Genomic DNA, 54,138 nt, shown 5'->3' with positions numbered 1-54,138 from the left:
GTGTACATCCCCAGATTCTGTTTTTGTAGCATTTTCACCTCTGGGAGCAGCAGAAGTTGAAAGTGGCTCGAGAGGCAGAATCAGCACTGGAGCAATGCTGGTGTCTGACTTTGCCTTTTGCTTTTCCCCATCCTCCTGCCCCTGCTTTTCTCAGCAAAGCTGCCCTGCACCTCCACATTTCCTTTCTCCCGAGCCCCAGCTGTGCTGCAGGACCCTGGCTGAGGTCACTGCCAGTCCGGCCTGACCAGCAGATGGCACTGGGAGAGGCACCGCTGAGAACTGGGCAGCTCAACTCGCCCCGCACACCCTGCCCACAGCTCTGAGCTTTGTTCCATCGCCAGCTTCAGCTGGAGTTAAGAATCACATTAGAAATAACCTCTATGATTTCTGCTGCCCAGCTGCCTTCGGGGGACAAACCCATCCCTGGCCTCTGGACAGAGGATAAAAATACAGCCCCCACAGGCTGCTCCTCACCCGGGACAGGGGAGTGGGGTCGGAGATGAGAGAGCATTTCAGGACCTTGTCAGGTTTTGCATCTGTGTGAAGGACAGTGTGGCATTCCCTGAAAGTTCCCTAGAAACACTACAAAGAGCACAAAACCTTTTCTCCTCCCAGCAAGATCAGGGCTCTTGGGCAAACCCTGATTTTTTGCAGTGTGGGATCCCCCACCCTGCTGAGAGCCAAGGAGGCACAACATCGAGGCTGCTGCTTAACAGCCACCACCATCATTCCAGGATTCAGGTGTTTTATCGCTGGGGTGGGGCTACCAACCTTGTGAAAACTCCTGAGTTTTGTTCTCCTGAAGGCTTTGCCTTGTGGAGCTGGGCTGCTGTGCAAGGACCTATTTATAGAGTTCCTCGCAGCAGCAAAGTCCAAGCCAAAGGAAATCCGCTTTCCTCTTGCCCTGCTCCCTGGGCCAGCGGGGCTGAGCCTGCCCACACGGGCATTTGGGGGCTTTGGCTTCATCCTGACTTTGGGGGTTTAGGCAAGGGCAGGGTTTGGTGTGCTGCACAGTGGAGAATGCACAAAACATTCAAGGGAGACTTTTGCAGCATTTCCACTCCTTTTCTGGGGTTGGCATAAAGGGGACTCTGGCACTGGGGTGACCCTGGCAAAGATTCTGCCAGGTCCTTACAGCCCTGTGTGGTGGGAGGAGGAGGAGGAGGCATTAACCATCAGCTGGGCTGGTTAAATGGTGGGATTTGTGGTGTTTAGGAGGCCTGGCTTCTTTATGAAGCTCACCTGCTTGGTTGCCTCCATCCCTGGGTCCGTTTCCAGCAGGGACAGGGAGCTGTTTGCTGCAGGTGGAGCGAGAGGAGGTTCTTTTGCTTCAGCTCCTGAATCTCCTGTGAATGCAGTGGGCCAGAACAGTTGTGGTGAGCTCACACCCTGCTGGGTATTTGCATTTGGGGTCATGCTGCTGGCAGCTCCATCCAGCTTCCTGCAGAGTGTTTGGGCTGGAAGTGCTCTTGTCCCACGGTGTCCTCTGAGGGTCTGGGGAGGACCTACCTTTCTTGATCTTGTTACCTGGCTGCTCTTTGCTAAAAGAAGGTGCCTATTCCTTCCTGCCACTGCAGTCAGGGATGGTGTGGCTGCCCCAGTGCCATGTGATGTGGAGTTCTAGCCAGTGAATCAGGTGGTGTCCCACATATCCACAGGTGTAATCTCAGCCAGGCTGGTCTCCCTCCTCCTAGGCAAAGCTGCCATTTCCTTTGTTACAGGACACATTGGAGCAATTAAACTTTACCTGGGCTGGTTTCTTAGTCCTTGATGGGATTTATTTGGGTTAGTGTACCTTGAAAGTACTTGCATTCTCCTCTTGCTGGTATAAACATTATAAACATTATAAATATGTTTATAGCAAGGACTATGCAGGGCAGAGGGATAATCTTGAGCTCTCAAGATGACTGAAGAAGCAGGTTGTGCTTCGTTTATGAGTTGTGCTGAAAAGTTCTGTCAGGAAAGCACCTGCTGACAGCAAACAAGATGGTCTCAGCTGCTTGGCCAACTCAGTCTGCCCCACGTCCTCACCCTGTGGCTTCCCTTTCACGCCCAGGATTTTGGTCACTCAGGAACAGTGACCAGCCCTCGAGAGGTCCCAGTTCACCAGCCAAACTCACTTCAGGGCAATAAAAAGACTCTGTTTTAAAAAAGTCAAACCAAGTTTATTTTCACAAGGGTATATCTCCAGTAATACTTTATTCACAGCTTCCAGGTCACACAGTTCCACTGTTTGAGCTTCTCAGTACCAATGCCACGGAGGGGGACTGAACAGATTCCATCTGGGACACGTGGGATTAGCTCTTTTCCAGGGGACACCTCTCCAGATGAAGTGGATATGCTGCCCTGTTCCCATGCTTGTGGTGCTATTTTGGTACCTTCCAAGCAATCTGTGGGCAGGCGCCCTGCCCCTGAGCAAGCAGCTGGAGGATAATAATGCAGCTCAGAGGACCAAGCTGTAGTTTTGCACAGCAAGTCGCCAGGACTGCTGAAAAGCCAGATTTATGGAGAGAGAGCTGCATTCCTTCGCCACTTGGAACTGCAGCATCCCCACCCACCAGCTGTGTCCCAGCCTCGCTGCAGCTACGCCCTGTCCCAGCAGAGGGGACTGAAAGGAGCTGCTTCATTCTGGGGACTCCCACGGACCCAGCAGCCAGGTCTGGCTCTCCCTGTGCCTCTGCTCAGGGTGAAATTTGTGGGCTCCAATTTCTCCTTGCTCTCTCCCTCCCACTTCATCTGAGAAGGTGTCCTCTGCTTGCCCTCGCTCCCCAAAGTCTCGGATCTCACGTCTCCCTGGCAGTAAGATGGTTGTGATAATGGCCTGAAATGTCCTTCCTGATGCAGCCCTGATCGTGTTACAGCTCCACTCGTGGTCTTGATCCTACTTACTCTGGAAAACGGCAGAGGGATAGTCCCACCTGCTCCTAAGAAAGAGAAGAATTAACAATTCCCTGTCCCTTGCCAATGGCCAGAGCTCTGAAGCATGACGACTTCTCACATGTCTGCTGTCAGGTGACAGTGCCTGGGAGAACCCAGAAGGATTAGAGCCTGCTCCCTTTGGCTCTTCCCTACCTGTCTTCACTTTAGGACAAGATTTTAGTCTGAATCATTGGCTCATCCTATACAAAGAGCCAAGAGCCCTAAACTTCCCCTGACAGGGTTTGCATGTGAGCGAGTTCAGTTGATAAGGGATTATCAGATCAGAAAGAACCACCCTCTAACTCAGTTCCATGGGACAGGCTGGGAACTTGTCCAAAACAAAATGCACTTCCTGAGCAGGGGCCAACCAGCCAGATCTGATCAGCTCCCAGGGCTCTGAGTCCACAGGCTAAACTTGCCCTTGGGTCTGGTTCTGAACCCCAACTTCAGAAATGGGGACAACAAAATTCAGTCACAAGCTCAGATCTGTCCCATTTATACCAAAGGATCTACTCCCCTCCAGACCTGAGGTCAGACCAGAAAAATCAACACACTTAAACACTTTACAACTTGAGCCCATCTCCTGCAAAAAAAGAACAGAATTGAACACTGGGAGCTGGTGTGCAAACTTATTTCCCTGGTTCTCTCACACCTTAAACAGAGGTGGGTTCCCTGGAAGCAGGTGGCTCCATGCTACAGTGCCTGAGGCATGAAGCAATTCCTGGAAGAATGCAATTTTGGACGCTGTAAGAGAAACACCCACTGAGTTGTTTAACAATGCCACGCTGCGTTTCTGGATCCTCAACAAAAGAAGCGATGCCTCGGGAGCTCCTCCCCACCAGTGGTTTTGCTGCTCTTTAAGGAAGGCAATAGACTGTATAGTTATCACCTGAAATGGGATCAAATCCCTCCCACCAAACTATACAACCTACTACCTCACCTCCACAGAGCAGAACAGATGGATCACGGGCACGGATTTGCTTTAGTTCTGCCCCCACACCTGGTGCAGAAGTGGATGAGCAGACCTGAAGACCTGACTGTCTCCTTAGGAAAGACAGTAGATTGTATAGTTAGCTCAGAGGGAGGACCGGACTCCACAACTATTCAATCTACTACCTCAGCCTCAAGGACAGCTTGGGACTGTGGCAGCCTGAGATGATCTTTATCCAAGCACTGAGATGATCCTTATCCAGGCACTGGGATGAGCCTTATCCAGACACTGGCTGCTCTGCAGGTCCTGCAAAGAGACATGAAAAATCAGAATTCTTGATGGCAGGGGAGAGGAGTCATATCCAACCTTGTCCTGGAGCTCTTTCTCCTTCTTCAAACCTCCTTCAGCCCACTTGGACTATACCTTGTGCTTGGCAGCCCCACTGGCTGCAAACTTCATGCACCCAAGGGTGCACAAAAGCAGCAGCCCTGCCCTTGGAACCCGGGGCTACACATGGAGATAGCAGAGCTCTCGGGAAGCTGCAGCAGCGCCAAGCACACCCAGCCAGGCTGACCTCACCTCCTGAACACACAGCATATCTAGAACAAACCTGCCAGACCAGATAAGAGAATCCATCAATTTAGCTGCTGTGCACTCCAGGGAATTGAGCAGATTAGAAATAACTAAGTACAAGGAAGCTTTTAGGCTGCAAATGTAATGGTATCGAGTACATCAAGGCAGATCTTATTTCCTAAACAAATGAGTGCAACATGCAGCCGTGCTGTCCCTGTAATGCTCCAGCCCAGCCAAGCAGTATTAGCATGGATCTGAGACAGACTGGCTTCCCCCCAGGCCCTTGGCTCACCTTCTGAGGCTTCTTCACTCTCTGTACACCCAAATACAGAGGCGAGGTATTAATCTGGCAGTTTGAAAGAAACGTGTGAGGCTCTTTTGCAAGAAGAAAGAATTCCCTTTGGAGATTAAAGCAGCCCTAACGACGAGGGAGCCAAGCCAAGCAGGCTGCATGTGCAGTGCAACACAGACCCAAAGGATAACTTCCCATGGGAGCTCAGCAGGAGATGTCCCCAACCTCCACAAGCGTCAGCTGAGAGCTCTGGTGGGAGAGGAGGGGGCTCAGGCAGAAGTCTCCAAAGGGATAAAAGCTGCCTAATGCTTTGTGCTTCCACAGCTACCAGGCAACAGCCTAAATATTCCCAGAGCTTTGGTGAACTACTGTAGCTGGAATCCTTGTGAGAGTTTAGAATGGATTCTGCAGCAAGGTTTGGGAAGTGCCCTCTTCCAGAGCTCTCCACAGGCTCTCCTCACTGGCATTCAACACAGTCCAGGTAATTTTCTTAATTTCCTTTGACAAACTGGTCCTTCACAGGGAATGACCCACTGTGCTGGACCATCTGGCCCAGGCCTCTCCTGGTGTACCAGGGTATGAACAACGTCAAAACCCCGATGTGGCGGAACTGGTTCCTACAGCACTGAAGTGCCCAGCCCATCTCTGGTGCCAAGTGCATCCCAAAACAACCTCCTGATGGCAAATGCTATTTCTCCTGCTTTTATCAGCATAGAAAGTGATGCACAGGACATGCAACACCAGGCAGAGCTTTGAGGAGGTGACAGCCAGGCTTATGAGTCCATCAGGTCTGTCACTGCTCAGCTCCTTGAGGACAGAAGGGTTAGTCTGAATTAAAATGTTTCAGCTTCCCAAAAATTAAGCTGCTGCTACAAGCATCAAGCAGAAGGGTGGCAAGAAAGCCAGGAGATGCTGCACTGGTCAGGCACTGGGAGGGTGGGTGGTCTAAGTGATTCCTGGGTGAAGCATAGAGGCAGAGGATGCTAGTCTTCTCCAAAGAGATTTTCAGCAAGTGACCTGGAGGAACGATTTTTCCTGGTTCCCAATCTGGTGGTTTATATTACTTATTATATTACATTAAGGCAGATGTATCAGGCAGGCATTTCAAAGGCCACTCTTGGTAACACTGCAGACAATAGGCATTTGGGCCAATCTCAAACTGCTGGTGGGAAAGAAACTACATTAAATAACACTGAGTTCATATAGATGTAATTATACATGGGGAGAGAGAGGAAAAAAATCCCTTCTGACTTCTGTAAGTAAACCTGAAAACAGAAGACTTAATTATAATAATTGTCTTAATGAGTATAGGTTTTGGGAATACCCAGCTGCTGACTCTGGAATCCTGATTTTAGCAGGATTTGTGAAGAAAGGAGTCAACCAGGAGGATTTATTGATCAAAAGGGGGGATTTTTTATGCCCAGTAAAGATGACAAAGAGCATCCTACTCCTAGTATCACTGTCACATTTGTTTGTCCTACATAAATTGCAGTGACAGGAATTCCCTCTCCTCATGGCCTGAGGTCTAAACCATCAAGACAAAAGCTGGGAAAGGAAGGAGATGCGCCCAAATTTGCCTGGATGTGATATAGCTATGCAAAATTCTGGATAAAACAGCCAACAGGGTCTGTAGGAGTCAGAGACCCACACCCAAAGCCTCTCACTGCCTTCTGAGATTAAACCCAGTTTTGAAAGATTTTTGGATACTTGATTGCCAAGAACCTCTTCATAGAATGCAACTTTCTGTTCAGGCCTTAAGGCAGTGGCCTTGTAATTTTCACTTTCTAGATTCATATGGATCCCTCAAAATTTATTAAATCTGATTTCTGTGAAAACACTTGATGGGTTTCTGCAAGCCACTGCACGAAGGCTCCTGTGCACAGAGTGTGTCACTACATGGTCCCACTGTCTACAGTGCTTGGAGGGGTAAGGAAAATTGGCAGGTAAAGGGTAAAAATGGCATTTCCAGTCCAGCTTTCAGACTTGTTTTTGGGATCAAGAAGTGCCCTAAACTGCTCCCCATTTATCAGGGCTCAGGGTGGCTTGTGATGACCCCAGAAGAAAACCCGAGATGATGCCCCCCAAATTCTGAAACATCTTTGCACCACAGATTCCTGAGCACAGCCAAGGGTCTGCATTTAAAAGGAGCTGACCTCGGAGAGGAGCTGGAAAGGAGCTCTGAAGCCTTGAGGAGCTGATCTGGTTTATTAAGGAGCACTGAATGAAATGGAGGAGGGGGGGAGGAGGAAACCATGAAACAACAATGTCTCTGCTTTAAAAGCTGACACCACTTTCAGCCGAAATGTGCCAGGGACAGAGAGGAATTCTCAGAGGGAAACCAGGGCCCTGAGTCTCCAAGAGGATTTTCTGGCTGCTGGAGCTGGGACAGAAGCGGCCCCGGCTCCCTGCAACGGCGGCGTTGGCACAAAATGGCCGAGTGTGGCCATTTTGTTCCCTTGGCTTCATGTCCTCCCAACCTGGCTGGGATGGAAAAATAAAAACCCAACAGACAAAAAAAAAAATATTAAAAATCAAACCCAAAATAAGCCAAAAAGAAGCATGGAAGGTTTTCAGTAACTCGCCAACATTGTGGGGACCCACAGCGCCAATTGGAGCTGCCGATGCAGCCGGCAGCGAGAAACCCGCTCAAACGAAAAGCAGAAAACAGACCAAAAACCCATCTTGGACACACCCTGTGCCACAGAAAAGCAATAGAAAATGACATTTGCCAAACTAGCCATGAAGACAAGTTGTTTATAACCTCTCCCAGGCCAGGCAAATCTCTCGGCAAAGGAAGGCCAACCATCTTCGCAAACACCCCATCCTAAAGTCAATATTTAACATCACACTTTGAAACAGTTAATCAAAGGCACAGTGAATAGGGAAAGAGAAATGGAAGTAAAAATATTTACAGTTCAATCCTGCAACAGCCCCTGTCTCTAGTAATGCTTTTACTCCACACACTTTTAATGACACAGGGAATATTTCACATCAACTTTGCCATTGCATTTATTATTAAACAATTAGCAGGTGTCTTTATAAACAGCTGCTCATCACTTAGGGGTTGTTTTGAGTCCTATCAGATGTTTCTAAACACCTGGATCATTACTAATGAATCTGATATTGTTATCTATAATGCAGTCAACTGTAACCGGCTTGTTACATGACTTATCTTTCATTAACCCATTAACCCATTTCATTAACACATTATTAAAGGTGGCCATAATGGTAATGTTTTTTCTAAACCTTTGTACATATTCCTTGTAAATTTGTACCCTCTCCTGAAGAAAAAAAAAACCCCAGAATTTTTGTCATAAGATAGGCGCTACTGATATTTCACAGAGTAATTTCACTAAATACTACAAATAAGAGGAAAAATTTATCTTTCAGGCTTATTTTTACCTCTTTTGCGCTTGATTCTATAGGTTAACTCAAAAGTCTAAAGAAAGAACATTTTTTTCCTGTAATACTCTATAAAACTGTTCTATTAATACTGTTAATTCTCCATGTTCAGTTCATAAGCTGCTGATGAAAGGTGTGCAGGTAATATCCACCTCTAACGTAGATTTGGACCAAAACATTAAATTTGCAGCGTGAAGCACCCGCCCAGCGCCCGCCTGTGCAGCCCCAGCTCCGGGACCACCGTGGCCCTGCCATTCTCTCTATTGTCTGTCTGCAAACAAGCCAAGGGGATATGGAGGCAAATCAAATACCTTTCTGTGCAAGGAAAGCCATTTCATCTCTTTCTGCTCTCCTTCCCAGCTCCGCTCTGGAAGTCTCTGCTCCTCTCCACATGTCTGGAAAGCCACTCAAGGAACGGCAGGACAATCATTCCAACACCTTATCAAAGCCTGATCCCTCCGTGCCACAGGGCAGGGATCTGCTCCTCGGAGTGTCCATGAACAAAGCGACGTGGCTACTAACGCCAAGACATCCAGGCTACTGAAGGAAATGCAGAATCACTTTAAAAAACAAAAAAAAACCCCACTTTTATTTGGCGCACGTTCTGGTGTTTTTGCCCTGCTTCTGTGCAAAATTTTACGGCAACGCCACCAAGTTGCTTTAAACTTTCAAGGCGTGTTCCTGTTGATGGTGTTTCTGTTGTGTATCACACCTTAACGTGTGCAGGATACACACAGAATGCAGTAAACAGCTTGAGAGCATAGTACAGCTTCAGCCTTGGGAGAAAAGCAAGGGCTTAAAAAGCCAAGAACAGCTATTGCTTTAAATATTTAAATTAAGATGTTTTTATTCCTGAGATGAAAACTTTCAAGGCAAGAAGGCAATAAACAAGAAAAAAATCCTTAAAAAAAATATCCTCCGGATTACATCAGCTAAATCCAGGCAGTGCCAGCTCGGTGGAAAGGTCAGATCCCGTATGCACCAAAAACAAGAGGACACACAACAGGTTAAAACGCTACGGTCCGGCAATGACCGGCTCTGGTCATACCAAGCCGATGTGTAAAACCATCCGCCCGTCCAAAAACAAATTAAGACAACAGTGCTCTCTGGTACTTTATAAATCCAGAAGAAAGGAGGGCTGTTTTATTGAATATAGCGAACAAACCTTTCCGTCCGGCTATTCCGTGCAGCCCCGCGGCTCTGCGTGCACCGAGTAGCCCTTACGCTGCTCATACAAAAGCTCAGTTTGGCAATTCCAGGCATTTTCAGTGCTCAACATACGCCAAAACTACCCACTCTGCCTCTGCCTTTGGTCTCGTTCCAAAAGGTCCTTTTTTTTTTTTTTTTTTCTCCTTTTTTTTTTCCCTTTCTCTCTCTTGCTACAGCCGGTGCCACGTAGAGACGGGAGAGTTGGGCTCGGACATGGCCGCAGCCTCCAAAAAAGAGCCAAGTCCCAGCGTCCCGGCTTCCCCCTTCCAGATGGCAAACAAAATGGCCATGGAGCAGCCATTTTGTTTGCTGCGGGATGGGAGGGAGAAGGGAAGGGAGGGGAGACGCAGGCCAGGCGGGAAGGATGAGGGGGGAGAGGGGAGGGCGTCAATTCGGCAGGAACCCAAAAAGCTCTGCAGCCGTGCCCGGGCGCGTCCTCCTTCCTCCTGCCGGTCCTGTCCAGTCCCACAGCAGGACTGAGCTGGAGGGATGGACACAGGGTTGGTTCTCCAGCCCTCCCAAGCCGGTTGAGCCAGAGTTGTCCGGCCTGACATGGGTTACACTTCCCTCCCTGGCCTGGCTGGCACCTCCATCCCGCCCGCGGGGTCCGGCCCGGCTGCTGCCGGGCTCTGCGACAGCTCCCAGAGGGAGCCGGGCAGGAGAGCGGAAACCAACTCAGTAACGTCAAACTCCTGAACTTCCCTGGGCAGGAAATGGTGTAAATAACACCCGCAGAGAGGGGGAGAGGAACCCGGCCTTGGGGACAGCGTGGCCTCTACAGCCCGGATCCCAACGGCACCCGTGGGAACAGCAGTCCGAGGCTTCCTTGCTCGATCCCGTCAGGACGAGCGTGCCTCGGAAACAGAGGATCTCTCCAGCAGGACTCTGTGCCCACAAAAAGCCTCATGAGCTCCATGACTTTTGTCTTCCTGCCCTTCCACGGAGCAGCATCACAGCTGCCCATCCAAGCAATGCGCCCATGGCTTGAGGAACCGGAGACGCCTCTCACTGGACCCTCTTCTCCCGAAAGCACAGGGCTGAAGTCCCAGTTAGCATCCAACAAGACACACAGATGAATCCCACCCTCCAACACAGGTGTTATGATCCTCCAAATCCTGATCAAAACCAATGTCAAGTTTTTAGAGCAAGGCAAACACCTCACAAACCTGTTTGGGAGTACTCAGCATGAGAAGACCCTTAGGAAGACACAAGTCAAACACCCCCTGGGCTTTCTGCTTCTGTAGATGGGACAAGCTGTGAAAATCAGGGATATTCCCAGGATTTAGGACTAGCAAGATCTCCCCATTAGAAGTCCTATCCCTTAAGGATGCAGGGAACTGGAAATGCAAAACCCAGCACAGCTGTGAAGCTCTGTAGGAAAATCCTACACAGGAAGAAGGTTGTCAATAGGACGAGGCACTTTGTGCTATATTCATATAGGATAAATTTAAGCATAGGAGACTGGACCTGCTCAGCTTTCTGGAGTCCGTGGGGAGGATAATTTCTCTGCAAAGTAATTCAGAGCAGAAGCACAATGGCAACATCTTGAATTATCCTGTGTAAAAGGTTAAATCTTTAGGTATTTTTAAAAACCATTATTCCTCACTGCAATTTCTGCCAAAGTAACCTAAGATCTCCAGGTGAAAATTGTTATGGATTTATTAGTAATTTGTTGTTATTGGTTAGGCTTATTAAAATGTCCCTAAAAATAAGCATCACCTGTAATAAACTCCACTGAGAACCTGATCAGGATATCCTGATTTTTGGTGTGGGTTTGATGTGGAGCCATGTGACCCCACAAGTAGGTCTGTGCAATTTGTATTAACCTCAATGTCTGGGAATTGTGAAGGCATTTAAGAGATCTGAGTCTGGTTTATTTTACTAGGCTTTGAGAAGACAAGGCTTGCTTGAAAATGCCTTTGCATGGACAGAATCGTGCATTTCTTGTCTAATACTATTCCAGGAAAACCAGCAGGACAGGTTGGAGAATGATGACCAAAGGGTTCTAGATGTGTATAAAAACAGACCAAGAATAGCCACACACAGCATGTCAGGCTGTGAGAAATAAAAACTGATTTCAGCTGCTCTGCCACCAATACTCTCTTCTAGAAACCCCCAACAATCTGAGGAACTCTGTTTTCACCGTTATTCCCAGTGAAAAGGAACAGAGCTCAGACTGAGCATGAACAGGATGAGACACATTTACAAGACACACTTACAAGAAGGGGAGTTTTGCCTTTCCCAATAACGGGGTCCCTACCTCAGCAGCACCTTCCTGGAGGTCCTGAGATGGAGAAATGGGAACATGCATGGGGCTGGGACTGCTCAATCTATCAACACCCAAAATTCTATGTAGGCCTTCAGCACCAGTTGATTATTCAACAAACCTTAGTCAAATGAGGGTGCACGGGGGGAAAGCTGGGAATACAGAGAATAAGCAAACACGGACGTTTGGGAAGCTTATGGAAGGGAGAGTGTCTGATGTGTAAGCAAGGGAATGAGACCAGGAATGCACAGGTTTTGTGGACCTGAGAGGGAGCTGGGATGGTTTCTGTCAGGAGAGGGAGGTGTGAACATGATTAAAATGCTGGAGCTTCACAAAGGACAAGGGAGGAGTTGTTGAACAGGGATATTTTTGTAGCCTCCAATCTGGGCTGCTGTGGGCTCAGCAAACTGGTGGTGGATTAAGCTGTGGTCATGAAAGGAGTCCCTTCTACAGGACAGGCCACTTGCTTTGGTGCCTTCTATGACCTCACCAGGTCCCTCATTCCAGGCACTCCCTTGACATTCCAGTGCTGAGCAGGGCTGTGGCTGCCTGGGCTGGTTGGAAGCCAGCAGACTGATAAGGCACGTGGCCCCATAATTAAACCTCGTGAGTTCTCCTCCTCAGGGATGGATCCCTGCATGCAGGAGCTGGCTCTCATTCCTCTGCACACACATCCTTGATGCTGAGAATTGTCATTTCAGAGTAGGTAAAGCACAAAGCGCCTTCTGGTCAGAGCTGGGTGGAGAGAACAAGCCTCCCCTTTCTGTTTGTGATCAGGGCTCGTGAGAAATGGTCTGTGGTGTTGTCACGGGTCTTGCAAGCTGAAGAACCCTACCCTTGTGCTTCTGCTCAGGGTTTTTTCCAACCACGCTGCAAAGCTGTGGAAATCAGCTGCTCATCATCATGTGCTGGAGTCGAAGGATTTCCTCAGCATCAAAGTTTCCCCTCTGGCTGTTTGAATCTCTTCAGGTCTCATCCTTCTGGTCTGATCCCATCCCAGTGAGCCTGTACAAACACAGCCCCGCTGTCATTCCTCCTGTGCTCTCTCCTTCCCACACTGGCCATTTGCTTATGAAATTTAGAGTAGGTGAAGATGTGAGTGAAAAGCCAAGGTGGTAAGAAAAACTTTCCTTGAAAACGAGAAATGGTTTTGGTTTCATTCCTTAGCTGGTGCATGTGGGTGAAGCAAATTGCCTCTTCTGAGTATCTGGATGGATTCAGCTCTTCTCAGGCTTGTCCAGCACTACCTTCCCTCATTGGGCCTGAGCACTCTCTCAGGAGGTTTTAGAGCTCCTCCATTTCTGTCTCAGGAAAATTATGTGCATAAGGCAGCAGCAGCCACACAAAATCATTTGGGACAGAAAAAAACAGACTTAACAGCTGCATTGCTAAGCTCCTGCATCTAGTCTTTGTAACTTCGCCTCTGTTTCCTCCTTTGGGAGACAGATATTCCCTACCTGGGATGCTGAGAAGGTTATTAGTTAATGTACTAATTAACCGAATGTGCTTTGAACAATGGAATTGCTTGAGGCAGTGGATCTCATGAAGGTCTAATTCTAACACTGGCTTTAACAAGATTGGGCTCCCAGTTCTTATCAGCTGGGACACCTTGCCCTCAGCCAGGGAGAGAAGAATTGAACTCCTATACATTATTCATACTGTTGGCACTTCCGAAGCACAAAGGCCGGAGTCCATCCAAGCTCTTTCCTGCTCCCACCACAGATAAAGATGGAGCTGCCACATCACAGACAGAGCTCTGGGGCTCCAGACCCACGAAACACAGAAAAACCCTAAGCCAGGGTTTTTGACAACATTGCTGACCTTTTTAGTATGTACCCAGCAGTCACATCCCACCCTGCTCTGGAGCTCTGTTCACATCCAGGGCAGCTTCTTTCTCTTCCAGAAGCTGGATGGTGGCAGAGAACTCTCTGAAGTGAGAGATGGATGGCTTCTCTATCCATATCATTGGGAACAATCCCAGGATTTGGAGCTGCAGCTGCCAAAAATCCTTCAAGCCAAACCAGTTTAGACTTTGGCCAGTGCTGAGCTCATCCAAAATCCATTTTGTGCAGCTTCAGGCACCTCATGTGTCTGTTGAGGCAGCTGAACAGGGAAGTCAAAACCCATAGTGGAGGTTTAAACCTACTGAAAGGTTCCAATAGAGATATAACCACTGGAGTTGATGGTTGTTTACCCTGAATTCATGTTTGATATGCATACAACAATGCTGCTCAACCCTGCACTGCCTCAGGGTGTCAAAGTTACCCCTTAAGAGTGACACTGTCCCCAGGCCTGGGGGCGCTGGAGGAAAAGAAATCGTGACAGTTTAGGTTATTCAGGGAGCTGAGTTTGATTCCCAAACGTGAAACTAAATTCTCCTTCCACATCAGCTTTGCAAGCTCTGAAACCCTGCAGGTTTAGCTGCTTCCTCCCCAGCTGGAACAGAAAAAGCTAGGCAATGTCACAGCTACTTCTTCTGTGTCACATTTATACAATGCAAAGACCGAAATGTAAGTAGCTGAAAATCATAATTAGGCAGGCAAGAACCTACAGTCTGAAGAATACATCCCTCTTTAGTCTAGTCTGAGGCATGTATTGTATGAGACTCTTAAGAGCTGAGTTTTCAGAGCTGCATTTTCAGAACTGAACTGCTTCTGAAAGCAGGGCCCCTAAAATAAGATTAGCAAATGTTCCCACCTCCAGCAGTTCTGACGATGACACCAACAGACAGATTTTCATCACCCTTTTGGCTGAGCCCTTCTGGAACTGTGGACATATTTTCTACAGGCAGAATCCTTTCTAAAACTCCCCCTTTGCAACACCGAAACTGTACAGATTCCTAATTGCAGCCAAGTCTGACCACAGATCCAGCTCTCAGCCCTCTTTGTGGATGCAAAAATGCTTTGGAGAAACAATATCAATATGGCTTTGCTAATTGATGGTCTTGTGCTGGCTTTGACCCATCAGTTGATTGACCAGCCTCAAGTGTCATTTCCTAAACCCATTTTTCTTCTGCTTGTTTATCTTCCCCAGCCTTGTTTGCACACAGCCACCACCCAAAAAAACTTCTGTCCAGGGAGTGGGATTTATCACTCCTATTTCAGTAGCAGCACAGCACAGAACAATGTAGGGTCTATGCAAACAAGTACTGCTGTTTTCTTTTGTTTTTCATTTATTCCTTATGGTACATTCCAAACCAAACAAAAATCAGAAGATTTAGGACCCAAAGAGCAGCCCAGAGCAATATAACAGGCGCTGAGGATAGGTTGCATTTAGAAATGCAGCAACAAGTAGCCCTTGAAAGCAAATTAAATGTTTAACCTGTGCTGCATTCCTGAGATTGTTCCTGGCTGTAATGACACCTTGGCACTCAGCAAATGGCAGGAACTCAGGTGCCCAAATCCCTGAACACCACACACAGGAGAGGGCAGGGCTGTGGGCAGGGACCATCCTCATCTTTACATGGACAGCACTTGGTGTGACAGATGACCCAGGACACTCCAGTGACCCCCAGTAAGAGCTATTTCAGTGGAGGTCGACACCAGCACAACAGGATTGGGAATTGTAGTTTTGTCCCAATTCTGTCACCAAGCTGGACCTTTCAGAAGACCCTAAAGCACCATGCAAGCTTGAGCCACTGCACTACAAAAATACACTGATCCACACAGCAGCTCCTCTCCTGATTTCATTTCAGCCTAGTGTGTTAGCTGACATTTGTAACCCACAGCAGGCCTGTTGTGGTTTTTTGCATAGTTGGACAAAATTGCCAAGGAAAAGAGACTGAAATGAGGCCTCAGGACCCTGCAGCAGCACCTTTCAACTTTACCAGTGTTCTTACAGAGCAGCACTGAGAGCCCAGTCCCTTCCCCAACCATGAGGGGACTGTGTGTCCTGCGCTCAGCATCCCATGGGATGAACAAGGCTTTGAAGCCAGCCAGCCAAACATAATCCACCTTTACCTGCTTGTGGTAAAGCTGAGCTGGGATGAGCAGGCAGAGCCGGGAAAGCTGAGCTTATCTGCGTGTCACAGCGATCCCTTTGAACTGCTCCAAGCCCTTTGGAGAAGCCGCCCTCCCCCAGAGCAGAGGCTTTTCCTGGGTCCCGCTCTTTGCTGGGATCGTGGCTGTGGTGGCCACAGCTCCCCCAGCACTGCCCCAGCCCGGGCTTGCCAGGGAGCAGATACTGAGTGAGCCCTGTTCTCAGCCTGCCCGGAGCGGCTGTGGCAGCCAGGGATGGAAACAGTGCCCGAGAGGCATCTGCCTGCAATGGGGCGTGCGCGGCTGATGCGCAAGGATGAACAGATGGGTTGATTACACAGGGAGAAATGGACACTAATCGTATCCAGATTCACCAGCTGCAGGATTTCCTACTGAGCCCTGAAGTACAGGAAGCCCATACCTGCTTCGTTATCCTGTCTCTGTTCATTAGCCCCTTCCCCCGCCCTGGGAACCGCATCTCTGCTAATCCCCTGGGCAGGGGAGGCCTGGACTGGGAAGCTGAGATCCAGATGGGAACTCCAACTGTGCTCAGGCACGGCTGGATCCAGCCCCAGGCCAGGGGCAGACCCTGGCTGCCAGCTCCAGCACAGCCCGGCTCCAGATCAACTCCCTCTATGAGTTTGTTGCCAGGCTCTTATTTTTGCTGCTGCCTCTCTGAAGAGCCAGGAAGATTTCAGGATTAGCAAGGTGAACAACAAAGACTGTTGGGTTTTGACACAACATTCACTGTGTGTCTCCTCGTCTCTGCTGAGATGCAGCTGCTCCTAGGGTGGAGCCTGGTGTGTGCTCACAGCATGTGGCTGCTGGGGACAGGGACAGGAGGAGGTTTTGTGGACTGGAAACAGCAGAAGCAATTCCCCACCATGCCGTAAAATGACTAGCCAGACTGAACTGGGAGGTGATGTTGGAAACCTCATCGGCCTTCTTATATCTGGGAGACTGAAACATACCAAGTTTCATCACCTGCTTGGATTTTGTGCAGTGCCACCTTGGAGGGAGGAGCAAAGCCCTTCCAGATGCTTTTATCCACGTCCCTCTGCACTCATCCCAGCTCTCTTCAAAGGCAGTGAGGTGCTCCCAAGGCACATCCCAAGGAGGGATGTTCCCAGGCATCCCCCCTGTGGGGCTGCTCAGCTCCAAGGGTCTTAGCCCAATTCTTCTCCCACAAACAAGCTCTGGGAGCAGATGTGCAGACACTGAGGCTGTTGATCACATTGGCATCAGCAGCTGTCCTGACTTTTGGTGGAGTCCTGTGCGGAGTTTCCTGCTCAGAAAACTTTATAACCCAAGTTGCTGCTCCCAGTTGGGCTTTTGGGACCTTCTCTCCTCGCGTGCCCAGGGTGCCTCCACTGTCAGCCTGAGCTCACCTTTCTGTTATCAAGATTGATGCAAGAAAATTAGACTACTCCCATGTTTGTGCTCCCATCCTGCTGTCTGATCCCCATCCAGATTCACTCTGACTCCACATGCCAGGATACCACATGCTGCCCCACAACCTCCATTCCCTTCATCAGACCCCATGCCCAGTGCCAAGCAAACCAAGACTGAAGGACAAGAGAACCTGAACTCTTGCTGTTAACTCCCAGAAGCTACCAGGCCTTGCAAAGCTGCTTCAGGTCTTCACACCCAGCAATAAAACATCAGCATGGACCATCCTGAGAGTCCAAACCCGACCTGAAGATCGAGAAAAAGGCGGCTATGACTGCCCTGCAGAGCCCTCAAGCTGGGAGGAAGAGGAAGATGAAAGAACAAAGGAGGAGGAGGAAGAAGCACAATGTTTGTTGTGGTCCTGCAGATGAGAAGAAACCTCCTGCCCAGATGTGCAGGAGCCAGGGATGCAGGGCCACCTCGCTTGGGCTGGGCCTCCTGAGCCCAGCAGGATGGTGATGTGCCGGCAGCAAGCACAGAAAAGCCCTGGGTGGGAATGAGCAGGAGAGGTTCAGGTGAAGCCACCTCCCCAGACCTCCCAGAATGAGGTGATATTTTTGCCATCACCTCAACAAACACAACCCCCACCCCTCGGACTCCACAGAGCTCGCCTCATGCCGAGTGTTGGTTGTGACCTTTGCTGGGCTACTTCTCTTACATTTCCTGTGGCCAGGACTATCTGGAGAGCAACCTTAGCATGCCAATCCCTGCGTGCCTCATGGGCTTTCCAGCTGCAGAGCCAGACAGCACAGCTCAGTGCCCATGAGCAACCCTACAATAACAAACTGCTCACCCCCTAGCTGTGTCCTCCCAGACCTCACCTTTCACAGCAGCCAATTATCACCAAAGTTAAACAGTAGCTATGAGCAACTCCAACACAAAAAAACCACTACCACAGGAAAAAGCTACACAGAAATTAGGGGCTTAGAGAGGTGATAGAGACAGAAAAACACTGCAGGAAGCAAAATAAATGGTATTGATTCTTCTGAGGCCCAGCTATGGGGTGGTAGAGAGGGTGAATCAGATCTGGCTGTGTTTGGACATCATGTTCCCCATGGTGCACCAGCCTGCCGGCATCAGCTCTTCCTTGGATGGGCTTCTACAGGGATCTCATGAAACTTGTAACTCCAAACCCTTGGAACAATTAGAGGGAAGGCTGAGGGTGGAACCCACAGAGGTCAAATTAGTCTCATTGCCTTTTACCCCTTCTTTCCCCACCTGAAGTGGTTCCTGGAGTGGTAAAGCTGCTTACATGGATTGTCCAGCATGGGGGAAGCTTTCCCCCTCGGGTCTGGCCTGTGGAGACACAGCCCTCAGCATTTTCTGCAGCTGTAAATCATGCAGTTCTCACCAATACAAATTTTGCTCTGAGTTCTAGGGGGATTAAAAAAAAAAAAAAAAAAAAAAAGAGGAAATCACAATTCAAACTCTGCCTTGGCCAAACTTGGTCCTTTTAAGGAAAGGAAATTTCCCAGAGTCACCCTCGACAAACCTGGGGGCCTGATCCTGCTGTGAGGAATGTCTGTGCAAATCCAGAGCGGCTCTGCTGCCTGCTGGGGGTTACAGCAGCTGAACCAGGCTCCAGCCTCAGAGCAAAGCTCCTGGTCTCCTGCCAGGAGATGGAGCAGAGCTCACACCAGAGCAGCCTGACAGCAAACTGGGGATTCAGAGGCAATAAACAGCAGAAAGATCTGACTCCCCCTTTCAAGAATTCACCCTTTCTGCTGAGCCATGTTCTGGAAGCACAAGCCCTGTTTTGCTGTGAGCTGTGTGGAATAAAACAGCTGTGTCCCTTGGCTGGACGGCTCTTCCAGGGGTGCCAGATGTTTTGCTTAGGACACGTCACAAGAGCCTTGCTTGAGTTCAGACTTTTTTTCCTCTCAGGCTGTTTGCAAGAGCTTCAGTGGGTTTTTGGGCTTTTTTAGTATTTGCTCTCCACCAGATTTTGAACAGGAAAGCCATAGGGATTGGGAGCAAATTGGGAAAGGTCTGGTTTCACCCCAGCACCTCTTTGTATAAATAATCTGCAAGGGAAAAGCTGGAATGATGAGTAAAAACACTTGTACTGCCTTTTCACTGGAATTGAGGGTTTGGATGCAACCCGCTGTGTCCACGCTCTCTGCAGAAGAGACCATCTTGGCACATTTTGGAGGTCAGACCCCACAGATGCCTGACTGCCCCCAGCTCTCACAACATGGGAATTTCAGCTGCCAAACCAGCCGTGGGGTGTTGTGGAAACAGCAAAACAAGCAAGGCCCAGGACTGGGCCCCAGCGTCCCAGCCACCAAACCAGGCTGCACGAGGCCAACATAGCTCCCTGCAGGGTCAGGAAGATGTGAAATGCCCAGGAGAAGATCTCTGGGAAGCTGTCACCATCCTGGTGGGTAAGGCAGTGCTGGGAATCAGCCCAGAGCAGGGCTGATAGAGCCAGCGCAGGCCGGTGGGTCACGGAGGCAGAGAAGGGGCATTTGGCTGCTTTGTGGCTAGCTCGAAGGTTACTGTAGGGCCATGCGTTGCTCACTGAAAAGGGTTTTTTTGGGAAAAAGGAGGAGGAGCAGGGAGGCTGGGCAGCGGGGCAGAGGAGGAAAATTTTGGTGAAGGAGGAGGGGTGGCTTTCATGGCTCCGAGCGCCTGCGGAGCTCGAGGCAGCCGGGAAGAAGAACCCTGCCCTGCAAACAATCTGCTTTTGTTGTGTCCCGAGCAGGCCTAAATTAAGTTTGACAGAAAGAGGGCAGATTCCCCCGCGCTGGGGCAAGCCCTGGGCTCGGGCAAGGCCGGGCCGCCCCACGGAGCCTCGGCCGTGCCAAAGCTCGCCCCGGTGCGAGGCGCGAACCTGCACGAGGCCGGAGGAGCCGCACGGGCCCAGCAGCCCGAGCTTCACAGGGCCCGCTTCATCCAGCAGCAGCCGGGAACACCCTGAGCCTTCATGGGGCTTCATCCAGCAGCAGCCGGGAACAGCCCGAGCTTCACAGGGCCCTCTTCATCCAGCAGCAGCCGGGAACAGCCCGAGCTTCACAGGGCCCTCTTCATCCAGCAGCAGCCGGGAACAGCCTGAGCTTCACAGGGCCCTCTTCATCCAGCAGCAGCCGGGAACAGCCCGAGCTTCACAGGGCCCTCTTCATCCAGCAGCAGCCGGGAACAGCCCGAGCCTTCATAGGGCTTCATCCAGCAGCAGCCGGGAACACCCTGAGCCTTCACAGGGCCCTCTTCATCCAGCAGCAGCCGGGAACAGCCCGAGCCTTCATGGGGCTTCATCCAGCAGCAGCCGGGAACAGCCTGAGCTTCACAGGGCCCTCTTCATCCAGCAGCAGCCGGGAACAGCCTGAGCTTCACAGGGCCCTCTTCATCCAGCAGCAGCCGGGAACACCCTGAGCCTTCATGGGGCTTCATCCAGCAGCAGCCGGGAACAGCCCGAGCCTTCCTAGGGCTTCATCCAGCAGCAGCCGGCCGGGCCCCGAAGCCGCCGTGGCTCCAGGAAAAGCCGCCTCGGGAGTGCCCCGTCCCGCCCCGCTGCCGGGCATCTCACAGCCCCGCGCCCGCCCGGGCACGCCGTGCCAGCCTGGGGAACCAGCCTGGGCAACCAGCCTGGGGAACCAGCCTGGGGAACCAGCCTGGGCAGCCAGCCTGGGGAACCAGCCTGGGGAACCAGCCTGGGGAACCAGCCTGGGCAGCCAGCCTGGGGAACCAGCCTGGAGAACCAGCCTGGAGAACCAGCCTGGGGAACCAGCCTGGGGAACCAGCCAGCTTCTAAACAGTTAATGCTGACAAAACCGGGCGGCTTGAGTTCCCTCCTTCCCGGACCGCTCCTGGTGGAACTCACCCCCTTCAAATGAAATAAAATTGTCCTCCTGCTCTGAGCTCAGCCCGCTGTCCTCTCGCCCTCCCTGTCGCTGCATCCTCTCTTGCCGTGCCCCCACCCTGCGCTGGCGCGGCCGGGAGTGCCCGTGCCCAGCGTCTCCCAGCACGTTCGCTCCGGCTGCCATGTTGAATTGCAAATCCGACATGATTCGACACATTTTCCCCTTCGATGGTGACCGCTGGGGAGCTACAGAGGCACCCGGGCGACAACGCCCAGCCCCGCGTGGCCCTCGGGGACGTCCCGGGTGGTGGGGCGAGGGCAGCGGGAGAAATCACCCTCCAGTTCTGCTCCAAATGCTGCACGTAGGGACCTGCCTATCTGCTACACATCCCTCTCTACAAGACCGATTAAAGTCGGGTGTTTTAGCACCAAGGGCCGGAGGACTCGGCGGGAAAGGATTTCGGGGAGAAGGCAGGTTACAGCAACAACAAAGCAACGGAGCAACTGGAAGGAACAAAACGTTATTTCAAATCAAAGGCAAAAAAACCCCAACCGCACGGACAAAAAAAAAAAAAAAACCAAAAAAAAAAACCAACCAAAATTAAGAGTGAGGTTCGATTTCGTACCAAGACAGCAAGAGAGACGCACCGTGGAAGAGAGTGGTTTTGTTGTTGAGTAGTGGCTGGATTTAGCTCCGCTTATCCGGACAATCATCGGGGAAGGATCCTTTTCCGAGAAAGGCCAGTTTGAGTGAGACAGCTTTTTTTTTTTCCCTTCTCTCGCTCGCTCTCTCCCCTTTCCTTCTCCTCGCAGCTCAATGCCAAGAAATGGGCGGTGCCTGGATGCCAGGCTCCATCCGAACGAGACACCCAAGGCCAACGGAGGCTGGCACAAAGGCGAGCTGGCAGGAATTCCTGCACTCGGAGCCTCGCGCCTGCGGGACGAGCCCGCCGCCTCCCAAAAAACCAACCTCCGACACCGCCCGCTCCGGAAAGTTGCCCCGTCAGGCTCGAAAACGCCCCAATGAGGCTCAAGCACAGGGCGAAAAAAAAGGACAAGGGGAGGAAAAAAAACCCCAAGACCCCTCTTTGCATCGACGCAGGTTAAACAAAAGGCCTGGGGAGGTGGATTATTTTTTTCCGCCCTCCCCATGCTCCTTTTCCCGCCTTCCCATCCCTCTCCTCCCTCCTCTTGTCCTCCATCGTTGTCTCCCTCGCCCGCCGCCCCGGCGTCCAGGCAGAAATGAGCCCTTGGCTCCCTCCTTCCTGGTTTTAGCACGACAGGAGGTGGCGGGTCCTTGAATAGGAACACACACACCCAACGCGAGAGGGACCCGATGGGGGCAGGAAAAAAAGAGGACAAAAAATACATATATATACATACAAACAACGACCCGCCCGCCATGGAGGACGGTTGGGAGCAGTTGCTAGCGAGGGTGGCAGATTGGGGGTGGTTTGGGTGCCAGGGGGTATTTTTGGCCTTATTTTGTTGCTGCCCGAGCACCTGGGTCTTGCCGATTGTAAAAGGGAGTCGCGGCGGGTTGGGGAAGGGAGCGAAGGGGGGGGCAGCTGGGGTTGGTAGCGCTGCTGGGGAGATGCCAAAAAACCAAAACAAAACACGTTTTCATTTTGTCTGCACCAGCCTGGGCGCAGGCGAGAGCGGGAGAGAGGGAGGGAGAGGGAGGCGCACGCCAACAGAAAGCCGCCGTGCTCAGACGCGGGCCTGCGGCCACGTCCCTCCGCAGCCGCCCCAGCAGCCGTTCCCGCTCCCTCGGCCCCCTCTCCCTGCCCACCCGGCTTCGCCTGCCAAGTCCGAGTTGGCACGGCTCCCCCGGCTGCGCCGAACAAAGCCGTCACCCATCCCCGAGCCGGCGCTGACAGTAAGCAAAGTGACAGGCGCATCTTCCGCATGTTAATCCAAACGGCGAGAAGGCGAGCGAGCGGCAGAGGCCCCCCCGTGCCATGCACACACCCCCCCGCCACCGAGCCACCCACCCCACCCTTGGCACCCGACGGCCCCGCTGGCCTCGTGCGGGGATGGCGAGGCCCCTGCCGGCGGGAGCACCGAAGGCTCCTCGTCGGCGAGGTTTAAATCGAGCCGAAGCCCAGCTCGGCGGGCAAACGAGGCCACTCGGCATCTGCTGTACCTGTTCCCGCTGCCTTCATCTCGCCTTGGAACCGTGACAAGAGCGCACTCGCCTCTGGTGGGCTCTCAAAGCCGCGGGTCTGTAACCCTTTGCAGGAAGTTGGCACCGATCCCAGGTAGGACTTTACTCCCCGGCTCTCGCTCTCTCTCCCCCCACCTCCGCCTCCCGCTCCCTCCCCTCCGCTCCCCCACCCATCCTGTCCCTTGGGCCCCTCTTGCGTCCCCCAAAACATCACCCGGCCCCCGCTCCCCCTGTGCTGCTCACCCGCCTCGTTGGCCGGGGGCAGCGCAGGGGGCGGCCGGCGGCTGCTGGGCGCCCACCGAGCCCTCGTGCCCACCGCCCTTGCACACATACCCTGGAAGGATGAACTGGGCAAGACAGAGAACAACAACTTCCTGCTCCGGCTCCCTAAAACGCCTGTTTCCACGCAGGGGTTAGGCAGCGCGGCGAGACGGGGGGAGCTGGGAGGAGGTTTGGGGGTTTGTCGTCATTGAACCAGGCTTTTTTTCTTTTCCTCTTTCTTTTTTTTTTTTTTTTGGCTTTTTTCCTCTCCCCCCCCCCTTCCCCAATTTTTAAAGCCTTTTTTCCTATTTTTTCCTGCCTTTTTTCCTTTTTTTAATGCCTTTTTTTTTTTGTTTTTTTTAACATATATTTTTGTCCTGCAGTCCAAACCCAACGCGAAGGGAAAGGAGGGGAAGAGAAATCAAATGGGAAGAGAATAGCTCCAAGTCGGCAGGACAATGCACGGGAAACGGGGAGATTAGCGTAGCTCTCGAAATCCATCACGCCCGCCCCGTTTCTGAACCGTTCGCCCCCGCGCTTCGTCTTTTTTAATTCTCCCAGCTCCTGAATTATTCCAGTCCACGAGCGGGAGGGGAGCGCACAGTCCGGAGTCCCTCAGAGCTGCCAAGAGCATTGCAACAGGAAAGAAAGGAAGCAGGAGAGGGAGAGCCAGGCAGAGCCCTCACAATCGAGCAGCGAGAAGAGCAAGGAAAAATTAACATCCAATTAGTGCCGTGTTTAACGAGGGAGACAGAGGCGGCTGTTGTTTTATTGCCCTGTTCTTTTCAGGCGCATCTGACAGGCAGCAGGGAAGGCACCCCTGCTCCGAGTGACGTCATCATATTTTATTTTTTAATTATTTCCCCCCCCCTCCCCTCCTCCCCCGTCTTTCTTCCTCTAAGTTTCGCACAGACCATCTCGGCAACTCGGCCAGGGAAATTCGGGACTTTTCTCGCATTCAAGGCACCAGCTCCCCCCCTCCACCTCCAGCCTCCCCCCTTCCACCGATAGTAACCATGAAAAAAACAACAGCGCCAACCCACCCCAAAGTCTTTGTTCTTCCAAAAAGAAAAGAAAAAAAAAAAAGGAGGAAAGGAAAAAAAAAAAAAAATCAGCGTTGGGATGAGAGCTGGAGAGAGGCTGGAGGAGATTTCCCCGCGTGTGCGTCCGGGTGTGTGCGTGCGGCGCTCGGTCCCTCTCCCGTCCCTCTCCCCAGACGCTCGCTCGCCTTGTAAAACTTTGCTGCATGTGACGCTGCTCCGGCCTCCTCTGGCAGCCTGACAAGAGCCGCCCGGCCGCAGAGCGCAGGCGGCTTTTCAGGGAGAAACTCCATTCCGAGCCATGGGAGCATTGCCGTGTTTGCAGCGAGGGCCAGCGCCTCCAGCCAGGGCCGCAATACCGACCCTGCCGGCCTGGGGTCACAGCAGGGGGACAGGGAACGAGTGTGAAGCTGGGGAGACGTTCCCCCTCCTGTTCCTCCCCTGGAAGGGGGGCCCAGCGCCGTGTAAGTGCCGAGGGAGGTGCAGGGGTCACAGTGGCTGCAGGGAAAGGAGTCTAGGCTGACCTTGTGCTGCCACCTCTTCCCCGAAAGCCCAGATCCCCTCAGGCTGGGATAAAACACCACCAGCTCCCCCTGGGAGCACTGCCCAGGAGGGAACAGGGCAGCTCAGTGTATGAGGATTTGAGGGAGTTTACCCTAAAAAAAAAACAACCCACAGCAGGCAAGCAGGAGCATGGAAAGCAACATCCCCACATCCTTCCCATCCTCTTACCAGCCGTGAGTGATGGACAGAGTTGTCACTGTCAGCATGGCAGGTCAGGCAGCTGTGCCGAGCTTTGCCACTGTGCTCTTTGTGGCCTCTTCTCCTGGTTTCCAGATGGGATTTCCCTTATCCAGGGGGGAATCCATGAGAACCCGGCTCCTTCGTAATCCCCAGTTTTGGGTGAAAACCATCCCAGGGGATGGGGCTGTGTGAAGACAGGGACAGGTCCAGGTCCACTGTGCTACTGGTGCCGCGGTCCTGTCCAAGTCCCCACCCTGAGCATTTCCTGGCACCAGCTGGCCCCACCACCCCGGCAGCAGCATCTCCTCTGTGAGGCTTATTATTTTTTACATATATCTATTTTTTTTAAAGGAATTATTTGCCTACGTGGAGCTCGGCGCTGCGGGAGAACAGAGCAAACAGCCTTATCGAGGGCAGCTGTGCCACAGGGCACTTCCTCATGCGTGGCTGCGAGATGGGGCCCTCCATGGCTGCGGGGGAGGGCTGGCAGCCCCTGGCCTTCCCACTGACCAGACACCAGGGAGACACCAGGCACCATCCAGGCATCGGGAGAGCTCTCTGGGATGCTTCCCTCCCTGCTCCACGGCGGGAGAGCAGCACAGCCAGGAAGGGGTTTGGACTGAGCTGAAGGGTCATCAGCAGGACGGCTCTGCAGGGGAAGGGGGAGGATGGAACAGTCGCTCTGAGCTCAGCTGCACTTCCCTGGGCACAAAAGCTCATCTCGCTGCTTCCCAGATCCTGCCAGACTCGAGCATCCAAGCCCAGTGGAGAGACAGACCAGCCTTGACCTGAGATTCCCTCTCCTGGCTGCTGTCGCTACCTCCCTTCTCCCCCGGGCAGCTGGGAGCAGATGAGGCCAAAGTCCCGGCAATCTGAGTTTTCCACTGGAGGCTGATAAACGGCGCGGGCACGGAACGGCAGCGATCCCCACCCAGCCTGGCTTTGTGCAGGAGAGTCAATATTTAAACCAGAGCTTGTTTCCTGGGCAGACAGGGGAGTGCCAGTGGGAGAAACTCCCGGCTCCATCCCGGGCGCCAGACCCAAACCTCCTCCTCCACCCCTTCATTTGTTCTCCCGACCACATGTTCCATCCCGGATCCCCTCTCCTATGGGAATGGGGCCCCATCCCCTTCAGCTGGGATACCTGAGCACCAGCTGCAGGGCCAGGCACTGACTAATGGGTAGCAATTTAAGGGAAAAGGATGCTCAGCCAGCGTTTTGGTTGTCTCATTGCCTGCTCCTGGTGCAGACATTTGTCCTTGTGGTGGGGCCCCCTCAAATGAAGCACGGGACAAGAAGAATCAGGGATAGAAATAGGAGGTGGGGAAATACTCAATCCCAAGAATGGCAGACCCTTGCTTCAAAGTAAGGCAGTGCACTGAAAGCTCTGAAACCTGGTTTTCATTTAAATTGAGCAAAAACTACAGTCAACTGTTGGGTTTTCAGCCAAGTTTGTGGGCCCTGATGAACTGGGCAGAAATTACCAGCAGGATGCATCCACTGGTGCAGCTTTAGGTAAATCCCTTAGGTAAATTCCTTAGGTAAATTCCTCAAAGGACAGGAAATGGCACTTTTCCCTGCAGTGGCTGCAGTCAGGCTATGTAGAGGCTGCAGGAGGTTTTACAGGCATGTGAGCAGCAGAAGGTGGCTTTAATTTGGAGGCTAAAGGTACATGTTTCCTGAGCAGGTGCTAGGTGACCTGGCAGATGCAATGCCCTGTGTTGGAGCAAGTCATAAAACAAGGTGATAAAAGGCCAGAGGGGAGAGCTGTGAGGGGGAAGATGGAATGGCTGAGCCCACCTGACCAGTCTGACAGCAGCAAAAGGTCTCCATCACCCCTTCCAGAAGACCTCCGGGTCAATTTTAACTCCAAAAACCCAATTCTTCATACATTGTTTCAAGCATCCAAGCCCTCTGCTGCCTCCACCCTCACTCCAGGTGCACCCACGGCAGTTCGCTCAGCTTAAATATGCCCACCTTCTGTGGAGGTGAGGAAAATCAGGAGGGAATCTGAGTTTTAAACAACCGTTACAGCCCCCGATTTGGAGAAAAGACCAAAGGAAGTGCCTGTCTTAAACTGAAACCTTCCCTGATGGAGCACATTATGCAGGAAAAAAAAAAACACCCACACCCACACCCCCACCCCCCAAAAAAAAGAAAAAAAAGTAAACACCCAATAGTTGTTTTATAACTGTATTTTGGAGCATAATTAAATCCTGTTTGAAATCATCTCTGGTGTTAGGGAACAGGTCCATGCATTATTTAACTGTAACACAAACTGGGAGCGAGGGAGGACAGACAGGACCGACTTCACGACACCGAAGGGAGCTGGGTGGGGGCTGCCAGTCCCAGCACATACCACCACTGTCCTGCAAGCCCTGCCTGGGGGTGTGCATCGACCCTGCCTGATGGAGAAAAACCCCGTGTGATGGCAGGTCCCCAGAGGACCAGGATGAGATGTGACCCCAGCTGCTGCTACAGCACATGGGAACCTGCTCAAGGAATGCTAAACCTCTTCCCAGGGAGTGCAGCCTCACCTCTGTGCAAAAGACTGCTTCGTGGGGAACTGAAATGGGGGAAATCTGCCTGGCTGCCATCACAGCACAGACTGGTGCAAAGAAACTCTTGTCTGGAGAGCTGAGCATCAATCCTGCCCTGGTGCCACTAGTGAGCTCTGCTACACACAGAGCCAGCCATGCTCCACTGAGCACCAGGAGCCTTTACCCTGATGCCTCGCCAGCCTTTGGCCAGCTCAAGGTGTATCCCTTTATTGCAGACAGCCCTGGATGGCTGCCCCTGCTGCAGGAGAGCCCTTTGTGTGCAGCTCTCAGATCCTGATGGCTCTGTTTCATCAGCAACAGGAGCAGGAGCCCAGCAGGGCTCATGGTGCTGCTGCTGCCTGGGAGATGCCCCTTGGTGCAGCCAGGCCAGTCCAACCCAGCACCCGGTGTGCAGGCTGCCTGCCCAGCCCACAGCTCTTCTGGGCGTATCCTAAACACAGCCCATTCCACGAGTGAAACCTGCCCCAGGCAGCACCACTGGCAGCGCAGGTCCCTTCCCAAGGGCTCTCTCCGTGTCCACATCCCATCGTGTCCACATCCCATTGCTGCCCTGAGCTGGGCTGGACCTGTCTCACTGGGACTCTGCTGTTCTTTGCAGTGGGACTCTGTTTCCCTTCCCTCTTTTGATCCTGTAATTTCCTCTTTATGCCCATTGGAGGTGGGATGCTCCTGGGTATTCAGGTACCCTCAAACCTTAAATATGGATGCCAGGTTGATCTTTCCCAGGATGAGCTACCTGCCAGGCAAAAGTGCTCTCTCCAGAAAGGATGAGGCAGGAGGCTGTCACCCGGCATAACTTTCCCAAGGAGGTGACCTTGGATCTCCTGCTGCTTCCCAGCTCAGGCAGAACAAAGCAGTCTTTTGTCCCTGCAACTCAAGGCTGGCTCCTTTAGTACCTGGCCATTTTCTGTATTCCTGGACTTCCCCAGCAACTCCAGGAATACAGCCTGGACCAAAGGGACAAGGCCTTTCTGCTCTCTCTGCTACACATTCCAGTCGAGACAGCCATGAGGATGGAGCTTTGGTCCAGCTGGAGCCTGAAGACAGATGTCCAGAAGTCTGTTGCTGGCCTTGCTGGAGAGGAGGTGTCAGTTCTGGCACCGTGGACTTTGGATCAGAAAATAGAAATATACAGATATCGAAACAAGCTTGGGGTTTCTTGAGGAGTCCGAGTTGATGAGCTCTCCCTGCCGAGGCGTCAGTCGATGGGGAAGGAGGCGGCTGGGATGGGCGCCCTGCGGAACAGCAGGCTGGAGCCACGGAACAGCTGCCCCTGAGGAGGAGAGCCTGGGGTCAGGGCAGCCTGACATCTGGCCAGGGAACTGCAGCTGTTTTAGCAGGACTCAACTCCATGCCCACGGCAGGGCTGCAAGGCCTGGGCACCCTGGGCTGCACTGCAGGAGAAAGTGGGGTTCCAGCCCTGTGAGTGCTGGAGCTGGGCATTTCCCCCAGGAATGACAGATGCAGAGGGGCACAGACAGTGCACAAGCTAGAAACTCGCAGGCTGCAAGCTCGGGGTGTGCAATGGGCAGGGCAGCACTGCCATGCTGGTACCAGTGCCAGAACTGGAGGGATAGAAGCAGGCTAAGAGCACAGCAAGGATGCAGCACAGGCACTTTTGGGGAATGCTGGAGACTTGGGGAAGGAGCAGAGGGAGCCCAAAGCCCAGTGTGTGCCCTGCTCCCTCACCTGAGCACTGAGGTGCCTCCAGCAGTGGATCCAGGATGCAAAGACAGGAGCATAGGGAGGGAGGCCAGCACGCAACCTGCACGCAAGAGGGAATAGCTGAGGTGGATGTGTCACCTTACCCACACAGGTAACAAAAGAACAGCAGGAAGTGTGAATGAGGACACGGGGACAGTGTCCACACCGGGCTGGCAGCCAAGTGACAGCCCGTTATTTACAATGCAGCAGATCTGTAATTTAATTACCCCTGGAGTGCACAAACAAGGAGCGTTACCTGGAGACGTTGAGAGTCCAGGACCGTATCTACACCTTCAAAAGCCAGCAGATACTCAGAAAACACTACACCAGACTTGGATCCCATCCCGTTCCCATGAGCACAAATGCAGAGGACTCGCAGCAGTGCAATAGGGAAGGCAAGCTTGGTCCTGCTCCTGTCTGCTCCCATAGCTGCAGTAAGAGCTCTGCTTCCCTCGTGCTGCTCCCTGGTCCCTTTGATCCCTGTGCCTCCAGCTTAGCTCAGATCGGACCACACCACCACAGCTCTCCCGATTTCTCACCACCTGAGCTTTTCTGCTACTCGTGTCTGTGCCCTCTGATCTAAAATTATAAGCAACCTGGGAGAGGAAACGAGCCAGCTCTGCGAGGTGCCACAGAGTTTACGGGGCTGTAGGAAAGCTTTACGGTCGTTAGCAGCCCATTCAGACAACAAGGGGCTGCAAGAAAGGAAGGGAAAGCTTTAGATCTCAGTGTGAAGGACATACCCACAGTTGTTCACTGCCATGAGATCTCCCACGAGAAGGAACGGGTACGTCAGCATGCTCACAGCGATCTGAAAGCACAGAAAAGCAGCCTCTCTAACCCTCCCCGTGTCAAAAACGCTATTTCCAGCTTTTGCATGTTAGCAGAGTTATCCTTGGAAAAGGCATGTCAAGTACAGACCAGCCTGTGCCCCCAGAGCACGAGCTCTCAGCCCAGAGGTGGCAGGAGGAGAGCAAAGCACACGGCAGCTGCCTACGTACCCCCATCACGAACTTGGTGTAGCTCCGGATCACCGACGCCTGGCTGAACTGCAGAGAGAAACCAAAGGCGTTGTGGAGCAGGGGGGTGACACCAGGCTGGCACTGTCATTATGTGACACTCCCAGAGCCTGATGAGAGGGGCAAGGGGCAGAAGCAACGGAGAGCAGCTGCATTCCAACTGAGAGCCCAGGAAGGCATCTGCTGTCAACTGCGATCCCCCAAAGCGCAGGTGAAGCACAGCCCTGAGCAGACACAGCACCTCCAGCACTCTCACAGGGACCCCAAAGCCCGGGGTAACCATCCCCTGCACCCCAGTAACTCCTTCCCACTGCAGGTACTTGGCCCAGACCCCAAGCCCTCCCTCAGGCACTTCCACTCACATTGTCGTCCACTGCATAGGTGTTGATGAAGTGAGCCAGGAGGTTGCAGCACCAGAGGAAGATGACATCCCCCAGGATGTGAGGGACTAACCCACTGCAAGGGCAAAAGGAGGGCTGTGAGGTGCAGGAGGGTCCCAGTGCCACCTCCTGAGGTGCCCGGCCCTCCTTCCCTCCACCAGCACCACTCTCCCAAAATGAAATTTTTACTTTGGGAAGAACTGAAAAGGGAGATTTCAGGGAAGAGCTCTCTCAGCCTTCAAACTTGGTACTACACGTGCTGCTCTGGCTGGAAAGTTTTTGGGATCTGTCTTTTGGGCATGACTGAAGTCCCCTTGTTCTATCCTAAATCCCTTCCTGGCCCAATTCCTGTTGAGAAATCCAAGCGAGACACAGATGAAGCAGTTTCCATTTCTGAAGATGCTATTTTGGATGCCAAATAAGAAGTTCATCTCTTTGTGGAATCTCCCTTCATTTAGAAATCAGAATGAGACGGGTTGTTCCTGCACAACATGCTCACTGAGAAGTGGGGGTAACTGGGGGAATACTGAGTTCCCTCTGATTTTTCCCAGTCCCTGCTACCCCCAGGAGCACATTTCTTTGGTTAATGCCTGCCACTGACACACTGCAGCACCAGCAGCACCAGCACCGCTAGCTTTTGCAGATAATGGCACTAAAACTTTAACAAAATGTTCCAGGGGGTTTCCCCAGTTTGTTGGTGCTTCTGCAGCATCTGCTGCACCAGTGCAGGGTTTCCTGCTTTTGCAGGGGTTGTTCCACTGCAGAAGGATCCAGGTGTGAGTCAAATCTGTGCTTCACTGGCAGATGTGGTCAGCTCTGAAAAGGAGCCTGCCAAGAGCCACACGATTGTTTGCTGAGCTGGAAAGAGTCACCTCCAAACACATTAATCTGAGTCATTTGTTTCTTCCCAAACATGATGCTGCCTCCTCAGAGCAAGGGACCAGTTTGTTTCCTGCTGTGGTTGCTGCAGCAGCAGAGTAGCAACTGGTACTGTTTTTGGGAACAACTTGTGCATTGTTAAGGCCCCAGCAGCCCTGGGGATGTAGCTGAGGTCTCAGGGGCCAGGCACAGCACAAACCTTCAACAGAAGATTCACTGGCTTCAAAGATGTGATACATGACAGCAGCAGACAGGACAAAGAAATCAAAGCTCTCTGGCCCCAAAGAGATGTTCTGCTTTGTGTTTGGCTTTCAGCCTTTGTAGAAACCATCCTTTCTCTAACTCAAAGTTAAGTCTGAAGCTCCTGAGCTGCGGCAGATACAACAGAGCCTAATAAAGTTCAGAAGCAAAGGGCTGGGCCGGGGCAGCCCCATAAGGAAAACCTCACCCAACTGTTGATAGAGTCAGACTGTTTATTCCACTTCCAGTAAGGATCCCATCCCTCTCTCCCCTCCAAAGTAATGACAGCTGCTGGCCCTGAGCTGGATGACTGGAAAACAGGGGTCTGAGAGCTGCAAAAAGCAACTAAAAAAAGCCAACAAGCCAAAGGCATCAGGCCTGAAAACTCCTCCTGGAATTCCAGTGCTGCTTTTACTACTGACATAGAAAAGTGAGTGCTGCAATTCTCACACCTGCTGAGATGTCAAAGATCTGAATTGGGAATATTTTTGGAAGATGATGAAAAGCTGGAACAGCAGCAGGCAGAGGAGGAAGCCTAAATGATGTACAGTGATGTGACCCAACAGCAGAAAGCCCAGTGCAAGGGACCTGGGACAAGCCATCCTTGAGCTGACCATGCCCAGCTGTTTCGGAGCTCAGGGAACACCTTCCTGGGCTGGCAGGAGCCTGCTGCAGATATGAGGGGAAGGGAGATAAATCCATCCTTGAAAAGTCTTTATCTCTACTCAGAGAGTGTGTGCCACTGTTATTGCTGGGGGTGGTTATAAGGCCATGAGAACCAAGCGCACTGCCATGATTTTAGGGCAGTGGATGTGCTGGGATTGCACCAGGAGGGCTGAGAGGAGAAAACCACCAGTTTGGTCCTTCAGATGCAGATTATGCTCTCCTCACAGCAGTGGGATTTCCTAACAGGGTTACAGGGCATGTAGAACTTCAGAGCCTTCCTGAGACAATTTGGGTTGTGTTAAAGCCTTTCCTGTGAACTATTAAGTTTCATCAGGCTACTAGCAGTGTTTATTTTATGTGGATGGAGGGGAATGTGGTGGCTTCTTTCAGATCACTTCCCTGGGAGGTGGAAGGTTGTGAGCAGCCTGCTCCAGCCATGCCCCACTCACAGGGACCATTCCAGGGGACTGGAGTGGAGCAGATTTGGAGCTGCACAGCTCAGCTGAGACGCTGTGGGCTGCCAAAGGAGGAAGCAGTGACACTCAGCGGGTGGCGTCTCTGCAGACCCCTGGTCATTTCCCCTTGGGGAAGGACAGGTTGAGACCCCCTGCGATTGCCTCTCTCTTCCTGAAGCATTCAGGTTTCATCTGGAGGCCCATATTTTGTGACTGCAGAGCCAAAGGCATCCTGAAAACCCCTACTGAAATTCCAGAGCTGCCTCTACTATTATTACCATAATAGAGTTATCTCCCCACCACGAGCAGAGACAGCAGGTGGTTCTGCTTTTATGTAGATGTGAAAAAGGAAGGCAGGAAACATTAACTGAGGGTTCAAGCAAAAAGGTGTCCACTAAACTTCCATTTCAGTGATGCACCAATTTGCCATGCTCTGTAAACAGCTGGAAACACCTTTCAGCTCTTCCTGGTCCAGGCACCACCACACTCCAAGCACACAGGTAAACCTGCTCATTACAAGTACCCATGGTGCTCTGCAGAGGAATATGCTGCTTATCCAGGCCCTGGCTTTCATTTCAACAAGGGATCTTATTGTTGTACTTGATCTTGGTGCCTGTTGCACAAACAAATGCTTTAAATGGCCCTTTACTGAAACACAAAGAAGTACCAGGTGAAAAAGAAAGATAAGGAAAAATACAGCTTCCTCTGGGTTCTGAAAGTTTGATTGAAGATAAGATCTGGGGCAAACTTAATGGTCGAACTGGAGTGCTGTCAAAGACAGATTTAATCCTGGGAGTGATGTGGGAGTTCCTTGGTCAGACAAGGTTTCAGCTCAGTGTGACTCCAGCTGGGGTTGGCAGAGCTGCCAGGAGAGCCATCAGTGCCTTCAAGCTATGGGATAAAGTATTTAAACAACAACTCACGTACACAAAGAATCCCAGGATCCCTTCTTCCTTAAATATCCTGCCAATGGCACTGAACACACCGCTGCCAAGAAAGGAAAAGAGCTGTGAGTGTGCAGAGCTGTTTCACCTCTGTCCTGTGCAACTTCACACGCATCCTGCAGCCCTCAGCAATGGCAGTGCCTCCCCAGCCATCATTCCAGCAGAAGGCAGCTTGTTCTGCTTATTCTCCTCAGACCAGGCAGGTCTGAGGGAAGGAAGGTCATGTCTGTACTCTGCCAGTCTGCAGTGACACCTGGGAAAACACCCAACCTGCACACAACTGTTCAATGCTGAAGGTACAATGGCTCTGTGAAGCTTTGTGAGTGGGTACAGATGTTGTGTGATATGGTTCGATTTGGCTGATTCTAAGCCCAAGAATCCTGTTCTGCCTTTGGGAACTCGAGGTGCCTGTCATGGGCTGGCTGCAATCCTGTCTAGCGTGCCTCCATCTCGCTCCACAGGCAGTTTTGTCCTGTAGAGAGGCAGCTGGTACGGCAAAAGGCTTGGAAAAATTTTACAGACTAAGCAGGTCTGCAGCAAAGCTTTGTGTTATCCACTCTGCCTCCCTACTGCCTTCCATTAATAGCCAAAGGAAAGAGGCAGGAGACTCACTGTGTGATCAGCAAGGGCTGATACAGCCCCAAACCCCCACAGGCAAAGGTGGAACAGAGGCAGTCCAGCCTTCCCCATATCCCTTCAAGCCCCAGTCACACACCCTCTAACCACAGATTCACTTTCCAGTCTCTCAAGCCTCTTGGATAACCTTATTCCCCATGGCACAGGAGCACCTGGCACCCCTGACCCCAGACCCCTCCAAGCTGCAGCCACTCACCTGTATTTGACTTCCCGGCCTACGAACTGGACCATGCAGCGCATGGAGATCACTGGGAGGAAAGAAACACAGGGCTGATACAGAAACAAATCCAGTTTGGTTTGTAATGGATGTGAAAGAAAATGAAACATGACTCCTCTGCTCTCCCTCAACTCACAGCATCTCCAGCTCCTCTCAGTGTGGTCATCAGCACTGCAAGACTCATTAGAAACTGGGGCCTTTCCTGAGCCTGTAAGTGGTGGGAAGGATTTCAGAGGATCACAGAGGTATGGGTTGGAAGGGACCTGATAGATCATCATTTTCCAAACCCCCTGGCATGGGCAGGGATACCTTCCACTCTCCCTGCTCCAACCTGGCCTTAAACACTTCTAGGGATGGAGCAGCCACAGCTTCTCTGAGCAACCTGTGTTGGGGCATCACCACCCTCACAAGGAAGGATTTCTTCCCAATATCCCATCTAACCCAGCTCTCTGGCAGTGGGAAGCCATTCCCTGTGTCCTGTCTCTCCATTCCCTCATCCAAAGTCCCTCTCCAGCTCTCTTGGAGCCCCTTTAGGCACTGGAAGGGTGCTACTGGCCCTAACCCCAATGGGATTTCTAGGACAAGGTCCTGGATGAGTGGGAAGAGAGAAACTCATTGCTCAGCTGTGTCAGTGCCTGAAGACCAACCCCAGCATCAGCCTCATATGATGGAGAAGTTTCAGAAGTATCATGCCCCTGAGTAAGCAGGGTTTGGGGTGATCCCCAGTCTGGAGGGGCTGCCAGCCAAGGGGACAGGACTCACCGTGCAGCGGGTGTGAGACAACCCGGGACACACACTGCATCATCATCTCATGGGATGTCTGCCAGAGGAGGAGAAAACACCTGTGAGAAAAGCTGTGCTGCTCCTCCTGCACAGCCCAGGCCTTTCCCTCAGTGTGGGGAAACCCATTTTGGGTCCCTCTTTTGAGATGTGAATTGAGATGTGAATTATTTCATGGATAGACACAGAATGGCCACTGAACACCACAAACTTCTCACCCCAGTTTCTCTCCAAGTAACCTCACCCACAGCCCCAGGGACCTCTCCAACCACTTATTAATGGACAATATCCACTTCTCACCTCTCTGACCACTTTCCTAAGTGAAGTTTTCATATCATCCTTGTTAGACACGTGCTCCATGTCCTCCAGTGGAAAAGCCTGAGTGGAGAGGGAAGAAACACGGTCAGAACTGATGGAGATGCTGACCCACAATGTCTGAGGACAGGAGGAAACCACGAAAAGCCACTTGGACAAGACAAACAGGCAACAAAGAACACAGGAGAAGAAAGGATGGAAAGTAAAATAGACGAATAGAGGAGTCACAAAACTGCTGACAGAGGATACAAGGCAAGGGGATGACAAGTTAAATTAAAATGGTTTATAAATAAAAAAAATGCTTTGGGGATAAGGGCACTGGAGGACTATTCACTTAGGAGATGGAGAGGGATGGGTGCATCAGTCCTCCTGTGCAGCCCTGGCTGGCTGCAGGCACTTGCTGCAGTAGCAGTGACCCTGCAGGTGATTAATGGAGAGAGAAGCCGACCTTTACCTTCTTCACACTCCCCCTGGTGATGGTTGATAAAGTGCTTGAGATGAGGCGAGGAGTCAGGCCACGGAAGAGGCCTCTTTTCCCATCCACTTCCACAATGTGTCTGGCTGGGTGGGACAACACCAGGCTGCTGTCAGTTGGGAAGGGGACAATGCATGGAGAGCACCCCAAACTGCCCCAGAGCTCAGCCAAAAACATGCTAGGCTCAGCTCAGCACAGCAGCCACTCCATGGCCCCACAGGAAGTGTTTTACTGTAACAGTCCTAAATAAACTTCAATACTGGAGGACAAGAACTCTTACTCTCTGTCATCTGCCTAATCTGGAAGGACAGCTCCAATATTTTGGACTACTTTTTGTCTTTTGATGTTTTGCTCACCTGAAAGGGCTCCAAGGTAGTTTGGACTGAACCAGGCAGGGAGGATCATGCCATGTGCTCGGTGCTGTCACCTCCTCCCTCCACCCCAGGAACTCACGACTCAGGGTTCATAAGGATCTCACAAACCCATGTTCAGTTCCTGTCCCACCACCTTCTCCCAGGCAAACTTCCTCAGGTCTCCAGTTGCAACAAAAACCCCAGAGATCCCATTTCTCCCACATATAACGAGGTGGGATAGAACCCACTATGTGTGGTGGCTACTGATTACTCCTGGCCCCTATCCTGTACTGTCCAAACAAATCCAGGTGGGCTCTGCACCTCTCCATCACCTGACACTGCCCATCTGTTTGGAAGTTCCATCTTCCAAAAGGCAGCACTGGAGCATTTCCAGCCCTGGGTGTCCCAGGATGGGCTTCCAGTGCTCTCATCCTGCTCCTGTGCTGGTTCCACTCCATGGATACCACTAGCTCATTTTGGGATTGGCCCAGCTGGGCTGTCAGGACAATACATTCCCCTTCCCCACAGCAAACCTGCTGTGATAGCAGGTCACAAAGTATTCACCCACCTCTTCCAAGCTGCTCCACCCACAAAAAGAGGAAAATACTACTTTTTTTCCTTCTAAATATATTACCTGCCCTTTTCTTGGTCTTTCTGTCCCTTTAGGGCTCCATCTACAACACATATGAGCAGGGAAGGGGGCAGTTTATTCCAGGGCTGTTTTGGAGCAGAAGGAAAGTATTTTGCAATCTCCAAAACACACAAATCCTCCTGCAACAAGCCTACAGCACTTGAAAGCCCCCAAACCCCTCCACCACGGGGCACACCCAGAGCAATGTGCCATGAAACACAATGCAGCACCAACACAGTGGCCACCACCCCCCTGTCCCCAGCAACAGGCACATAAATCTGACAACCTTGCAAGGAGTTGTGGTGGTTTATGCTTCACTGCAGCCTTGGGATGATCCCAAGGGGATGTGGGAATGCTGCTGGGGGTCAGCTCAGTCTGCCTGGCAGCTCCCAGCCCTGATTCCCTGAGGGCAGGACCTTGTGCTGGCAGGGAGGGTCAGTCACTCACCATAGGTGAAGAAGCCGGGCAGATACAGGACCTTCCTTCCCAACACATTTCTTCCAATGGTTGGAGGTAGTGGCTCATGCCCAACCTGAGAGAGAAATCTCATGAGCAGGTCTCTCTTCTGGTGTTCCCAAAGTCCCTGGGATGAACAGGATTGATCCCAGCATCCCCCCCCAACACTCTCAGGCACTTCTTTCCCTGTTTTATGGGGTCCCTGGGTTGCAGGGGGTCCTCCACCCTCCCACTTTAGGAGGTCTCTGTTACTGAGAGGGTCTTGGAGTTTCATATCTCTCCTTATATGGAAGGCCCTATGGCAGAGGGATAATTTTATAGGGGTTCCAAGATTACTGGGTGTCCCCATTCCCTGTCATAGGAGGGGTCCCAATGCCCCTCTGTACAGGGACCCCCACTGCACAAGGGGCCTCACTCCTCCATTATATGGTGTCCCCTATGCCCTATATAGGCCACCCTTGCTGTAGAAGGCATCTTCACCCTCCTATTATAAAGGACCCCATTTATATATAGGGTCTGCCAGTGTATAGGGGACCCCATCCCCTTACATATGAGAGACTCCATTACCCAGATGTCCCTCATTCTACAGGTGCTCAGGGGGTCCCGGTACAATGGGGGGCTGTATATACAGTGACCCCCAGTGCATGGAGCCTCCACAGGGGAACGAAACAGGAATCCACTTCCACTGGGGTCCCCATCACACACAGGGACCCCATCCCGTTACATATGGGAGCCCCCCATTCTATAGATGCCCCCATTGCCCAGGGGGTCCCATTGTAACGGGGGCTGTGCATACTGTCCACATAACCCGAGCACATGGGGGTTTCCATAGGGACACCATGCAGGAATCCACCTCCTCCCGTTCTACTGGGCTCCCGATCCCCCATTATCCACTGGGACCCGTTCCATACGCTGACGTATCCCTTCCATAGGTGCCCCCCATCCTGTAGCTGCCCCGTTATACGGGGGAGGGCCGTGTATACAATGACCCCCAGCGCACGGGGGCCTCCATGGGCGCATTATCCTGAAATCCTCCCGTTATCCTGGAGTCACGGTCCCCGTTACACACGGGACTCCCACCCCACCGTCCCCCTGCTCTCCCCGCGCTCCCCCCACGAGCGGACCTGCACGAGCAGCTTGACGTAGAGCAGGGGGTGGCTGGCGGCGGCGAGCCCCGCGCCCAGCAGGACGAACAGACCCTCGGCGCCCTCAGGCCCCGCCGCGTCCTCCGCGCCCCCGCCAGGCGGCGACAGCGGCGCCCGGGGCAGCGCCGCCATGGCCGCCATGGCTCGCGCGTCACGGCGCCGCGCGCCGGCCGCCACCACCGCGCCACGGGGCGGGGGGTGCGGGAGGAACCACGGCGGGAGGAACCGCGGCGGGAGGAACCATTCCGGGGCGGCGGGGGGAGCCCGGTGTGAGGGGAGGCAATGGCGGCGGCGGGAGAGGCGGAGGGGCCGCGGAAAGCGGAGGAGGATTTTAGGGATTAGCAGAGTTGGCTGTCAGTGCCTGACGGGGTTTGTGAGAACACCGCCGAGGAGTTCGTTAAAGAGGAGGGAGGGAGGGAGGGAGGGAGGGAGGGAGGGAGGAAGGAAGGAAGGAAGGAAGGAAGGAAGGAAGGAAGGAAGGAAGGAAGGAAGGAAGGAAGGAAGGAAGGAAGGAAGGAAGGAAGGAAGGAAGGAAGGAAGGAAGGATAAAATAAATAATAATAATAAAAACCCTCAAAAAATAGAAAAAAAAGAGGGAAAAGGAAAGGAGATCTCCACTCCTGGTTGCAGCACTGGTCTGGCTGATGGGATTTCCAGGCTCCCAGCACATAAGCTCTAGGATGGGTTTCTCACTTTCCATGCAAATTGGTTCTCATACACAGTGCACTCTTTCAGACCTTTCTGGAAAAGTCTTGCCCTACCTTCATGTGGCCCCTTCTCCAGCTACATCTTGTTCTTTCTCATGGTTATTACCAACAAGCTTGTCTGTTGTTAGCAGCAATCCTTGGTTGGCCCCACGGCTGATCAGCTGTTGGTGTTTGGGACAGACACAACAGCCCTAGCTGGGCACCAGGGTCCCACCAGCCCATTCCTGGCCCCTCCAGCCATCTGAACTGTCCAGTCTGTCCCCCTGAACCCACCCTGGTGGGACACAGCCCACCCCACCTGGGCTGCACAGCCGGGAGGTGCCCCAGGTCACTCCTGCCCTGCACCATGCCTGCTGCTGCTCTGGCCTTGCCTGTGCCACCACTTCCTTCCCTCCCAAACAAAAGTGATTCCCAGCGTTTTCTCAGCGTTTCTCCTACCCACAGACTGCCATGCTTCCTCTTTCCCTTTCCTTTTGAGGCCAACCCAGAGACAAGCTCTGCTACCACAGAGAGGGCAGCGGGTGGGCTTTGCCTCATGCAAATCCTCGTTCCCAAACTGCAGCCAGAAACACTCCAGAGCAGAGAGAGGGACAGAAGAAGGAGCTGCAGCCCCCAGCACCTGCTCCTGCAGCTCCTGGACACCAGGTCCTGCTCCCAGCCCATGCCATGGAGGGAAAGGTGGATAATCAGCAGAGCGTGGTGAAGCTGGTGGCTGCATTCGAAGAGCACTGGTAAGGCAGGAGGGCTCTGGGTGCTGAGGGTGTGTTAGGGCTCAATGTAGAGTGGGTTTGGGAAGGAAGAAACCCACTGTGGAGGTGGTTTGGGGCCTGTGGAGAAGCTGACAAGGTGATTTGCAATTCTTCACCACTCGGGTCTGCCTCAGTGTCTTCCTCCCACTGCGGGTCATGAGCAGAAATCTCAAAACCTCATTGGGGTACGAGTGGTTTTGCCTGGCTAAGGGTTAGGCTGTGGCAGCCCATTCCCCCACACTCAGCATCTTCACACTCAGCCTGGCTGGTGCATCCTGCTGCTGCTGCTGGGGAAAGGAATCATGGTTTGAAAATATGTAGGCAGGGGTTTCCATCGGGAATTAACTGCCTGGGTGTCTGGGAGGGTCCCAGTCTCAGACTTTCCAGTTGTTTGCAGAGATGTGGCTCCTAGGAAAGGAAGCACAAAGCATTATGTTAAGGGAGAGAGAGAATTCCTTTCATAAAACAGATCCTTCCCTTGGAGTGTGAGCTGGGACCCTCAGACCGGGGGTCTGAGCAAGGGGATCTCCTCTGGCTCTGGTGTAAAAGTAATTCTGAGGCTTCAGGTAAGTTATTGTCAGGGCTGTGCCTCAGTTTCTCCATCTGTTGGATCAAGATATGGAATCCTGCCATTCCTTGTACCCATGAGATGCTCTCAGTGAGCCTTGGAGAGGCTGGGTGGTTGAGCAGGTGAGTTTTGCATCAATTCCTGAAGATGCTCAGGCACAAGGTTTCCTTTCATGCCAGGAACTCCTGCATCTCTGCTGAGTGCTTTTCCCCAGGCTTTGTGGTTGTCCCCATCATCCCACAGTGATGTGTTGGAACCACTGCAGTGTTTGATCTGCCTCCATGTCACTGCTGCAGTGTGTTTGTTGTTTCCCCTGGAGTGCGAGTTTGATTTAGAGGAAGTAAAAGTAACTTGGGACTTTCAGAGGAAGTTGGGGAACCTGGGAATGAGCATAGCATTTTGGAACAGACAATAGTTTGGTCTAAGTCAGTGTCAATACAGCCATGGCTTTAGGCTGACACAGGTTTGGGAGGCACCAGGAGAGATGGGAAAAGCCTCTTTGTCTCTGAAGGGTTCTGCCAGCCACCCTGGACAGGAGGGGATTTGTGCATGGCTGTGGATGCACTCCTGAGCTCACGGACATCCTCTTCAGATGAGTCTCTGCCCCTCAAGTCACCTCCTATCCTCAACTTTGCAGTTGGATGTCCAATTTCTTCATGTCTTTCCCATCCTATCCATCCCACTCCTGTCTGCAGGCCAGCAGTGGATGTCCAATTTCTGCCCAAAGCAGTTTCCTTCAGGGACCAGCCCTTGGATGACAGACAAGTCACTTGCTGTCACCTTCACAGCCTGGCTTCTCCCCCATGCCTGCTCTGGACTTGCTTTCTTTGTCTTTGCCAGAAAAGGGAAGAGGGAACACCACCAAAAAACAACCTGTCTGCAATACCACCCACACATGGCCTGCTCTTGGCTCAAAACTCTTGGCTATCGAGCTTCTCCCTGTTTTTCTCTGTGGTGGCAGCAGGCAGAAAGCCAGAGCTGTGGGTGGGATGAACGGCAGGATCCTGCTTTTCTAGAGCAGGAGAGGGACTGGGTGCAGCAGCAGGGGGCACTGGGAGAAGCGAGGCTGGATCCTGGCCCCATGGAGGATGCTGAGGATGTTTGTTCTGCAGGGCTGTAGTTGAGTAGAGCACTGTCAGTGCTGGGCAGCTGCTGCTCTTGTCCCTTTTGGTGGCTTTCAGCTGGGCCTGGGGGCTGTGCTGGGGGAATGGCTGAGCTGATCACATTCCTTTGTAGCAGGAACAACACATCTGCCCAGAGGGACAAGCAGGCAGCCAGCCAGCCCCAACAGCTTCCAACATTCCCTGCCAGCCAGAGCTGCTCCCTGACCACAGAAGAGAATGAGGAGAAGGATCAGCAAGGTCGGCGTGGACTCAGCTTCAAATGCCTCAGTTCTTTGCGATACAAAATTCGTGAGGACGACTGGAGGAGGCCACAGGGCCCAGGCCTGGAGCCTGGCAGCCAGGTGAGCTCCAGAGGTGGGTGGGTGCCCACACTCAGGCAGGGCTGGCTCAGGGTCTCATCTCTGCCCACGAGAGCATTTTCCTCATGCTCCCCATGCAGGAACCAGAGGAAAAGAAAATCGCACTGGAGCTGCTGGAGACAGAGCAGGCTTATGTCAACCGCCTCCACCTTCTTGACCAGGTGAACTGGGGAGTAGAGGGACCAGTGCAAGGGGATTTTGAAGAGATCAAAGCTGTAAAAATGAGAAACACGTGGGCTACAGGTCTTTACAGCCAGAGATTGGGTCTGGCCTTTGCCTTTCTACACCCCACACCTCTGGGAAGCACTCTTGTCCCAGCAAAGCCTTCCATTCCCCTCCCCTCTTGGAGCCTGGGATTTCCCTTCTACATAGTCAGGCTTTTCACTGGGTGAAGTACAAGTCTCAGAGAGGGAATGGGATCCTCAGGCATCTCCCTGGCCTTTTTTGTTCACCCTTCTTTCTTCCAGGTGTTCTATACAGAGCTGATGAAAGAAGCCAAAACTGGGAAGATGGTCCCAGAGGAGGTGGTGAAAATGATCTTTTCCAACATCTCCTCCATCTACCAGTTCCATGCTGAGTTTTTCCTACCAGAGCTGCAGAAGCGCATGGAGGATTGGTGAGCTGCAGGAGAGCAGGACACCTGAGTGGCTTGGCCAGAATAGGGGAGGGGGCAGGACTGAGTTTGGGCTCCCACCAGAGCTCAGCCTGTTTTGCTCCAAATGTTTTGTGCTGGAAAACATTTCCTTAAAATGCTCAGATCACAGTATGGAAAGTTGGGTGATATCTCAGGTGGTTTGAGAGTGTGCCTGGGTATGAACAGCCCAGGCTGGCTGCAGGGTGGGGACATTCCTGTTCTGGAGAGCAGGAAATGGTGTGGGGATGTAGCAGGTTGCAGCAGGGAAAACCTCAGTCCTCCACCATGGTCCTTCAGTTCATCCCTCACTGTCTGTCGTGACAGACTGAGGAAGCTGCTGGTCTGTGGTTCCCTCCTGCAGGAACTGCAACCCCCGCATTGGGGATGTGATCCAGAAACTTGCACCCTTTCTCAAGATGTATGGGGAGTATGTGAAGAACTTTGACAAGGCCGTGGAGCTCATCACTGCCTGGTCAGAGAAATCACCACCCTTCCAGGAGCTCATTGCTGACATCCAGGCAAGGGCAGGGCGGGGGAATTGCAGCAGAGCTCCCAAAATCTCCTGGGAGCAGGGAAACAGCAGAGGGTGGGAGCTGCTTTGGTCACTGTTCCTCTCTCCGTGCCTGCTGCCCCTGACCAGAAGAGGAAGGTCTGTGCTAACCTGACGCTGCAGCACCACATGCTGGAACCTGTGCAGAGGATCCCACGCTACGAGCTCCTCCTGAAGGACTATGTCCGGAAACTCCCGCCCCAGTCCCCCGACAGGGGCGATGCTGAGAGTAAGGGCTCTGGGTCTCCACCGTGGGGAGGGCAGGGTGGGTTTGTAGGGAAATAACAACCCCTGATGTTGTACATGGGCACCAGAGTACCTGGATTCACTCAGCAGCTGCCCCATACCCTTGGATAAACCTCTCAGTCTGGTCCTTTTCTAGCAGGGAGAGGAATTAATCTGCCTTTTCAGGGGCTGGGGAGGGGGAGGATGGTGTGTCAGGTGTCCACAGTATCCCCTAAAGACACCCGTAGCAGCTGGGGGAGCTTTCAGACCCCTGTGGATAACACAGTTCCCAGTCCTGCTGGGACGGAGGGATACAGAAGAGGGCTGTCTGTCCCTCCAAGTCTCCTCCATGTGCAGTCCAGCTGTACCCAGACTCTGCACAGTGTTTCAGGACCACTTGGGTTGTATTCATGTAAAGGCAGCAGCTGCTACTCATGTGTATCCATGAGGGACAGAGCCAGAACTTTCCTCCCACAGCTCCAGAGCAGGTGTTTCACCTCCAGCCTGTCTGTTCTCATTGCAGAAGCCCTGGAGATGATTTTTATGGTGGCCAAGCACTCCAATGCAGCTATTGCTGAGATGGTGAGGCCCTGTCCCAGGAAATGCTTTGCAACTGACAGCACAGTCCCCCTGAAGGGGGCAAGAGCCCTGTGGGTTCAGCTGTGGAGACCCAGCCAGGGGAAATCACATCTGTAGCATCAGCTGGGGTGGGACCAGCTGGTCGAGGCTGGAAGCTGCTCCTGAAGATCAGTCTGGGCTGAGAGAACTGTGCCACCTCTCGCAGTACTCAGCAACTGGCTGGGAGGTGGGCATGGAGGGGACCCAGCAATGACTAGACTGCTCAGTATCTTACAAAAACAGGGCCCTCTGCCTCCCCCAGGAACGGCTGCAGAACCTCTGGGTGGTCTATCAGAGGCTGGGCCTCGAGGATGACATCGTGGATCCCTCCAACGAGCTGATCAAGGAGGGACCTATCCAAAAAATCTCCACCCGCAGCAACAGCACATCGGAGAAGTACCTGTTCCTGGTGGGAGCTGGGATGCCTGGGGCAAGGGGAGGGAGCAGATGAGATGGGAGTGGGGAGAGGGGCAGCATAGCCTGGCCAGGGTGTTGCTGGGTCACCTTGATACAGAGGGGATGAATTCAGAGCTAGGGGAGTTTGACCCCACTCAGTGCAGGGCACCCTTTGCAGGACACGGTTGGGAATCTGCTGATCCCTGTGCATGGCAGCCCTGGGAGATGCTTCACCTTTGCAGGGTGGGAGGGAGCTGAGGCAGCAACAGACAAGGTTTAGGTGGGATTCTTCCCAAGGGCCAGCTTAGGCCTGGGGAGTGAAGGACCCCAGGGAAGCCTACAGCTCAGAGCAGGTGGTGCTGGGCTCCAACCCACCTTCTTCTCCCCTCCCAGTTCAACAATATGCTGCTGTACTGTGTGCCCAAGGTCATCCAGGTGGGCGCCGAGTTCCAGGTCCACCTCCGCATGGATGTGGAGGGCATGAAGGTCAGACAGGCACCTTGTCCTTGTGCTTCCCCCAGCTCCTGACTCCTCCAAAAGACTCTGCTCTGGGGCATGGCTGATTCCCGAACTTCCTGGGGAGGGAGGGAAGAGCTGGAGCCAGGGGTGGCTTTGTGTGTGGGGTTGATACTGTGATCCGGGGAAAAGCCAGTGAAATCTTGTGCATGTGGGATATGAGGGCTCAAGGTGTTGTGCCTGAGGGACATCCCTGTTCCCCACACCATGGAGAAACGTCAAGGTGTGCTGGAAGTGGGTTCAGCTCCACGTCCTTTCTCTGGTCTCCCACAGGTGCGGGAGCTGAAGGACACCGAGTTCCCTCACACCTTCCTGGTCTCAGGAAAGCAGCGGACGCTGGAGCTCCAAGCCAGGTATGGGGGTGACATCATGCAGACACTTGGGGAGGAGGGACAGCAGCTCATCCACCTCCTTTTTGTCCCCAGGTCTGGGGAGGAGATGAACGCCTGGATCAAGGTACCACCGAGTGCTGGGAGAGGAGGCACAGCCCTCCCCATCCCAGCTGGGTGCCATGGGTCAGAGCACCCCCAGTGCCCCTCCAGCTCTGCTTCCCCTCTAGGCCTTCCAAGATGCCATTGACAGGAGGGAGAAGAGGAGTGAGACCTTTAAGACAGCAGTCCATGGACTGGAGACAGTCACCCCTGCACTGCAGGTAACCCTCCTGCTCTCCCTGTGCCCCACCTGCCTATCTGTGCCTCAGTTTCCCAAGCTAAACCGACCTGGGGGGAGGATGAGGAGGGGAAGGGGTGAGGACAGAGGGGCTGGCACCACCCAGACTATGGCCTCTCACCCCCAGACAGAGGAGCTGGGCCGCCGAGCCCCACAGTGGGTGCGGGACAATATGGTGACCATGTGCATGCGCTGCAAGGAGCCCTTCAATGCCATCACCCGCCGGAGACACCACTGCCGAGCCTGTGGATATGTGAGTCACCCCCGTGCCCCTTTCCCTCCCCCCTGGCCTGCTCAGGTGGCTGCTGGGCCAGGAGTGCACCTCCTACACCTTGTACCCGTTTCACAGGCTTAGGCTGCTCGTACCCCTCAGCTCCTCATGGAGCTGTCCCTAGGTCCCCTAGCCTTGCCCCAGTGTCACCAGTGTCCCTGCCTGGTGGCTGCAGGTGGTGTGTGCTCGCTGCTCCGACTACAAGGCCGAGCTGCAGTACGATGGGAACCGCCCAAACCGCGTCTGCCAGGAGTGTTTCATCTTCCTCACTGGCCGCACGGCGCTCGAGGACCGCGAGGGGAAGCACAAAGGCATCCTGGAGGTGAGCTCCTCCCCTCTGCCCGGCCTCCCCATGCCCTCTGAGCATTGCCACCCACCCGGGTCTTCAGCCTCGCTGTCCCAGCCTGGCCCTGCACCCGCTCCAGGAGGGCTGGGAGTCACTCCCGCAGCAGTCAGAAGGCGCATGTGTTGATCACCCTCTCTCGTGATCCAAGCCTTGGGACCGAGCATCCAGGGCTCACTTCACCACAGGATGTCAGCAGCCGTCATAGCCAGGAGAGCCCTTTACCTGCCCCTGCTTTGGAGAGGTTTTCTGGAGTGTGGGAAGGGAATTCTCCAGGAAATTATCTCAGCTCAGTGCCCTTTCTACCATTTGCACCGGGTACTGAGGGATTGCTGGTTATTTTGGCAGAAAGGAGCTGCAGAGGTTTCAAGCAGGAGTTTGCTCTGCAGTTCCCTGCAGCTGCTGGACAAGAACAGCAAGGGTGGCACACGGGGCTGGTTCGTGATCCCACAGGACGATCCCCTCGTGCTCTACATCTATGCAGCCCCCCAGGTGAGGCTTGGCTCGAATCCACCCCCAGGGGGCATACCGCTGTGCCCAGGGGACATCTCTCTGTTCTCAGGGGACATCCCGCTGTGCCCATCCCCTGCCTCCCACCGCTGTCTCTGTTCTTGGCAGGACGTCCGAGCCCACACCTCCATCCCCCTGCTGGGCTACCATGTGCGGGACATGCCCCAGAGCGAGTCCCGGCACCTCTTCCAGCTGGTGCAGTCCCGGCAGGTGTTCACCTTCGTGGCTGACACTGAGGAGCTGAAACAACGTTGGATGAAGGCCATGGCCCGCTCTGCTGCAGGGATCACACACCCAGAGGAGGAGGAGGAGGATGCAGACCCGTGTGATGAAGCAGAATGAGGCGATTCCCACCCCTGCGCTGCCGGGGGTGGGTCGCACCTCCCCTGCCTGCTCTCTGCTGGCTTCAGGCAGACCCCCGACATCTCCGCGTTCTGGTTTTCCATCGTGATAGGGGCGAGATGGGGACACGTTTGCCACCACACGGACAAGCTGGACCCCCTTTCTCTCCCTCCCTTCTCTCCACGCTAGACAAAGGCGCTGGGAGTGGAGGGAACAGGGGATTTTGGGGAGCCCGCGCCCCGCAGACCCCAGCCCGGGTGCTGTGCGGTGCCGCCCGCGGCCACGCGAGGGCAGCACCGCCCCATCCTTCGCAGCCAGGGGATGCCCCGAGTCGGGAGAGTCTGTGGGACCGGAGTGATGAGATAAACCCCACCTGCGACCCCTCTCTGCACTCCATGCAGCCTTTTTTGGGCGTGTATTTTCCCGAGAGCCCCGTGGGACTGTCTCCGTGGCTCCACATTTCCGTATATGTCACAAATATGTCAGGGACCAGGCTTGTAGCTCAGCCTCACAGCCCAGGGACCCCAGTGCTGGATTCAGGATGTCCCTTTTCCAGCTTGTCGCCACTCCTGGCCTCACACTGCAGCCCCATGGTGTGGGGGTACCCCTTAACCACAGACAGCCCTCATTCTTGCCCATCCTAGGCTTTGCCTACGCTCACTCCTACCCAGAAGCACCTTCCACCTTTGTACCTCCCTCAGGTACATGTTTCCTGGGGGAAAACACTCTGGGACAAGATCATGCCTCCACACAGGTGCTGCTGTGATCCCCCTCTCCATCATCAGCATAACGAGCACCCCTGTTCATTTCAGTCTGTGCTTTAGGCTGCAGCCACACATTTTCCTCTCTGCATTCTCTTTAGCTTCCCAAAAATGTTATCCAGATGGAAGTTGTCACTTCTAAGCCTGGCAGGGCCCTTGTGCACAGAGCTGGAGTAGCCCATGATCTCTGGCAGGCAGGGCTTGCTGCCTGTGCCTGGACCATGCAGCAGCTGCAGCACAGCAGCCTTGGGCAGAGCCCGGGAGCTGAACAGATCCCAGCAAACTGGGAAGGGAGGTGGAGCAAATGGGAACAACGTCTAGGGAAAGGATGGGGGGGATAAAGGTGAACCACAGCTATCACCACTCTGGGGGGCTTTGGGGAGGCATGAAAAAGCTGTGAGCAATGTCCTTCCTCAGTTTACTCAGCTCATCCCAGGAAAGGACAAGCTGTGGCAGTTTTATCTCCTCCAACTGATGAGATCCCGTCAAGGAAGGGGGAGAGGAGTTACGTGTCAGGGCCAGAGCTCTGCCAAAGCAGGTGGCGCTCAGGGTGCCACTGAGCACGGGGCTGAGCCCACAGGCAAACAGCACAAACAGGGCTTTCCAGAGACCCCCCAAAGCAGCCCTCACCTCCCACCATCACCCCATGGGAAAGGGAAACCCCAGCAGCCCTGGAAAAGCCGGGGAGCTCAGGGTGCTGCCAGGAGGAAAGAGTGAGCAAGGGGAAGCCCTCGGGGCTGGAAGGTTCTGCGTGGTGGCCCTTCCACCTCGGCGTCACCCCTGTGTCAGTGAGGAACAAAACAAGCCCGGAGCAGGGAGCTGCCTTCAGCCCTCGGCTCGTGAATGGCCTAAGAATAGATTTCCTGTTTACCCAGTGAGGATTCGCTCCCGGGGCAGAGGGCACCTGGCGCTATTTTTACTAGCTCCTGCTCTCCTCCCTCCTGACCCCCAGCACCCTCGGGACCACTGCCCCACTGCAGCACCCGTGGGTGCCTCAGGATGCTGCCACAGAGGAGAGGTGACCCAGGGATGGAGGGGGTGGCGGGGCACTGGGGCAGGTCACTGCCATGGCTTTGGCATCGTGCCACCCTCAAAGACAGGGAGACAGAATCACTGCCCTGAACATCCCGAAACAGGAAGGTGGGAGACCGAACTTTAAGCCGTTTGCATGGTTCCCCAACCCTGCTTTCCTACCAAAAATAAATAAATAAATAAATAAATAGAATTAAAATTTCATGTGCAGAGAATATACTGATGAATTTTCTCTGCCCATCGTGTCTCAATCCCCAGGTGGTGCCACAGCAGTGGTCAAGCAGAGCAGTTTGGCCTCTCGCCTCCTCCGGAGCAGAAAGTGAAACCCCCATGCAGAAGTCACAGTTTCCTATTCTCGAGAATGGGGAAGGCTCACAGGCCATTTACTGGCATCCCCCCCGCGGGCCCCCCCGCGCCTCTTCTCGTAAGCACTGACCAAAATACCGTGTGAAACCCACAGTGCCTGCGCTGGGGCCGGGACACCCATCACAGAGAGCACCCAGCCTGGGCCCAGGGGAACGTGTCCCTTGCAGAGGCTCCACTGTCCCGTGCTCACCCCAAACCCTGGCTGGGTACCACACCTCCATCCACACTGTGGGAGAGGGATGTGGAGAGGTTCAAGGGCATCAGGGAGCAGAGGGAGCTGGCAGGGGCATAGCTGTGGTCCCCCCTTGCAGGGCTCTGTGGGATGCAATCTCCCCCTGATCCCCAGGAAGGGGCTCAGCAGGGTCTGGGCTGGTGCTCCTCCAGCTGTGGGGTGGGATGGGAACCATATGGGCCTATAGAACTCCACAGCCCCAGCCTGCAGGGCTGCTCTGGGAGCTGTTCTGTGGGCTCTTGATCCATAGGCTCTGCAGGGGTTCTCTACACGGCTGACACTTCCCCTCTTGGGGGCTGTTCCACTGGGCATGTTCTCTTGCTCATTAATTGCAGGTTCCTCCTGCAGTGGGGTCCCACTACATGGGATGGGTTTTGTGCTCTCTAGGGACTGTTCTTTTGGGGTTTGGGGCAGCAGTTTTTGCTCTATAACCCCTGGGCTTTGGTTGTATGGGTGCTGGGCTCCATAGGGGCCAGCCCCACACAGTGGGGTGTTGCTTGTGGGTGTTGAGTTCCATAGGGGTGATCCCTGGAGGGGCTGTGACCCACAGAGTCCCTTCTCGGGGACAGCACATTCCTCACTGTGAGATTTTGGGTAGCACACTCCTCACTGTGGGGCTGTGGGGCAGCTCCCCCCTCGCTGAGAGATTTTGAGCAGCTCTCGCTGCAGCGCCGCGGTGCCAGAGCTGCAGCAGCTCAGCCTCTCCCACCATGCAGCCTCTGCAGCCCACCAGGGCTTCCACTGCTCCCGCCAAGCGCTTTAAATAAGAAATAAATTGAATTGGGAGGCAGCCACAGCAGAGCCCTGCCCCGTGGCATTGCTCTGTGTCCCCTGAGTCTGGGGGCACCCCAGCATGGGGGATGGAAGGATGTGAGATGATGCTAAATGATGTAAAATGTTTGTGATATCCCTCCCCCCCCCCCCAAAAAAAAAAAAGAGAAACAACAGCCCACAGCCTTGTGTAACCTTAGGATTGGGGTACCCCACCCTGCTCTTCACACCCCCAAATCCCTCAAGGAGCAACTCAGATCAGCAGGGGGATCCCTTCCTTCTGCACCCCATTTACAATGCACGGGCAGGACCTCTCTGTGGGGGTGTCCCCATGCTTTGGGGAGCTTTTGAGGGGGGGGAAGCTTCCACCTGCTTTTCAGTGGCCCCCGCAGGTGCCGGCAAAGGGCATTTCGTGCAATTGAGAAGCAGGTCGTGCATCCCGGCGTCTGGCGAGGCGGGAGGTGTTTCCCGGTGGCGCAGGAATTTGCTGTTTTGCGCCTGTGTTGCAGGAGGTTGGGGGAAGGAAGAAGGGGCGGAGGTGGTGGGGGAAGCTGGCAGTTGTTATTATTTAATTTTATTTTCCTTCCTCCATCCAGGAATCTCTGCAATGTGCCGGCTGCTCCCCGGGAGGCTGGGGGGTCCGTGAGTCACTGCTGCCGCTGGAACGTGACTCAGTCCTGCTGCTCTGCCGGCAGGACATGACCAGACTGCCAAAATCCGGGAGAAGCCCCAGCTCCGACTCCCGCCCGCACCGGCGGGCGAGGACACGCGAAATCCCTCCGGGGAGCTGAGCCTCCCCCTGCCCAGGGAGACGGCAGCCCCTCGCCGTGGGGCACAGCTCAGCGTGGGGGCCACAATGGGCTTATTTATTTATTTGCTTAGTTAGTTTTTTATTATCTTTTGTTTTTTAATTTTTATTTTTATTTTTTTTCCCAGCTAGAAAAGCCCTCTCCACCCACTGCGGCTCACCCGTCCGTGCATCGCCGTGGGGCTGGGGGAAGTCCCTGGGGTTTTGCTTCCCCATCTTCCACTCTGTGCATGAGCAGGGAAAGCTTCTGGCACTGTTCCTGCCCCAGTTCCCGTGCCTCAGTTTCCCCATCCGGTGGGGAGTGGAGATTTCCCCATCGGGGTTACTTCAGGTTGTGCTTTGAGGTCAGTGAATAGCAGCTGCAGGGGGCTATTATTAATATTAATTAATAGCCAGGCTCAGTCGGGGCTCAGGTGGCAGGGAGGGATGAAGCAGCCCTGAGTCACAGGGCAGGAGTAGGGGGTGGCCCAGCCCTGCTTTGAGCCCCGACACACTCACTGCACCCCAGAGTGGCACAGCCAGGCACTGGGTGATGCCAGGCATGAGCCCTCCTCATCCTCACACTCCTGCTGCTTGTGGGAACGGCCCCGTGGAGCAGGAGGGCAGTGGAGCGGCCACGGGGCAGCGCTGAGCACCGGGATGCTCGCCACACCTCGGGCACTTGGTGGCCACAGCTGCCTCTGTCAGCCGTGATTGAAAGCCAAGCCGGGCTGGCAGGCCTTCTCTGTGATCTTGTTAATTAAGAAATACATTTAATTAGCAGCACCCCAGCTGTGACTCAGCTAATCATCATGATCGAAACAAGCCGGACTCCAGCGCTGGAGCACGGAGCCACCAAATCCCCTCACCTGCCACGGGTGCCTGGTTCTGCCTTGGGACCCCATCACCCACCAGCCACATCCCAGTGCCCTCCTGGGGTTTTGGGGTGAGGTTTCCCCTCAGCTGGAGGCAGGTTGGGTCTGAGACTGTCCCCACACAGCAGCTCACACACGCTGGTGTCACCCCTACCCAGGGCAATTACCCATTGCCACACAGCAAATAATCATATTAATAACACATTTACCAGGCTAGAAATAGCCTTGATAATAACACCCTGGGTTTTCCAGGAATGGATTGTCAAAAATGTGGGGAAAGCCATTCCCTGTCGCCTGGATTGCAGATGGTGAAACTGAGGCAGGGTTGGTTTCGGGCATGGCTCTCACCCGCTGCAGCGAGTGAAGCGTCTGCCAGGCAGCTGTGGAATTTGCTCCCGAATAAACCGTCATGTAAATGAGCCCTTATGTATATTTATAGGAACCATCCTGCCAGCTGGAATCTAATAGTGGAGAAAATAAACTGGGAAACTGCCTGGAACAGGAGGGCGGTGCCTCACACATCAGCCCCATGCCCCGCTGGCGCTGCCAGGGGTGTCTGTCTGTCCATGTCCCCAGGGAGTCTGTCTCTGATCCTGGGAATCCTGCTCTGCACCCTGGGGTGCCCAGTCCTGGTCCTGTGTGCCCAGACCCTCACGTGCCCAGATCCTGAGGTGTCTGGGAAGCAGCCACCAAGGGCTCTGCAGCTGCTGTAGGCTGTAATGGGCTTTGGGGTGTGGGGAATGGGGAGCGCCGTTGGCACTGGGGCTAAGAGGGTCACAGGAGAACAAAACTACAGAACCTTTTGGGGAGGCTGGCACAAAGGGACCCTCCCTGCCTGGGTGGGTGAGCTCAGAGCTCACCTGGGTGGGTGTTCTTCCCCTTCCAGTGATGCACACGTGTGTCTGTGTGTCCATGCGCCCAGCCATGGGGACAGGGGCAGCAGTGGAGCAGGCAGCAGCACCCATTGCAGGGATGGAGCACCCGGGGGTCGCTGGCCCGGCTTTCCTGCAGCGCTGGGAGGGGGAGCGAGGCCGATTAGGGATGCAGACAGTGCTGCTCTCTAATGTCTTCCTGTCTCGAGCAGACAGCAGCAGCCTGCACAGCTCCTGGGCTGCAGCCGCCCTCGGCTCCTCGGTGCGTGCCCCAGCCCAGCCTGCAGCCCCCACTTTTCGGGTGTCACAGGGAGCTGCTCCCTCGGGTCCCAGCAGCCCAGTGAAGGGATGTGACGGTGCCAGGCCCAGGCGTGACCCCACAGCCACCCTGGAGCGAGGTTCCTCCCTGGAGAGGGTTTTTAGAGCAGGAATGCTGGTAGGGCTTCGTGCTGCGGCACCTCTCCCTCTCTGCCTCCCTCCTGCTGCTCCCAAGCCCTCGCCGCCGTGATTCCCTGCAGCGGGCTAAAAATATCCCCGGGAGCCGCCGCCGCACACCGGCACTTGGAGCTGGTGATGAATAACCCGGGGGAAGCTCACACCGGCCCTCCCCGGGTGCTGCGGGAGGAGGTCGGAGCCCCCATCCTCGTCCCCCTGCTGGAGGGGTGGATGGACACATGGAGGCACACAGGGAAACGGGGACGGAGCAGCCTCCGCCCCTTGGCTGCACAGGGAAACTGAGGCACAGGTGGGGCTCTGCTGGGAGAGCGAGGGGAGGTGATGGACCCGTTTGACTGCAATGCCAGGGTGGGAGAGGGGATCAGCCTGGGGCTGATGGCAGGGCTGGGGGGGAGACACACAAAGCCCTGCACTCGTGTCACTCTGAGTCACATCCCTCTGCATCACACTCGTCCCTTTGCAGCAGCTCCATCCCCTGCAGCAGAACCAGCCGCCCGCATCCGATTCATCCCTCTGCTGG

General features: G+C 53.7%; 2 protein-coding genes and 3 long non-coding RNA genes across 19 annotated transcripts; 2 read left to right on the top strand and 3 right to left on the bottom strand.

Annotated features, from left to right (window-relative positions):
• Positions 1-2,143: 2,143 nt before the first annotated feature.
• Positions 2,144-9,600, bottom strand: LOC111939618 (uncharacterized). The gene is made up of 2 exons (XR_002869307.2): positions 8,429-9,600; positions 2,144-4,156 (listed from the first exon to the last, which is right to left on the bottom strand). It is a non-coding gene; the product is annotated as an uncharacterized LOC111939618 (long non-coding RNA).
• Positions 9,601-14,746: 5,146 nt separating this feature from the next.
• Positions 14,747-19,857, bottom strand: LOC147649422 (uncharacterized). The gene is made up of 2 exons (XR_015279067.1): positions 18,511-19,857; positions 14,747-18,392 (listed from the first exon to the last, which is right to left on the bottom strand). It is a non-coding gene; the product is annotated as an uncharacterized LOC147649422 (long non-coding RNA).
• A 1,576-nt stretch (positions 19,858-21,433) lies between these two features.
• Positions 21,434-27,258, top strand: LOC147649421 (uncharacterized). The gene is made up of 2 exons (XR_015279066.1): positions 21,434-23,078; positions 25,381-27,258. It is a non-coding gene; the product is annotated as an uncharacterized LOC147649421 (long non-coding RNA).
• MTCH1 (mitochondrial carrier 1) lies at positions 27,209-39,073 on the bottom strand. Of its 4 annotated transcripts, none has more exons than XM_023942032.2 (13): positions 38,865-39,063; positions 37,732-37,816; positions 36,280-36,386; positions 35,811-35,888; positions 35,493-35,550; positions 34,867-34,938; positions 34,710-34,761; positions 33,861-33,920; positions 30,676-30,769; positions 30,296-30,343; positions 30,038-30,105; positions 29,280-29,355; positions 27,209-28,863 (listed from the first exon to the last, which is right to left on the bottom strand). In XM_023942032.2, the coding sequence occupies exons 1-13, from the start codon at positions 39,024-39,026 to the stop codon at positions 28,789-28,791; spliced, it is 1,035 nt and encodes a 344-aa protein (XP_023797800.2). In that variant the 5' UTR covers positions 39,027-39,063; the 3' UTR covers positions 27,209-28,788. The 4 variants fall into 4 exon arrangements, with proteins under 4 accessions (XP_023797800.2, XP_086718241.1, XP_086718242.1 ...); XM_086862115.1 differs by having other exon boundaries at positions 27,209-28,984; positions 38,865-39,048; XM_086862116.1 differs by lacking the exon at positions 34,867-34,938 and having other exon boundaries at positions 38,865-39,073.
• A 6-nt stretch (positions 39,074-39,079) lies between these two features.
• On the top strand, positions 39,080-52,807 carry FGD2 (FYVE, RhoGEF and PH domain containing 2). Of its 12 annotated transcripts, none has more exons than XR_015279064.1 (20): positions 39,115-39,254; positions 40,155-40,323; positions 42,146-42,374; positions 42,473-42,553; positions 42,860-43,008; positions 43,388-43,544; positions 43,667-43,805; positions 44,325-44,383; positions 44,682-44,828; positions 45,209-45,301; positions 45,605-45,684; positions 45,757-45,787; positions 45,891-45,983; positions 46,128-46,253; positions 46,447-46,593; positions 46,963-47,106; positions 47,233-47,494; positions 49,518-49,683; positions 51,225-51,780; positions 52,200-52,807. XR_015279064.1 is itself a non-coding variant. In XM_086862112.1 (18 exons), exons 2-17 carry the CDS (start codon positions 40,259-40,261, stop codon positions 47,464-47,466), a joined length of 1,974 nt encoding a protein of 657 aa, XP_086718238.1. In that variant the 5' UTR covers positions 39,115-39,254; positions 40,155-40,258; the 3' UTR covers positions 47,467-47,494; positions 47,579-47,851. The 12 variants fall into 12 exon arrangements, 8 of the variants coding, with proteins under 8 accessions (XP_086718237.1, XP_086718240.1, XP_086718233.1 ...); XR_015279065.1 differs by having other exon boundaries at positions 52,197-52,807; XR_015279061.1 differs by having other exon boundaries at positions 39,132-39,238.
• Positions 52,808-54,138: the final 1,331 nt, after the last annotated feature.

This window comes from Cyanistes caeruleus, chromosome 24, assembly GCF_971803275.1.
Source record: "Cyanistes caeruleus chromosome 24, bCyaCae1.hap1.1, whole genome shotgun sequence".
Classification (NCBI taxonomy): Eukaryota; Metazoa; Chordata; class Aves; order Passeriformes; family Paridae; genus Cyanistes; species Cyanistes caeruleus.
Note: the sequence above shows the minus strand (reverse complement) of the source record. Positions and strands in the feature narration are given on the sequence as shown.

Excerpts from the sequence above, each read along its gene's own strand:
- MTCH1 (XM_023942032.2), bottom strand. The coding sequence starts at position 39,026 with ATGGCGGCCATGGCGGCGCTGCCCCGGGCGCCGCTGTCGCCGCCTGGC. Across the intron at positions 34,762-34,866 it reads TGAGAGGAGCTGGAGATGCT|TGATCTCCATGCGCTGCATG; the intron begins GTGAGTTGAGGG and ends CTTTCCTCCCAG. Across the intron at positions 28,864-29,279 it reads GGAGGCACCTCAGTGCTCAG|GGGCAGCTGTTCCGTGGCTC; the intron begins GTGAGGGAGCAG and ends TCTCCTCCTCAG.
- FGD2 (XM_086862111.1), top strand. The coding sequence starts at position 40,259 with ATGGAGGGAAAGGTGGATAATCAGCAGAGCGTGGTGAAGCTGGTGGCT. Across the intron at positions 40,324-42,145 it reads GCTGCATTCGAAGAGCACTG|CAGGAACAACACATCTGCCC; the intron begins GTAAGGCAGGAG and ends ATTCCTTTGTAG. Across the intron at positions 46,254-46,446 it reads ACTGCCGAGCCTGTGGATAT|GTGGTGTGTGCTCGCTGCTC; the intron begins GTGAGTCACCCC and ends TGGTGGCTGCAG.